Raw genomic sequence first — 72,089 nt, 5'->3', positions numbered from 1 at the left:
CCATTTCCTCCTCCAGGGGGTCTTCCTGATCCAGGGGTCAAACCTGTGTCTCTTGTGTCTTTAAGGTCACAAAGCCACTAGGCAGCAGAGTCTAATTCCAAACCTTGGTCTGCCTTATTCAGAAAGCCATAAAATTTTAACTACTAGTAAGGAGGCTATACCACAGTCACAGAAATAAATTGGCATTGTTTCTGCCAAAAAAGAATCCTTACATTGACCAAACTTGGTTAGGAAACCAAAGGCACATTTTTGTTTTCCAGCATGTGCTGAAATGCGGCTGATCCGATATTGCAATTGAGCAATTGGGCGTAAAAATTACTGGTAAAAACACACTGCAGATGGCAATTAATTATCATGCAGCCCTGCTCTGTTACACAGTGAAAGATTGACAAAGATACTGAGACAAGACTGAACCAGCAAAGACGATGTATGTGGGAAACTGCCCTCTGCTGGTCAAGGCAGTGCCCTCTCCTTGTTAAACAGGGACGTTATTCAAAGATGCAAATGAGATATTTTGAGCACTTTTATATTTATGACTTTATTACTCTGAGATGGTCGGGAGTTTTAATTTTGTGGTTAGCCCACCTGCTGTTTCTTTATTAAAATCTTAGTTCTGATTAATCAAAAATTCTCTTTACAGTCAGGTCACATAGATTCCATAAAAAAAGGATGCACTAGTTCGCCCTGGATTTGGAGTGAGATTTATCTTTTAAAGACGCACCCTGATTTATATGTGTGCTCACAAGTGTGGCAGCGAATTAAAATATCATAGTAAGCCGGAAAGGTTCATGGCTTTCTGAATGCAGTCATAAATAAGGAATTTCATGGCCAAGTTGCTCTGTGTAATAGCCATGTCTTGCTTCACTCATGGGCATATTGGGGTTCCTCTATTGGTGGAAATGGTGGTAAACCAGAATTAGGTTTGCATTACCCTCATAAAACTGGCATCAAAAGTCCACAAACCAATCAGCTGCCGTAGCTTTTTATACACACGACACCAAAGCATGTGAATTCTTTGAAGCAATAGAAACAATGATTGTCTTTCTGCTACTCTCCAGAATTTCATCAATTAGCAATGGCCAGGAAAGCTGGCTTTGAGATTTCTTCTACAGAGCTTCAAAAAGTAGCAAGCACAGGACCTGGATATGAGATTCAGAGACCAAGTATCACAGCACTGAAGCTGTTCTATAGAAAAAAATGCAGAGACTATCTAAAATGAATGTAAGTGCTATTCTGATATGTGCACACACACACACACATTCAAAGTACACTTTGGATTCTATTATACCTTCAAATATTACTTACTAAAACCCACATGACAATCTCTCGGAGATTGGACATTTTGCTTTAATATATGTCTCTTTTATGGCAACTTCTAATATCTGCCCCTCCCCAAAATCTATTGTTTCAGACATACACATAATGAAATGTAATTTAACATCCAGAACTATGAAACAGATGAGACAGCCAAGGTCAAAAGAACACTGTTATTTACACTGAATACAAAAATTTCTTTATGAGATAAACTTCACTGTCAAGATGCCAGAAGACTCTAAAGCAAGAGATTTCTCTAAGCAGAAAGCAGCAGAGCAGAGGAGACTAACATCTCTCAGGAACCGTGTCTCTGTTTATCATGTATCTGTGGGCAATTTCTTGACCTGTCTGAGCCTTGAGGTATTATGGACATGAAATGCCAAGCACATAATGGACATCACAAAATGTTAAAGTCTCTTTCTTGAGCAAACTTAGTTGACACTATTACTCTGAGTGGTTTGGTCTGACTTCCCCCCACCTCAAAAATTTTCATGCATACCACAGGCAACACAATTATACCTTTCTGGTGATTGGTAATCTCTTCAGTTTTGTGTCTTTTTAGCTAAGTACTCTTGTCTGGAAAATCCCATGGACGGAGGCTACCGTCCATGGGGTCGCTAAGAATCGGACACGACTGAGTGACTTCACTTTCACTTTTCACTTTCATGCTTTGGAGAAGAAATGGCAACCCACTCCAGTGTTCTTGCCTGGAGAATCCCAGGGATGGCGGAGCCTGGTGGGCTGCCGTCTATGGGGTCTCATAGAGTCGGACAGGACCGAAGTGACTTAGTAGCAGCAGCTCAGTTAAGGTGCTCTGATGGAAGCCCAGGGAAGATGGTTGCTAGCCAAGGACCAGAAAAAATATGGCTATGATGCTGAGCCATGGAGTCCAAGCAATGTGAGTGAACCCGAGGCGCAGCCCTGTGGAAAGTGGAGCAGTAAAAGGAGTGGTAGTTATGAAGTTAAAGAGGAATTTACAGGGAGCGGTGCAGGAAGTCAGCAGGTGGGGATTTTAGGACACAGGCAGCAAGTAGCGTAGAAGGATGTGATCATGGATTCGTGGGTGAGATGGATTGAAAAAGGAGGATATTGCTGATGGTCCTGTGACAAAGTTCTAGAATGACTGCACACCTGTAGATTGAGTTCAGTCTGGAGGGGTATAATGGTTAGGACTGAGAGGAGGCTGATGAGTTAGGTGATAAAGTGCAAAAGAAAATAAGAATGTACAGTCAGGATCTTGGTAAGTGACAGTTAACCAAATAGATGGAGAGAGTCACACAGTCAGAGATGTGAGTCACAGAGAAGCAAAGCTATTTATGAGAGAGGAGGAAAGAAGCTTAGGAAGCATTATAGGAAATTCAAAAACACTCCATACTGCCTTTTCCTCAAATGTTTTTAGAGTACCTTGTCCACTGGCCCAAAATTTCACTCTTTCCACAAGCCTAAATCAAATCCACATTTCTCATAAAGGCTTCTTTCTCTTCTCTGTCCTGGTTTCACTTTTCTCATTCCTTAAAATTAAAAGATGCTTGCTCCTTGGAAGAAGAGCTATGACAAATCTAGACAGAGTATTAAAAAGCAGAGACATTACTTTGCCAACAAAGGTCTGTATAGTCAAAGCTATGGTTTTTCCAGCAGTCATGTACAGATGTGAGAGTTAGACCATAAAGAAGACTGAGTACCAAAGAATTGATGCTTTTGAAGTGCAGTGTTAGAGAAGACTCTTGAGAGTTCTTTGGACTGCAAGGAAATCAAACCAGTCAATCCTAAAGGAAATCAATCCTGAACATTCACTGAAGGACTGATGCTGAAGCTGAGGCTACAATACTTTGGCACCTGATGCGAAGAGCCAATTCGTTAGAAAACACCCTGATGTTGGGAGAGACTGAAGGCATGAGGATAAGGGGAAGACAAAGGATGAGATGGTTTGATGACATCACTGGCTTAATGGACATGAGTTTGAGCAAACTCCAGGAGATGGTGTAGGACAGATAAACCTGGCTAACTGCAGGCCATGGGGTCACAAAAAGTAGGACACAGCTGAGGGACTGAATAACCACAAGATGCTAGCATATTTAAAACAAGTTTTTGTTTCTTTAACATAAAGCAAGGAACACTCCTAGAGCACAGCAAGCAACAGGAGCTGCAGCTAATTCCCCTCTGGCTTTCTCTTCTTCCCAAGTACCCCTTCTATTACTCTTTGTATCTGATAAAAGTTTCGGTCAAGCAAATGCACGTAAAAAGCCTGGTCTTAAAATGTTACATTGTGTATGAAACTACTTTTAAGATATGCACTTGAAAATCATCTCATGTAATACATATATCAACAGGCTAAACATAATTTATCAATAAATACTGAAAAAGCATTTGACAAAATCCAAAATTTGTTCATGATAAGAGCTCTCAGAAAGGTAGGAATAGAGGAAATTTCCTTAAAGAAATATATATGAAATTCTTCGCCAGGGTTTTTGCCTGGGAAATCCTATGGACAGAGGGGCCTGGTGGCCTACAGTCCAGTCCACTGGGTCACAAGAGTTGAACGACTTAGTGACTAAACAAGAACAAAATATACAGAACTCTACAGGTAATATACTTAATGGTGAGGAATCAGATACCATATCCCTGGCATCAAGAGCAATAGAATTGTGCACTTACAAAAAGTGCTATTCATCATCATTCTGAAAGTCCTAACTAGCACAGTAGGAAAAAAAAAAAAGGAAAGGAAAAACATAAAGACTAGGAAGAAAGAAATAAAACTCTCCTTGTTCAGAGATGGCACGACTGCCCAAGCAGAAAATCCTAAAGAAAAAGAAAAATTCTCCTGAAACTAGTAAGTGATTATAGCAGGTTTGCAGGATACATATTAATATGTGTGCTGTGCTAACTTACTTCAGTCGTGTTTGACTCTTTTTGGCCTCATGGACTGCAGCCTGCCAGGCTACTCTGTCTATGGGATACAAACAGCAATTGTTTTCCTATATGCCAAAAACAAACAATTGAAATTGAAAGTAAAAACACAAGACCATTTATATCAAGACCAAAAATTAAATACTTAAGGATGCTGCTGCTGCTGCTAAGTCGTTTCAGTCGTGTCCGATTCTGCACAACCCCATGGACGGCAGCCCACCAGGCTCCTCTGTCCCTGGGATTCTCCAGACAAGAATAATGGAATGGGTTGCTATCTCCTTCTCCAATGCATGTGTGCACGCTAAGTCGCTTCAGCTGTGTCTGACTCTGTTTTACTCTACACACAGCAGCCCACCAGGCTCCTCCATCCACAAGATTCTCTAGGCAAGAATTCTGGAGTGGGTTGTCATTTCCTTCTCCTACTTAAGGATAAGTCTAACAAAATACATATTGTTGTTGTTGTTGAATTGCTAAGTCATGTCTGACTCTTCTGTGACCCCATGGACGATAGCCTGCCAGACTCCTCTGTCCAAGAGATTTCCCAGGCAAGAATACTTGAGTGGGTTGCCATTTCCTTCTCCAGGGGATATTCCCAACCCAGGCATTGATCCTGCATCTCCGGCATTGCAGGAAGATTCTGTACTACTGAGCCACTGCACAAAATATATACAGGATCTATATGAGAAAAACAATAATCCTCTGAATTTTAAAAATCAAAGATATAAATAAATGGAGATAATCCATGTTCATGGATAGAAGTTTCAGTATTGTTAAGATGTCAGCTCTTCCAAACTTGGTCTACAAATATGAATCAATCTCAATCAAAACCCCAACAAATTATTATGTGAATATTGATAATCGGATTCTAAAGTTTATATACAAAGGCAAGAGACCAAGAATAGCAAACAACACACCAAAGAAAAGTCACAAGACTAATGCTATTCAACTTGAAGATTTACTGTAAAGGTACAATAATCAAAGCAGTGTTGTAACAGTGAAAGAATAGTCAAATAGGTTGATGAAACAGAATAGAGAGCCCAGAGATAGACCTAACAAAATATAATCAATTGATCTTGGACAAAGAGGCAAAGGGAATTCAAAAGAGAAAAGATAGCTTTTCAACAAATAGTGCTGGAACAACTGGACATTCACATATTAAAAAAAAATTAATCTAGACACAAACCTCATGCATTTTACAAAAGTTGCTGGTAAGTCACTTCAGTCGTGTCTGACTCTGTGCAACCCCATAGACGGCAGCCCACCAGGCTCCCCCATCCCTGGGATTCTCCAGGCAAGAACACTGGAGTGGGTTGCCATTTCCTTCTCCAATGCATGAAAGTTAAAAGTGAAAGTGAAGTTGCTCAGTCATGTCCGATCCTTAGCGCCCCCATGGACTGTAGCCTACCAGGCTCCTCCGTCCATGAGATTTTCCAGGCAAGAGTACTGGAGTGGTTAACTCCATATTAATCACAGACCTAAATGTAAAATACAAAACTTTTAGAAGATAACATAGGAGAATATCTGGGTGACCTTGGGTTAGCAATGAGCTTTTAAACAAAACACCAAAACCATAATCTATGAGAGAAACAACTGATAAATTGCACTTTGTGAATATTAAAAAATTCTACATTACAAAAATCACACCTCAGGGAAACAAAAGTTATACCATAGAGTGGGAAAAAAATATTCAAAAAACATATATCAGATAAAAGACTTAACCAAACTCAATAATAATACAAATAATCCAATAAAATGGGCCAAAAAATCTGGAAATCTCACCAAAGAAGATATACAGATGGAAAATAAGCATATGAGAAGACCCTTGCCAAAATATGTCATTAGAGAATTGCAAATTAAAACAAGATACCACTATATACACATTAGACTCGTGTAAGTTCAAAACACTGACAGCACCAAATGTTGTAAAGAAGGGGAAGCAACAGGAACTATAATTCTCTGTCAGTGAATTGAAATGGCCTGTGAAATGGCAGAGCCATCTTGGAAGACATTTTGGCAGTTTTTACAAAGTTACACATGTGGTTGCTATATGATCTAGTAATCATTCTCCTAGGTACCTGCCCATATGAACTGAAAACTTATGTTCACAAAAAAATTGTACCTGAATATAGACATCAGTTTCATTCATAATTGTCAATAACTAGAAGCAAAAACTATGTCCTTCCTAGCTGAATTCATAAACAAGTTAATGTGCATCCATATAAGGGGATATATGTTGTTATTGTTTAGTTGCTAAGTCATGTCGGATTCTTTTGCAGTCCCCTGGACTTTAGCCCACCAGGCTGCTCTGTCCATAGGACTTCCCAGGCAAGAATACTGGAGTGGGTTGCCATTTCCTTTTCCAGAGGATCTTCCCAACTGAGGAATCGAACTCATGTCTCCTGCATTGGCAGGTGGATTCTCTACCACTGAGTAACAAGGAAAGCCTATAATGGGATATTATTTTACAATAAAAATAAATGAGCTATCAAGCCATGAAATCTTACATGCATATTGCTAAATGAAAGATAGTCTAAAATATTGCAAAAGATTGCATTCTGTATAACTCTGACCATAAGACATTCTGGAAAAGGCAAACTATAGAGATATGAAAAATTAGTGGTCACCAAGACTTAGGCTGTGGAAAATTCTGAAAGAAATGGGAATACCAGACCACCTGACCTGCCTCTTGAGAAATCTGTATGCAGGTCAGGAAGCAACAGTTAGAACTGGACATGGAACAACAGACTGGTTCCAAATAGGAAAAGGAATAAGTCAAGGCTGTATATTGTCACCCTGCTTATTTAACTTCTATGCAGAGTACATCATGAGAAATGCTGGACTGGAAGAAACACAAGCTGGAATCAAGATTGCCGGGAGAAATATCAATAACCTCAGATATGCAGATGACACCACCCTTATGGCAGAAAGGGAAGAGGAACTAAAAAGCCTCTTGGTGAAAGTGAAAGAGGAGAGTGAAAATGTTGGCTTAAAGCTCAACATTCAGAAAACGAAGATCATGGCATCCAGTCCCATCACTTCATGGCAAATAGATGGGGAAACAGTGGAAACAGTGTCAGACTTTATTTTGGGGGGCTCCAAAATCACTGCAGATGGTAACTGCAGCCATGAAATTAAAAGACCCTTACTCCTTGGAAGAAAAGTTATGACCAACCTAGATAGTATATTCAAAAGCAGAGATATTACTTTGCCGACTAAGGTCCGTCTAGTCAAGGCTATGGTTTTCCCTGTGGTCATGTATGGATGTGAGAGTTGGACTGTGAAGAAGGCTGAGTGCCGAAGAATTGATGCTTTTGAACTGTGGTGTTGGAGAAGACTCTTGAGAGTCCCTTGGTCTGCAAGGAGATCCAGCCAGTCCATTCTGAAGGAGATCAGCCCTGGGATTTCTTTGGAAGGAATGATGCTAAAGCTGAAACTCCAGTACTTTGGCCACCTCATGCAAAGAGTTGACTCATTGGAAAAGACTCTGATGCTGGGAGGGATTGGGGGCAGTAGGAGAAGGGGACGACCGAGGATGAGATGGCTGGATAGCATTATTGACTCGATGGACGCAAGTCTGGTTGAACTCTGGGAGTTGGTGATGGACAGGGAGGCCTGGCGTGCTGCAAATCATGGGGTCGCAAAGAGTTGGACACGACTGAGCGACTGAACTGAACTGAAGACTTAGGCTGATGTGAAGAACTGACTCATTTGAAAGGACCCAGATGCTGGGAAAAATTGAAGGTGGGAGGAAGAGGGGATGACAGAGGATGAGACAGTTGGGTGGCATCACAAACTCAATGGACATGAGTGTGAGTAAACTCCAGGAGTTGGCGATGGACAGGGAAGCCTGGCATGCTGCAGTCCATGAGGTCACAAAGAGTTGGACACGACTGAGCGACTGAACTGAACTGAGCTGAACTGAAGACTTGGGTGAGCAGGAGAGACATATAGGCAAAGCACAGACTTCTAGGGCATAAAATCTCTGTATTATACTGTACTAGTGAATGTGTGACACTGTGTGTCAAAACCCATAGAAATTACAATATAAAAATGAATTTTAATGTAAAGTGTGGATTTTAGCTAATATAATTATTATTCATTCAATAATTGTAACAAATGTACTCCACTAATGCAAATGATAATAATAAGGGAAACTAGAGGAGCAGGTATCTGGGAGAGAGAGTATATGGGAACTTTGTATTGCCTGCTCAATTTTTCTGTTACCCTGATACTGCTATAAAATGAAGCCTATTCAAAAAAATGTCTTATCTCAAATGATATTCTGAAAATCTCTGGCAAATAAGGTTTATAGTATCAAAGATAACAATACTGAACTGAAGCTCAAATATCAGTCAGAAGAAATATATATAGAAGAAGGATATATTATATATATAATACTATATATATATAATATATAGAAGAATATATATATAATATATATAATATAGATGAAGGAAGTGTACTAAATTACTAAACTTAGTAATTAAAGTACCAACTTGTACTAAATTACTCATTTGAGCTATAATGTCTCAGAGAGGGCCATCTAGTAAAGGATGAAAGACTAATGATACATAGACAAGCATGTTCTGAGTTTCTAGAACTGTTTTGTCCAGTATGGTAACTACCACTCACATGTTTATGGCCTCTCTTATGTTGATATTAGAATAGAGGGGTTAAAGAGATCTCCTAGGAATATAGCTGACAGGAAGAAACTTACAAGAGATACAAAACATAGATGAAAGACACTAGCTACAAGATTAAGTGCATTTATGCACATTTATGACTTTCCCATTATACTGCTTCTATTATCCCTCCTATTGCAGTCTTTCTCACTTTTGAAAATAACTTGAATTATATTCTGCATTCAGTTCAGTTCATTCACTCAGTCGTGTCCAACTCTTTGTGACCCCATGGACTGCGGCACGCCAGGCCTCCCTGTCCATCACCAACTCCTAGAGTTTACTCACACTCATGTCCATTGAGTCAGTGATGCCATCCAACCATCTCATCCTCTATTGTCCTCTTATTCTCCCACCTTCAATCTTTCCCAGCATCAGGGTCTTTACCAATGAGTCAGTTTCCAATGGGTCTTTTCCAGTGAGTCAGTTCTTTGCATCAGTTGGCCAAAGTATTGGAGTTTCAGCTTTAGCATCAGTCTACTAGTGAATATTGAGGACTGATTTCCTTTAGGATGGACTAGTTGGATCTCCTTGTTTTCCAAGAGATTCTCAAGAGTCTTCTTCAACACCCCAGTTCAAATGCATCAACTCTTTGGTGCTCAGCTTTCTTTATAGTTCAATTCTCACATCCATACATAACTACTGGAAAAACCATAGCTTGACTAGACTAGTCAACCATAGCTTGACTTTGCCAACAAACTAATGTCTCTGCTTTTTAATATGCTGTCTAGGTTGGTCATAACTTTTCTCCCAAGGAGCAAGTGTCTTTTAATTTCATGGCTACTGTCACCATCTGCAGTATTTTGGACCCCCCAAAATACCATCTGTCCTGTCCTATCTCCATTGTTTCCCCAACTATTTGGGGATGCCATGATCTTAGTTTTCTGAATTATGTTGAGTTGTAAGCCAACTTTTTCACTCTCCTCTCTCACTTTCATCAAGAGGCTCTTTAGTTCTTCTTCAGTTTCTACCATAAAGGTGGTGTCATCTGCATATCTGAGGTGATTGATATTTCTCCCAGTAATCTTGATTCCAACTTGCCCTTCATCCAACCCAGCGTTTCTCATGATGTACTTTGCATATATGTTAAATAAGCAGGATGACAATATACAGCCTTGACATACTCCTTTTCCTATTTGGAACCAGTCTGTTGTTCCAAGTTCATTTCTAACTGTTGCTTCTTGACCTGCATAGAGATTTCTCAAGAGGCAGGTCAGATGGTCTGGTACTCCCATCTCTTTCAGAATTTTCCACTCTTTGTTGTGATCCACACAGTCAAAGGGTTTGGTGTAGTCAATAAAGCAGAAGTAGATGCTTTTCTGGAGCTCTGTTGCTTTTTTGATGATCCAACAGATGTTGGCAATTTGACCTCTGGTTCCTCTGCCTTTTCTAAATCCAGCTTGAACATCTGGAAGTACACAGTTCATGTACTGTTGAAGCCTGGCTTGGAGAATTTTAAGCATTGCTTTGCTACCATATGAGATGAGTGCATTTGTGTGGTAGTTTGAGCATTCTTTGGCAATACCTTTCTTTGGGATTGGAATGAAAACTGACCTTTTCCAGTCCTGTGGCCACGGCTGAGTTTTCCAAATTTGCTGGCATATTGAGTGTAGCACTTTCACAGCATCATCTTTTAGAATTTGAAATAGCTCAACTGGAATTCCATCACCTCCACTAGTTTTGTTCATAGTGATGCTTCCTAAGGCCCACTTTCTTCTGCACAGTACTTATAAAAGATACATATTTCTGAGTCTGAAATGAACACCAACAGAGCTTCATTTTCTAGGAGCAGATTCTAGGAACTAATTATCTTAAGTTCTTCAAATGATTTTACATAAGATTTAAAAATGCTTCCTTTAGCTGTAGAAAAAAACTTAAAAATTGTAGGAGGGAAGGAGTTTCAAAGGGAGGGGATATAAGTATACCTATGACTGATTCATGTTGAAGTTTGACAGAAAACAACAAAATTCTGTAAAGCAATTATCCTTCAATTAAACTAAATAAAATTTAAAAACAGTGCACTTATTTATTTTCAAGGTCAGTTTGGTGATGAGAGGTGTCCATACATCCAAGTGTAGAATAGAGGATAAGAGCATTAATGAGATGAATAATTCCTGCATCCCTAGGACCTACTATAATCAAAGAGAAAGTTTCCTGTTTGCGGTTGGAGGGAATAAATGTGTATTTATGAAAAAATAAATGGAAAGGGGCAAAGGTCTTTAAAACTATATGATAACATATTCCACTAGGTTACCCAAAATTTCTTTATGTTATTTTTCACACTTACATGTACACTCAGCACTATGTAGCAGGAAAACTCTTGTTTTAATGACTCTCTGTCTCTTCAAATTCAGGTAATAATGGCCCAATCATTTAACCTCACTAAATGTTGTCTACCAATATAAAATCAGTATGAGATGAGCTTCCTACCTCACTGGGTTAGACTGTTGAGGTCAGGTTAGGTAACTGATGAAATACCATATTTGGAAGTTGTAGAGTAACACCTGAATAACAGCTTTCATGAGAGTTTCAGTGCCAAAATGATGCCTTTGTATGGGAAAAGGGAGAGCAGCAGGGTTTGAAAAAGGATGAAGAGTAAGATTTTGGCTTTCCCTAAACCCTGGTGGTTCAGACAGTAAAGAATCTGCCCAAAATGCGGGAAACTGGGTTCTATCCCTGGGTTGGGAAGATCTCCCGGAGAAGGGAACGGTTACCTACTCCAGTATTCTTGCCTGGAGAATTCCATGGACAGAGGAGCCTGGTGGGTTATAGTCCATAGGGTCACAAAGAGTCAGACACAACTGAGCAACTATCACTTTCACTTTCAAACCCTTTCATGGACTTCTGAGGTGGCGCTACTGGTAAAGAACCCACCTGTCAATGCAGGACATAAAAGAGACCCAGGCTTGATCTCTGGCTCAGGAAGCTTCCTGAAGGAGGGCATGGCAACCCACTCCAGTATTCTTGCTTGGAGAATCCTACGGATAGAGGAGCCTGACGGACTACAGTCCATCAAGTCACAAACAGCCATGAAGCGACTTAGCCTGCAGATGCAAACTCTTCCATACTGAACACTTGCGCTTTGTGACTTCTTAGTTAACAGCCATATCACAGGAAATCAGATTATGTTTCTAATTACCTCTGACTTAATAATGCAATCAAATCATCTGCCTACATTCCTAATTATCTTTTGTTTCTAAGGGAATAACTCTACTGTATCACAATACCTTCATTTTAGTGGGATAAATGAAGCCTGGAGAAGCCATCCTACAAAGTTGCTTTTCTTCCTACTCTTTCCATAGATCTGGAGCTCTCTTAGAAGAATTCAACAGAAAGCATCTATTCAGCACTTCTCACTCACCAAAAAAAAAAAAAAGTGAATTTCATCTAAATGACCCATGAAGCTGTTTTATATTAATTGCTTTTCTCTGTAGAATCTGCTAGAGGACACATTATGGGACCATTACATAAAAATTATTCTAGTCAGGTGTAAACAGTAACCTCTTGCCTATTTTAAGGAAGTATTATGAACTTCATTTCATTCCCCCCTACCAACCTCAGGTGTCACCCCAGCCCTTCAACATGGACGTTACCTGAAAGAGTTAGTGCTTCAATTCCTGGATACCTTGTATTGATAAAATCTTAAGAGGAACAGGACTGTTTGTGGAGGAGAATGGTGTTCTCAGATATAAGTCTGCTAGACTTGGTTTGCTCCTTGAGGGGTCAGGTGACATTCTCAAATATTTTTCATATATACTAACATCTACCATGGCACTTTTCCTCATTAGGATAAAGTCTTTGGAGTCCTCAAGACTGGACCCTATTCATCCATCAATAGCAAATCAAAATTGGCATGAGAGGTGAAATCTTTTCACCACTTTGAACTGTGGAAATCTCAGTAGACATACAGAGTAAACCTTAATACAAAACAAGAAATCTAATATTAAGGTAAAAAAGTGTCAGATGTTTCATAAAGGAAGGAGACTTCATTTTCAAATGCAACTGAGAGAATAATTAAGAAAAGAACTGAGAAGCAGTCATTGGGTTTAATCAAAAGGGACTAATTGATAACCTTAACGAAATAAATTTTAGGAGAGTGATGAATAGATTTGAGAATGTAGTAGATTGATATGAGTAGAAATATAACATTACATAACCTATAATCCAAAAACAAGAATGCAAATATTACTGTATATGGTTTTTGGATTTCACATCAGCATCTCAAAAATCAATATATTCCCAAACCATACTCACTGTCTCTACTTTTCTGCCCTCTTTCTCCCACCAAATCTCCCCATAATATTCTATATACTGGGCTTCCCCACTGGCTCAGTAGTAAAGATTTTGCCTGTAATGCAGGAGCCTCGGGAGACACAGGCTCTGTCCCTGGATGGAGAAGATTCCCTGGAGGAGGGCAAGGCAATCCACTCCAATATTCTTGCCTGGGACACCCCGTGGACAGAGGAGCCTGGCAACCTACAGTCCATAGGGCAGCAAAGAGTCGGACACGACTGAAGCAGCTTCACATGCACACATTCAGGTTTTCATATAAAAACTGTTACTTAAAGGTGAGAGAAGTTGGTGAGGTTTTGATAGCCTCAGTCACTCATACAAAAAGGGACAGCTGTTTCATTTCCTATTTGGTATAAGACCTCAGTTTCTGGAGATGAAACAACTTGTAGAGGCAGAGAGGAGGAGAAAAATCATTTTGTTACATTTTTCAAGCTACACAGGCTCATGTGAGACACTGATTGCAATCCTCATCTGAGTTTCATGGTTTGAAAAGTCAATACTCTTCCCAGATTCAGGCACACAGTTTAGTCTTGCTCTTGGGAGCTTTTTCATTTTTATTTTTTTCTAATGCTTTAGAAATATTGGAGTGAAATGAACATTTATGGTCAGCCAGCTAGATGTTATTGTAAACCAGAAGTCATATCTCTGATTTATTTCTTTGCTCCAAAATTTATAAATATTTTTAGGTTTCCAAATAAATTAATTAAGATACTGATTGCAGATGCACTATATCATAATACAATTTGGGAATGTGTGGTTATCAAAATAGACCGATGATGTCATTGAAGAAAATTCAGCAGCCCAGATACAATGTAATTTTGTAGCAGTAATGGAATAAGGAAAGGTATGAAATCAAATGAATAAAAAATAAAAATGGAAAATCCTAGGATGGAAGTTAAGAATTTTGCTTTTGGTGATTATACACAAATAATCCTAATTTTGAAACACCTGTTAAACATTAAAATCCAAGTTCTTCATTCCAGTGTGTAAGAGTGAACATATTCCATTTGTAAGAAAAGAGAAAAATGCTGAAATGAAAAATTTGAAAAACTAGTTTAAAAAAAAATCTTTGCTTGAGAAGTAGTTTCCTAACTTAGTAGAAATATGATAAATGATAAAGACAGATAGGTAAATAAATTATATGTAGCTTTTATAACTGGAATGGAATCACTAATGTCAACTGAATATTTAGTGAAAGAAATGCATTGTGGAAGGTTGTATTTTTTAAAGATGACTGTATCTCCAGTATCACAAGCTCTTCTGGAGCCTTCCTTGCCTTTCTTCCACCAAGAGGTTGAATAAAATTCACCTGCCTTGAATCTAGCAAATTTTAGACTTCTCTGTTGGCAGAGGTGACAGTGCCTGATTTCTAAGGTAGCTCATAAAAAAGAAACTGAGCAAAATGTTCCAGGCAGCTAGAGGAAAGAAGGCCTGTTCTATGTGGTGGTGTAAAGGTTAGTAAAACAACTGCTTATGGTTATCATGTAAAATAGAAAACTTTCTGAATGAACTGAGAATCTACCTAAGAAGTTTCCTGCAGTTTTGAGGGCTCTTTTTGGCTTCTTGGCTTCTTCTTGCTGCCTACAATACAATGAGAAAACAGAGAGATGGTCTCAAGAATAAATTGTTCAGTTCCCACATGAAATCAGAAGGAAATAGAAAGGTGCCAGTATCTTTTTCGGCTAGCAAAGGGTTCTTAAATTAAGAAATGACTTCAGAGCCAAGATCAAGTCCAGGGTGAAACTGAGATCTTTTGTTAATATCTCTGAATAATCTAAAGTAGAGTATTATAGAACTTTTCACATAGGCTAAAGGCCCTCTGAGAATCTTCAGGTAGTGCCTCAAGACACTAAATACTGAACAACTGAACTTCTAATCATCTTAAGAACATGGTCTTTCGTCAGTCTCATATAGAGCTCTAGATAGAGAAGTTCTTATTTATAAGATCTCTGGATGTGATTTTTGTCTAATTGAGTGCACCCTACTAATGTTCAGAGAAACCCACACATTTTTTAGATAAATGTTCAAGTGAAAACACTACGAGCTTGGGCTAAAGAGACAAAGATAGTCCAAATGAAAGCACAGGTTATCAGGGCAGGGGCTTTAGATGATCAAACTACTAGAGGTAGAATACAAGCTAAGAAGAATATTTTGTTGAATCACAGGCAACTTTTTATGTAAAGGGAAGGATAACTTAGGCAAGAATAGCCCAATGTATACCCCAACAATGGAAATGAGTTCTAATTTAAAACAAACAACCTGAATATGGAGAAAAAGGGAAACTTAGGCACTGCTGGTGGGAACATGAATTGGTGCAGCCATGAGAGCAAACAGTATGGAAGTTCCTTAAGAAATTAAAAATGGTGCTTAATGATCTAGGAATTCTACTCCTGAGTATTTTTCCAAAGAAATAAAAGACACTAATTCGAAAAGATATATGCACCATTATGTTCACTGCAGTCTTGTTCACAGTAAGTAAGATATGGAAACAAACTGTCTGTTGAGAGATTAATGGATAAAAAGAGATAGTATGTATCTATGTTATGAAGTCTAAGAAATAAAACAGAACAAGTGAACAAACAGAAAAGAGAAGAGAAGTCATAGATATAGAAAATAAACAGGTGATTGCCAGAGGATAGTGAAGTGGCAGAGATAAGTGAAATAGATGAGGGGGACTAAGAGGTATAGACTTTCAGTTACAAAGTAAATGAGTCAAAGGGATGGAATATGCAGCACGGAAAGTCAATAACGGTGTCATATCCTTGTATGGTAACAGATGGTAATTTATTGTCATGACCATTTTGCAATGTATAAAAATATCCAATTACTCTGGTGTGCACCAGGAACTAACACAGTGTTGTAGGTCTATTTTACTTCAAAAAGCAAGCCAACAGAGAAAAGTGAAGTGCAAGTCGCTCAGTTGTGTCCGACTCTTTGCAACCCCTTGGACTATACAGTCCATGGAATTATCTAGGCCAGAATACTGGAGTGGGTAGCTGTTCCCTTCTCCAAAACTAACAAAGAAAGTCACAGTAAGAGTTCAGATTGCGGGTAGGTGGGGGAGGAAAGACTTGAATGAAGGTGGTCCAAAGTAGCAAACTTCCAGTTATAAGTGTGTACTAGGGATGTCATGTACAATATGATTAATATAATTAACATTCCTTTATATTATGCATAGAAGTTTTTGAGGGAGGAAATTCTAAGAGTTCTCATCTCAAGGAAAAAGATATTTTTCTCTTATTTTGCATCTCTACAAGATGATGGATATTCACCAGACATTGTCAAAATCTTTTCACCATGTGAATCAAATCATGCTTTATACCTTAAACATATGTAGTGCTGTATGTCAATTATATCTCAACAAAACTGGAAGCAAAAACAAACTGGCAATATATGACCAGCTGGACATCAAACCTGTAATGCAACAGTAACTGCTGTGTGCTGCCTATGTGTCTTCTTAGAAGAGTTTGCAGCAGTAATTCTATGCCAACTATACCACCGTATGCTGCATAGATGAGAAGATAATTTTTCTCTTATGCTCACAGGTTTTCAGATTTTGAAAAATTCAAGGAGCTGCACCTGAGGAATTGCATCTAAAGAACCTCATCCATCATTTCAGTTCAGTTCAGTCGCTCAGTTGTGTCCAACTCTTTGCGACCCCATGAATCACAGCACACCAGGCCTCCCTGTCCATCACTAACTCCCAGACTTCACTCAAACTCATGTCCATCGAATCAGTGATGCCATACAGCCATCTCATCCTCTGCCGTCCCCTTTTCCTCCTACCCCCAATCCCTTCCAGCATCAGAGTCTTTTCCAATGAGTCAACTCTTCGCATGAGGTGACCAAAGTATTGGAGTTTCAGCTTCAGCATCAGTCCTTCCAAAGAACACCCAGGACTGACCTCCTTTACAATGGACTGGTTGGATCTCCTTGCAGTCCAAGGGACTCTCAAGAGTCTTCTCCAACACCACAGTTCAAAAGCATCAATTTTTCAGCACTCACCTTTCTTCACAGTCCAACTCTAACATCCATACATGACCACTGGAAAAACAATAGCCTTGACTAGACGGACCTTAGTCGGCAAAGTAATGTCTCTGCTTTTGAATATGCTATCTAGGTTGGTCATAACTTTTCTTCCAAGGAATAAGTGTCTTTTAATTTCATGACTACAATCACCATCTGCAGTGATTTTGGAGCCCCAAAATAATAAAGTCTGACACTGTTTACACTGTTTCCCCATCTATTTCCCATGAAGTGATGGGACCAGATGCCATGATCTTCGTTTTCTGAATGTTGAGCTTTAAGCCAACTTTTTCACTCTCCTCTTTCACTTTCATCAAGAGGCTTCTTAGTTCTTCTTCACTTTCTGCCATAAGGATGGTGTCATCTGCATATCTGAGGTTATTAATATTTCTCCCGGCAATCTTGATTCCAGCTTGTGCTTCTTCCAGCCCAGCATTTCTCAGAATGTACTCTGCATAAAAGTTAAATAAGCAGGGTGACAATATACAGCCTTGACGGACTCCTTTTCCCATTTGGAACCAGTCTGTTGTTCCATGTCCAGTTCTAACTGTTGCTTCCTGACCTGCATGTAGGTTTCTCAAGAGGCAGGTCAGGTGGTCTGGTATTCCCATCTCTTTCAGAATTTTCCACAGTTTATTGTGATCCATACAGTCAAAGGCTTTGGCATAGTCAACAAAGCAGAAATAGATGTTTTTCTGGAACTCTCTTGCCTTTTCAATAATCCAGCGGATGTTGGCAATTTGATCTCTGGTTTCTCTGCCTTTTTCAAAACCAGCTTGAACATCTGGAAGTTCACGGTTCACGTATTGCTGAAGCCTGGCTTGGAGAATTTTGAGCATTACTTTACTAGTGTGTGAGATTAGTGCAATTGTGTGGTAGTTTGAACATTCTTTGGCATTGCCTTTCTTTGGGATTGGAATGAAAACTAACTTTTCCAGTCCTGTGGCCACTGCTGAGTTTTCCAAATTTGTTGGCATATTGAGTGCAGCACTTTCACAGCATCATCTTTCAGGATTTGAAACAGCTCAACTGGAATTCCATCACTTCCACTAGCCTTTTTTGTAATGATGCTTTCTAAGGCCCACTTGACTTCACATTCCATGATGTCTGGCTCTAGGTGAGTGATCACACAATCATGATTATCTTGGTCGTGAAGATCTTTTTGTACAGTTCTTCCATGTATTCTTGCCACCTCTTTTTAATATCTTCTGCTTCTGTTACATCCATACCATTTCTGTCCTTTATCGAGCCCATCTTTGCATATAATGTTCCCTTGGTATCTCTAATTTTCTTGAGGAGATCTCTAGTCTTTCCCATTCTGTTGTTTTCCTCTATTTCTTTGCATTGATCACTGAGAAAGGCTTTCTTATCTCTCCTTGCTATTCTTTGGAACTCTGCATTCAGATGCTTATATCTTTCCTTTTCTCCTCTGCTTTTCACTTCTCTTCTTTTCACAGCTATTTGTAAGGCCTCTCCAGACAGCCTTTTTGCTTTTTTGCATTTCTTTCCATGGGGATGGTCTTGATCCCTGTCTCCTGTACAACGTCATGAACCTCCATCCATACCACATCTATCAGTCAGTCAGTCAGTTCAGTCACTCAGTCGTGTCCAACTCTTTGCGACCCCATGAATCGCAGCACACCAGGCCTCCCTGTTCACTCAGACTCACATCCATCGAGTCAGTGATGCCATCCAGCCATCTCATCCTCTGTCATCCCCTTCTCCTCCTGCCCCCAATCCCTCCCAGCATCAGAGTCTTTTCCAATGAGTCAACTCTTCGCATGAGGTGGCCAAAGTACTGGAGTTTCAGCTTTAGCATCATTCCTTCCAAAGAAATCCCAGCTCATCTATACTTGGACCTAATTTGAAGGTGAAATTCTGATGAGTCGGATATAATGAGATGAGACGTTTGAAGCAAAATGGGAGGGAGTGAATATATTTTGCAAGTAACAGAAATACACATATATAAATATACATCTGTGGCCAGACAATGGACTGGAGCAGATCATATTCCCCAATTCTAATCACATTATCTCTCATCCCATTTGGTGTTCTAGAGCCTTGCCACTTCCACCTTGCCATCAAGAGAAGGAGTCTAACTTCCCTCTCCTTGAATACATGCAGACTTGACTTTCTTGTAACTAACAGAGTGTGCTGGAAATGACACGGCATGTCTTCTGAGACTAGATCACAAAAACAGTCCAACACCTGCCATGAAAACAGGAACACTTGCAATTAGAGTTCTGAGACACCATGTAAGCAATCTGAAGCCACCATGCTGTTAAAAGAAGCCCCAACTACTCAGACTAGACCACGTGCAGAGACCATGTAGAGAGGCTCTTTTACTTTATAAAAGGAGAGAGGAATATTGCCTCTTAGCCTGCTCTCCACTGCTCCAGCCCTGGCCCACTCTGCTGTTGAAGATCCATTCACATGGGACTTACAATTTCTTGAGACACTCCAAACCCAAACCACTCAGCCAAGACTTTCCCAAATTCCCGGTCCAGAAAAAATCACTTCAAATCATAAAATTATCCATTAAGTTTTGAGATGATACATTAGCAGCAATACATAACTGGAATATATACAAGATAATATGTAATGTTTGATCCTATCTCTATATATACAGATATAATGTATGTATCATATTATATACATACACATATAATTAATGTAACTAAAATGAAGTGACAGAAATAATTAATATGGAATAAAAATAATTAATGTGGAAGAAGATAAGGGCATGAATACTTTAGGAGAAGTTGGGACTAGTAATGAGGAAGGATCTGAAAGGGGCCTCTAAATTATGGTAATATTCTAGTTCTATACCTCAATGATTACGACACATTCATTTTTTCCCAACTCATTGAGCTGTAAACTTATGATGTGTATATGCTGCACTAAAATAAAAATGCTAAAAGGAAAAAATGAAATTTAAAAATCCACAGGTCAGTGATAAATTAGTGAGGCCAAAACACCTGCAAATGATATAAATGATGACAGGTACTCTTTAGAGTTGATCCAAGTCCAGAATCAGTAAGATTGCGGTAGAGGATGGTATCACTCAGTGACTCATAGCCATCCATATCCAGACTCTTGAATGACAAGAAGAGGAATTCTGCCACTTCCCTGGTTGCAGGTACAGACATGGAGGAACATTATTACATATATTCTGTTTTACTCATATTTTCACCTTTACAGCTCCAGACTTTCACCAAGCACCGAAAGCAAGTATCTATTGTGTCTGTCTCCTTCCACCAACTGACAAACTCCATTCAAGCAACTCTTCAATAGGTGAGTTATTTTATGACTTTTCTTGCAAAGTATCATTGGCATTCTTCAGGCCTTTTTATAATAATATTTCATTGTTAACTTATAGTATTTGTTCATTGCATTATAGGAGAAAATATAATTCATATTAGGTATTTTCAGCGCATTTGTAACACTATATGCAAAACTGCATATTAATGAACTCATTATTTATTAAATAATTAGGTAATTACTTTCTAAATATTTTATATTGTGCATATATATTTCATGACTTGTCAAATGAATGTGTAAAAGTGTTCCGGTAGTATCTAGGAAAAAATTTAATAGCATTACAATGCATTATTCTTTTTCTCACTGAAAATAATCAAAAGTTTATTTTCAAAAATATAACATATATCATATTTCAGTAATGGGTTTAATTTGTATAACAACGGAGACCTCCGAAGAAGCATCTCCTATAGTTAGTAAAAAAGAGACTGTCAAATGAATAGAAAAATGGGAATTTATAGGCTCATACGTATGCAATTCACAAAAGATAAGTTGTTAGGTTGTGTTATAGGTAAAACAATGCATCCCTAAAATGCCTGCACAAATCTTCGGAAACTACAATATCTAACCTTACATAGCAAGAGAGACTTTGCAGATGTCTTGCCCAAAGTCATGGGTAGTTTGCATCTGTGACTATTCAATGAAAGGGTACAAAGTCTCAGCCCACTTGACCTAATTCAGATTAACATTGAAAGGCCATTAGAGCTATAGAGATCCCTATGGGTTGTGCTGAGGACTTTGCTAAGAGCACAATAGAAAGTAGCCTTTAAAAAACCGTGTAAGAGTTTGTCACAGCTCTTCTTCTACCTCTGCCTATGCCGGCATCCTTTCCCTCCTCTCTACGGGTATTAAACTCAGTGCATCCACATGTGCGAAGTCACTTCAGTCACGTCCGACTCTTTGCAAGCCTACTGACTGTAGCCTGCCAGGCTCCTCTGTCCATGGGATTCTCCAAGCAAGAATACTGGAATGGTTGCTATGCTCTTCTCCAGGAGATCTTCTGAACCCAGGGATCAAACCCGCGTCTCTTATGTCTCCTGAATTGGCAGGGGGGTTCTTTACCACTAACGCCACCTGGGAAGCCCATTAAACTCAGGGACACTCCTAAATCAACTTCCTGTATGTTCATCTCCATCACAGGATTTTCTTCCTGGGAACTCAAATCTACAACAGCTGGTATGAGTGACGTGTGTCTTGGAAAAGAAATCAAACGAAAGTCACATCTGTGTTGGTAGACACAAGACAGAGGGGGACAGCGGAAGAAAACACCGACAGTCCTGTAGATTCAGAAACAATGAACCTGAAATGAACCTGAGAGCCTAGGCACATAAGACAGTGTTATTACTGAAAATGGCAGAGCTAGAACTTCTAGAAAGGGACTCCTCAAATTACTAGAATCAAATTTTTCAAAACTCTGGAAATTGACCAAAGGTTGCAGCAACTGGGCGAATATTTATTCATGACAAAGAGCTGAATCTCAGAACAGCGGTCTCTGCACCACTTTAATTTGATCTGGTCACATCCCCCACTCTCAAGCTCAGTAGCAACCTGCAAAAGCCTTATACTCTCACTCGGGTTAACCAGGTTAACCATGAGGCTCCGCATAACTGGGAAGGAAGGACGAATGAAGAGCTCCCAACTGCCACATGCTGAAGCATGAGTTCTACCTGTTTAAGGAACTCTCTCTCCAATCATTCGTTGAGCACTAAAGAACCCGTCTGCCAGTGCAGGAGACATAGAGACATGGGTTGAGAGGATCCCCTGGAGGAGAGCAAGGCAACCCACTCCAGGATTCTTGCCTTGAGAATCCCATGGACAGAAGAACCTGATGGGCTACAGTCCGTAGAGTCGCAAAGAGTCGGACATGTCTGAAGCGACCTAGCATACCTGCAGACTACGCAGACACAGACTTCAGTGGCCATACCTGGAAAATAGAGACTTTACAGAATCACTCTATGTGCCGTGCTTAGTTGCTCAGTTGTGTCCGACTCTTTGCAACCCCGTGGACTGTAGCCCACCAGGTTCTTCTGTCCATGGAATTCTCAAGGCAAGAATCCTGGAGTGGCTTGCCATGTCCTCCTCCAGGGGATCTTCTCAACCCAGGGATTGAACCCAGGTCTCCTGCATTGCACATAGATTCTTTACTGTCTGAGCCACCAGGGAAGCCCAAGAATAATGGGGTGGGTAGCCTCTCCCTTCTCCAGGGGAACTTCCCATCCCAGGAATCAAACCAGGTTCTCCTGCATTGCAGATGGATTCTTGAACAGCTGAGCTCCCAGGGAAGACTTGAATTACTATATAGTATAGTGAAGTCTCTCAGTCGTGCCCAACTCTTTGCGATTCCATGGACTGTAGCCTACCAGGCTTCTCCGTCCATGGGATTCTCCAGGCAAGAATACTGGAGTGGGTTACCATTTCCTTCTCCAGGGGAATTACTATATATGAAGTGTTAAAGGTAAAAACAATAACTACAGCAAGAAGCAAAATAACAAATCCTGGGAAGGAGGAAGATCTGATATTTTAGAGCTGCAATTATGCTATTTACAATTTCCATTTGCTTTGTTTTTTCAATAACAACAACAAAACAAGACATGTAAGGACACAAGCACTGCCCATAAACTATACACAACAATCAGTAAAACTTTCCCTATGGAAAGCTCAGACACTGCAGTTGTTAGACTAAGATTTGCTCAGGCATGTTGATATGTTCAAAGAGCTAAAGAAAATGATGTTTAAAGAACTAATAAGAAGTATGAAAATGATCTGTAACCAAATAGAGAAAGCAGTGAAGTGAGAGCATCAAAGAATAAGAAGGTAAGAAGGAGAAGGGGAAGGAGAAGAAAGAAAAGGGGAAGAGGAGGAAGAAGAAGGAAAAAAAATAGAAATTCTGGAGTTGAAAAGAATAACTGAAAATATGAGTTCAGAAGGGGGACTCCTTATGGGTTATTTTTCCCTCCAAAAAAGATGTATGGAACTGGAATAAAGATAGACATATAAGTCAATACACAGGAAATAATGACCCAGAAATAAATTCAATACTGGTCTACACATAACTTGTATGTAAATGGTCATAGAATAATATACTTACAATGCCCAAAAGACGGAAACAATTCACATGTCCGACAATGGATGAACAAAATGTAGTATATCTATGCAATGGAATATTATTATACCATAAAAAGGAATTGTGTATTGATCCATGCTACAACATGCTAAGTGAAATATCCAGTCTCAGAGACCATGCACATGACTCCATTTGTATGAAATACCCAGGGTAGACAAGCCAATGAAGATAATAAATATATTAGTAGCTGTTTGGGAGAGCAGGGATGAGGAGTGACTGCTAATGGGTATGTGGATTCTTTCTCGGTTGCTGAAAATGTTCTGGAATAATGTTCAGTTATAACAGTTATGCAACTTTGTGACTATAACAAAAACCATTGAATTGTGCACTTTATGGTGTTGAATTCTGTGGTGTATGAATTACACCTCTATTTAGATAAAAGAATGTAAGGCAGGTTCATAAATTATCAAAATGATAGGAGTTGTAGTCCTCTTAAGACAAGAAGATTCCCTTTGAACTATAATAGTGGATTTGGAAGAATTATAGGATTTCCTATTTTATCTTCATGGATTTATGGATTATTAATTCTAAATCTGCTTCAAAATGATTGAATAAAGATAGGGTGGAAATAAAACCCAGCAACACTTACTCTTTTGCTTCTCCTGTAACTTGGAATCAGTTCAGGAAGGGGAATAGCATTCATTTAGCAACTGCTGTGTGAAAGTCATCCTCATACATACCCCACAGTGCATAGTGCAGGGAAAACACTTTCCTGGCAGAGGTCCATTTACATTTCTGTGTTTCTCCTTTCCTTGCATGTTGTTGTTACTATTGTTTTACTTCCCAAGATTCTGTTTGACCTGTTTCTACGCTTTTCAGTTCCAGAAAATACATAGAATTGTGGTTTTTCACATATGATGGACAGGCATAACTCAGTTTTTGTTTTATAAAGATGATGATGCCTCTTTCGCTGGTAAGAATTTACCAGAGAAGTTAGTAAAAGAATAAAGACTGGCAACACCATAAAATAATGCACTCAAATTCTTAATAGCTTTCCAAATAAGCTACCAGAGAAAATCGAGAAGAAAGTAAATAGCTATCGGTTGAGACGGTTGGATTGAATAAAAAACTAGAGAATAGATTTAGAGAGAGAGTTTCTGTGAGGCATAGTGAAAGGTGTTCAGAGTTCCAGAAAGTTAATACCTGGAGTGTCAATAACTTACACCAAAAGAAAAAGGGGAAAGGAAATGAAATACCAAAATCCCTTCACATTATTAATCTATGTCACAAGTCAGTGTTCAAAGGAGTAGAAGATTTCAGATGTTTATGATGGAGGCTTTAAAACAATATAATTAACTTCAATTATTGTTGTGCTACAGCTACCATATTATAGGGTAAGATAGCTCAGATATTCAGTAAACTTTGACAGCAAAAACTGTTTTTAGGGCTAAATGCTTCTCAGTAAACACTGAGCTTGAAAACAAGACATGCAAATACAAAGTGGCTGCCTTAAAGAATCAACTTCTAAGTGATCAAAGAATTGCACTTTACAATTACAAATTATAGAAATTACAAAATAACCACTCAAGAGGATACTGACATTTATTTAGGCAACTAAAGATGAAAACCTTAAACACATTCCCAAACCTAAGCGTTAGAAATATGGATATATCACTCACCAAATAAAGCTGAGAAAGGATTATGAAAAATTCTAATGAGCCTACGAGGTTCTGCCTATGAGCTCCATGGGCAGGTTTATCCACATGTGAGAGATGTACCTAAGGAGCAGTAGATACAGTGTTTCTTAGGTGATAGAATGGCAGCTGAGTTTCTTGGATAGAGCTGCCAGGTCAAATATTCAATGCCTTAAAATCAGCAGCATAGGAAAATCTGCCACTATTACAGCCATGATTTGGGGGGTTGACCCTGAAGCTTGGAAACTATTACCAACAAAAATGAGGTCCTGAAGTTCACTTCCTATCCGTGCTTGCATATTCTCCAATAGAGGCTTCAAACCTCTTGCTTGAGGAGGATCAGGGATCAGTTAGTAGTGGAGGTAAACTATTAATCATTTATAGCTTATCATTATGCATCAATAAAAACATGTCTCAATGGGTCTTAATACATGGTTAAATTTTATCATTTACACATTAAAGTGCCATTCAAAACGAAGCAAAAAATATCAGTCTCTCAAAACTAAAGAGGAGCTTGAAGACTCTCCACAGTAGTCCCATATAAGACTTGACTTCAGTCTAGGATATCATGACCAACCATAAGAATACACCATTCTTCCTGCATTTCTAAACAAACAAAGGTGGGAACTTACAAAGTCATCACCAAGATTTGTGACTGCCTGATGACTAATAATGGCACTATGCGATCATCAGATTGTACATGCATCAATTTGTACATGGATGGAATAATGTAGATGGAAACATCTTTAATTTTTTAAATTTTATTTATTTTAATTGGAGTGTTTTTTTAATTGGAGTATAGATGGAAAGATATATATATATTGTGATATATATATATATAGTGAAAGATTAGAATGTATTAAAACTGCAAGACTGGAGAGTCATTCTAAAGGTTATATGAATTAAATTATGTTTTACATTCATTCTGATAAAGAAGCAAATGTCATATTGTATTTAGTGCAAAACTGAGTCTAACGATGTAGATATTTAAGTTAGTGCTCTCTGATGTTCTTTAGCAATCCGTTTCCTAGATTCTAATAAGAGAAACAGCAAATGAATGAGACATGTGGGGGAGGCCATAATGCTGGCAAATATCTCTGAAGTACTAGACTACACAAAGTACTTAAAAGTACTTTAAGGAATGGTAATCTAGTTTATATTCAATTTATTTCATTTCCCTACAAAGCCCTGAGGAACATACTCCATTTGTTGTACAAAAGCCAATTACAGTAATGGGCTGTTCATAAGAGTTTCCAGCTTTCAGAATTAGTTCTTACTATTTAACAGTACATTTTCAGATGGCTGTGAGGCTAATCATTTCTAATTCTTCAGTAACTATGTTTATAGGATCAACATAAAAACAACACCATTCTCTTAGTATTCAGTGTAGACCAACATGAACACATGAATAGGAGGAAAAAAAAAGACCTTGGTTTATCATAAAAACAGAATCACAAAAATAATTTCACGGTAACGAGGTCCCCTGGCAGGAATATAAATTGTTCAAATACTTTTATAACAGTCCCATTAGAAGAACAACTCTGCTTCCCAGCTATTTTGTATAGACAAAGAAACATGGTCCAGTGATAGCTTCTTAGCCCCGAGGCTCCCTTTTCACTCCTTTAAATGAGACTCACTTAGAAGTGCATTACGTTAAGTAGGGTTGCTCTGGTGGAAAAGGGGAGAAGTTTCTAAAGTATGCCGATTGGTTTTGCCTTCTCAGCCTCCTGGGATATACAACTTATTAGCCCTGTTGTTGCTGCTGTTCAGTCGCCTAGTCATGTCTGACTCTTTGCAACACCATGGACTGCAGCACGTCAGGCCTTCCTGTACCTCACCAACTTCCTAAGTTTTCCCAAGTGCATGTCCATTGCACTGGTCATGCTGTGCAATGATTCCACCCTCTGTCACCCTCTCCTCCTTCTGCCATCAATCTTTCCCACCATCGGGGACTTTTCCAGTAAGTCAGCTGTTTGCATCAGATGACCAAAATACTGGAGCTTTGGCGCCTCAGCATCAGTCCTTCCAATGAGTATTCAGTATTGATCTCCCTTAAGATGGACTGGTTTGATCTCCTTGCTGTCCAAGGGACTTTCAGGAGTCTCCTGCAACACCACAGTGTAAAGGCATCAGCTCTTCAGTGCTCTCTCTTCTTCACGGTCCCACTCTCAAAACCGTACATGACCACTGGGAAGACCAGGGCCTTGACTGCAAGGACCTTCGTTGGCAGAGTGATGCTTCTGCTTTCCAACACACTGTCTAGGTTTGTCATAGCTTTCTTATCAAGAAGCAAACGTCTTCTGATTTCATGGCTGTGGTCACCATCTATAGCGACTTTAGAGCTCAAGAAGAGGGAATCTGTCACTACTTCTGCCTTTTCCCCCTCTACTCGCCATGAAGTAATGGGGCCAGATTCCAGCATCTTAGGTTTTTTTTTAATATTTAGTTTTAAGCCGGCTCTTTCACTCTCCTCCTTCCCCATCATCAAGAGGCTCTTTAGTTCCTCTTTGTTTTCTGCCATTAGAGTGGTATCATCTGCATATCTGAGGCTGTTTCTCCCACCTATTTTGATTCCAGCTTATAACTCATTCAGCCTGGCATTTCTCACGATGTGCCCAGCATATAAGCTAAACAAACAGGATGACAGCACACAGCCCTGTCATACTCCTTTCTCAATCTTGAACCAATCATCAGTTGTTCCATGTAAGGTTCTGGCTGTTGCTTCTTGATCCACATACAGGTTTCTCAGGAGACAGGTAAGATGGTCTGGTATTCCCATCCCTTTAAGAGTTTGTTATGATCCACACAGTCAACTGCTTTAGCATAGCCAATGAAACAGAGGTAGATGTTTTTCTGGAATTCCCTAGCTCTTGTACCCTTGGGCAACTCATTCTCTTTTCTATCTCCAATTTTCTTGTCTGTAAAAGAGAGCAACATCCCCTTTCTTATAAGGTTGTTGTTGAACAGATATAACTCTTCAAGGTGGAAAAGTCACCCAGTATATCCAATAGATGATCACCAGATGTTCCTCTCTTCCGAAAGTCTAGGTCCCTGAAGCCCTAGATAAAGATGTTTTCCCAGAAAGAAAAACATCGTCTTTATCTAGGGCTTCTCTAGACCATAGGGCTTCCCTCATAGCTCAGTTGGTAAAGAATCCACCAATGCAGGAGAACCTGGTTTGATTCCTGAGTCAGGAAGATCCGCTAGAGAAGGGATAGACTACCCACTCCAATATTCTTGGACTTCCTTTGTGGCTCAGCTGGTAAAGAATCTGCCCGCAATGTGGGAGGCCTGGGTTTGATCCCTGGGTTGGGAAGATCCCCTGGAGAAGGGAAAGGCTACCCACTCCAGTATTCTGGCCTGGAGAATTCTGTACAGTCCAGGGGGTCACTGAGTGACTCTCACTTCATTTCACTTCTAGAACATGGGCTATTATGATATGATCAGATGAGGTATTTTAGACACTTCTTTGGCCCTTGGGGTTTTCTTAAATCTCTCAGTATTTCTCAGTAGGGCACTTGAGGTGGGAATCTTAATTATGTAGGACAGTTCCAAAGATATTGGGTGCTTGCATCTCTAAGTGTTTTCCATTAAATGCCAAGAACAAATCAGTCACTGTAGCAACCCAAATTAAAATCTCAAAAAAAAATACAGCTAAACATTTCTGATCACTCATCCTTTCTTCTATAAAGGACTACTAGACCCCCTCAAAATCCTGAAAGAGCTCTTTTCACTGTATCTGTGAACTTACTCAGTTGAATAAAATATATTTACTAACCAATTTTAATAGGCCAGATTCAACTTCAGGTTATTTAAGATAAAACATATCTTCTTCACCTATTATTATAAACCAGATTTGGTCCAGGTTAACTAGAAGGTATGTGAACTTGAGGCAAGATTAATTCTTTAGACTGATGATATTTATTTAGCTCTGAGATATTTTTTTCTTTTTTAAATTAAGGAGTCCCAAGATCTGCATCTGGGAGAAACCTGTAAATTCCACCCTGCTTTCCAGGATGTGACCCACTTGTAAACTAGAAGCATCAAAATCAAACACAGAATCCCCACCATCCATAGATCCCTTTGAACAAATTGTCAAATCTACCCAGTCAGCTTTTTTGATCAGAATACAACCAGAATCACTTTTCATTATAGTGACAAAAGTCATCCTCCCCCAATCTCAAATAACCCTGCACATCATTTTATTTAAGGGATATCCACATTTCTTTGCACTGAGTTTCTCAATCCTTGCAGCTAGAAGTTCGGATAAAATCCATTTTGAGCTCTTCAGATTGAGTAATTTGTGATTTCCTTTAACAGTTTCCTCCTTTGTCCTAATGTTGATTCCTGTGTCTTTTTATTTCCAAGTGGCCTATTTTGCTCCTGGCTAGTTTTCCATTTCTGATCTCGAACAACTTCTACATCTCAGCTGATCTGCAGAGCAGATGACTGTGTAGATTCTCTGAAAGCAGTAAATAAACACAGTTTCCTGACTCAGCATCACTACATCCCCTTGTCGTCTCTGAACACAGGCCGATCCAGTCCCCCAGGTGCTGCTGTTCTTGAATTGAACTCTTCATTGTTAGGACAGCCACAGGCCTGCACATACACTGTGAATCACAACAGAGATTTTCACTTGCAAGGTGTGGGTAGTCGGTGTGTGGAAACTTTACTGCATCTGCATTGACAATGGAAACTGCCGCTCTCCCTGCTGCTGCTGCTGCTGCCGCTCTCCCTAGATCCCTCAGTTCAGAAGACTGTGCAGGCACACTCTGAAAAAGCAGCTGAGCCAGACTCCAACAGCTCGAGGCAATCGCTAAGCAGCTGCCAGAGGGAATCAGAAGTGCTTTCTCTTTGTTGTATTGGCGACAGTGCCTGCTCTCTGATTTGCCTTCTGGTAACAAACAGAGCCACTGAGAGCTTTTCAACAGGTCTCCCAACCTTCACAAATGAGTCCCTGCAGACTTAAGTGGGGTGAGGTCCTTCAATCCCTGGCCCAGACAGCCTGAAAATGAGGAAACCTTATGGCTGGTGTGAGGTCCTGCAATCCATGAGCCTAGATAATGCATGTCTCCTCCATCACCCGGCTCCCAAGGAAAAAGTGGAGAGCTGTTATCAAGATAAAGGAATGTAAACATGCAAAAAGTAAGCTAACACATAGAATACAATCTTCCATAAGCCCTAAAATGAGTCATGACAGGGATACTTACAAATTTCCCTCTTCCCGTGATTCATGGCCACTTAAATACTGTTAATAAAGGTGTTCATGAAGAGAAATTTTGTGCATGTTTGCCCCAGCTACAGAGGGGGAAAATATCAACATGCCTCCTATCACTTTCCATTGTTTTTTCAATTTTGTTTATTCTCTCTCATAGGGGATTGTTTATTTGTTTAAACTCGGGGAATTTTATGTTAATCCATTTTGAAAGGTAGCAAATGAAGCAAATCACATGATCCACAGGAAAAAATGTAATTCAGTATTGTCCTTTCAATTATGTAAAGAATTGCTCTTCTCATCCAATGAGCCTATCATGCAAAATGTGGGTTCTTGCCTCACACTAGCAGGTCCTAGCTCTATGAGGGAGGTTGAAGTGATATTACTAACACTATCGCTAAGAGTCGGACACGACTGAGCGACTTCACTTTCACTTTTCACGTTCATGCATTGGAGAAGAAATGGCAACCCACTCCAGTTCTTGCCTGGAGAATCCCAGGGACGGTGGAGCCTGATGGGCTGCCATCTATGGGGTTGCAGAGAGTCGGACACGACTGAAGCGACTTAGCAGCAGCAGCAGAAACATTGTAATGATAGGAAGTTCAGGATCAGAGAGAGGCAGCAACTTGGTGTTTTATTCACAGTACAACACTCCTATAGTTCTGAATATGCAGGCAGTAGCAATATAGCCAATGTCCTAAAATGTGTGTGTGCATGCTGTCACTCAGTCATAGCTGACTCTTTGTGACCCCCATGGACTGTAGCCTGCCAGGCTCCTCTGCATAAAATGAATCAGAGTCTAAAAAGGGTAGAGTCAGCACCTGACCATCCTGATTCCAGTGCTGCTCACCCTCCGGAGGTGCCTTGGACCAGAGTACCCTCCCAGCAAAAATTCCACACTCTCAGCTCCAATGCATGGTCTTCATTTTTCAGGCTCTTCAACTATTGTTTATCCCCACTTCACTTTAGCATAAATCACCATCATACTAGTAAATGGTAACGTTCCTTTGAGCCCATCCTCGTTTCTGCATTAGTCAAATGTATAGTGTCCCCCTTGGCAGCCCTGATGGGACAGATTCCATCCATGCACTATCATCCTGAACAATAACTGTGCAGAGAAATATGTGATAACTCACAACTTGGTATAAACTATTGAGCTCACATTTAGAGAAGATTCTGAATTATACTTCTAGTAGGAGAAAGGATTTTCATTAAATCATCAACATTCTCAGTCTTGTTTCCCCCTTGTTAGCAAGAGATGGCATATAGAAAATGAAAACAGAAAGAAATTATATATATATACATATATATATGTATGATCTATACTGTGCTATGCTAAGTCGCTTCAGTCATGTTCAACTGTTTGTGACTCTATGGACTGTAGTCCACCAGGCTCCTCTGTCCATGGCATTCTCCAAGCAAGAATATTGGAGTGAGTTGCCAGGCCCTCCTCCAAGGGATCCTCCCAACCCAGGGATCGAACCCTTGTCTCTTATGTCTCCTGCATTGGCAAATGGGTTCTTTACCACTAGCACCCCCTGGGAAGTCCCATATATTATCCATACAAACACAATAAAGTGGGTAGCCTTTCACTTCTCCAGGGGATCTTCCCAACCCAGGGATCGAACCCAGGTCTCCCACATTGCAGGCAGATTCTTTACCAGCCGAACCACTAAGGAAGTCCAAGAACACTAGAATAGGCAGCCTATCCCTTCTCCAGCAGATCTTCCCAACCCAGGAATCGAACCAGGGTCTCCTGCATTGCAGGCAGATTAATCACCAATAGCAAACCTAGCTTGAAAAGACTACTTTGGTTTTCTGATAAGACCCTATGCATTCCTGTGTGCAATTAACACAGGATTTGCCCAGTAGAGGCTTTGCCTGGCAGACTTTATGAAAACACTAATGTTCAAATGGATCAGAAATAAACTGTATTTTTCTTGTATTATTTCCTAGAAAGGAAATGTTAATTGTGAGTATAACATAAAGTTTTACTATCATTACCACATTTTAAGGGACTAAATTGAAAGGAAAAACAAAACACCATTACCTTTCAACTTACTGGACAGTTTCTAGGTCATAGTAGGTATTCAAAAACAATTTTTAAAACTCACCTAAGGTAGGCTATGCTTGTGTGCACACATAAGCAGATGCATTTACCTGCTGGCTACATTTCTTCAGAAACTTAAGATTTTTCTGAAACACACAAGCAACTACTGGAAATTAGCCTCATAGACTAATTATTCTCACATAAATATTTTTTTTAACTCAGTAGAAAAAGTAGCTCTATTGTTAATTGCTACTAACTTCAGAATTCAGTTAACTTTGACCTCCTCCATAATTCCCCAAATTTTATCTCATTAGCTCTCATTATATTGCCATAAACAGTGCTACCCACTTCCATCCACTTGCATCAACCTGGTGTTCTGGATTTGCAACGGGTACCACCCTTAGAACTCTTAGGCAAAGATTCACTGTGATGATACTAAATGTTGCTCATATGTCATTTCCTACTGAATTTGTTAATGCCTTATTTTTTCTTAATCCATGGACACTGAAATGATAAAGGTATTATTTTCCACATGTCTTTGATAAATAGTTCAGTATTAGTTTCCTTATTCTAAAATGAGGAAAATAATATTATCTTTCAGGCTTTTTTCCTTCAGTTAGATGTTATAGTACATATCTGTATATCCCCCACCACAAACAATGCAAAATATTATTATTATCATTATGATTATTTTTAATATATGTATAAAATATCAGGTTCCTCGAGTGTTAAAACATCTATCAGCCTCTAATTTTAGGGTAAGCATTCCAGTGAGGCTGTTCAAAGCCATAGTTTGATCAGAGAATCAAGCTGAAAAAGTGTGTAGTTATTACAACCTGAAACTTTGGTCTAATCCTCAGTGCCATCTCCTACATATTGAGCTGATTTGTACCATCTGCTGATACTGAAGGCACAGTTCCTCCCTAGCAGCCTAAATGCATACTTAAGCATTACTCCCAATATTCCGTTACACTGTTTGGGCCAAGGATGGGACTCATACTAACTGATTTCAAGAAAATATAAGCAACAGTAATCAAGACAGTATTATGTTGGAGAAAAGGTAATGAAACAGAATAACCCAAAGTAAAATCACATAAATATGGCAAATTAACTTTAGACAAGGTTGGAAGGTTAATACAGTGGAGATAGGATAGTCTTTTCAACAAATGGTACTGGGATGTAAATAAGCAAAAAAAAATAATAATAAATAAACCTCATAATCCTCTTATTTTATAAAATTATAATTCATAATTGATCACAGACCTAACCATAAACTATGGTATACCTTGGAGATATTGAGGGTGCTATTTCAGACCACTTCAATAAAGCAAATACTGCAATAAAGCAAGTCACAAATTTGTGGTTTCTCAGTGCTTATAAAAGTTATGTTTACACTATATTGTCATCTTTTAAGTATGCAATAGGATTCTGTCTAAAAAATTTACATACCTTAATTTAAAAATACTTTATTTTTAAAAAATGCTAACTATCCCCTGAGCATTCACCTAGGCATAATGTTTTTGCTGGTGGAGAAATCTGCCTCAGATGTTGATGGCTAGTGACTGATGAGGGTGGTGGATGCTGAAGGCTGGCATAGCTGTGCAATTTCTTAAAATGAGACAACAAAGAAGTCTGCAACACTGTCTGACTCGTCCTTTTGGGAATGATTTCTCTGTAGCAGGCAATGCTATTTGACAACATTTTATCCAAAGTGGAACTTCTTTTCAAAATTGAAATCAATGCTCTCAAACCCTTCTGCTGTTTTACCAACCAAATTTATATAATATTCTAAATCATTTGTTGTCATTTAAACAATCCACATAGCATCTTTACTAGGAGTAGATTCCATCTCAAGAAACCATTTCTTTGCTCATCCATAAGAAGCAACTCCTCATCCGTTAACGTTTTATCATGAGAATGCTTCAATTCAGTCACAGCTTCAGGCCCCACAGCTAAATCTATTTCTCTTGCTGTTTCTATAATATCTGCAGTCACTTTTTTCACTGAAATTTTGAACACCTCAAAGCTATTCACAGGGGGTGGAATCAACTTCTTCCAAACTCCAGTTAATGTTGATATTTTGACTACTTCTCATGAGCAATGAATGTTCTTAATGGCTTTAAGAATATCAAATAGTTCCCAGAAGGTTTTTAATTCACTTTGCCCAGATGCATTAAAGGAATCACTGTCTATGGCAGCTGTAGTCTTCTGAGATGTATTTCTTAAAAATAAGAATCCCATATAATTTACAGATTGAATGATTGAATGGTTTTCCTAAATTTTTAATTTTTTTATCTTCAAGTTTTCCTTTTAGAGAAAATTAGATTCTCTCTAAAACAAAATAAACACTATCATAAAAGAGAAAATCAGATTTGCTCATTGTATAATCTCATCATAGAAATAACTTCTGACTTTTTAGCTTTTATATTTTTGAAGGAGTGTCAGAAGGACATTACATGGATAGTCTCTTTTGTTTATTATTTTTCTCTAAATTGGCAAATATATGATAATATTTCTGGTAAGAATAGAAATTTAATTTCTTACAAGTGGTAATATAAATCCTAGCAATTTGCTCATTTTAGAGTGCATTATGGTATTTTTTTTTTTTTTCTGACTGGAGTAAAAACTTTCCATTCTCCATTAGGGCTCACAGGTCTGATAATCTGGAATGTGATTAGTATATGTGTTTTATCTATATTAAATGTAACCATTCCTCAGATTTTCTTATAAAGATGTCAAGACAAACCTTCACCAGTTTGGCCACAAAGAATACAACCCATAGCCAGTGTAAGTAGTGAATCCTGGGAATCACAAGGATTGTATTTTCCTTGTTAGTCTTGGGCCTATTCTGTACTCCGGGGTCTCTGAGAATTTCCAAGGAAATCTGTAATCCCTTCAGAATGAGTCCTCTAAGACTGAAACATGAAAGGGTGTGGATTCCCAAGCCTGAAAGACTAGACAGGAAAACATGCATCCTTAAATGTGCAGACTGCACTATCCATGAGCTGACCAGGCATTAGACGGAGACTGAGGACTAATTCGTTTTGGGGTTCCAGTCTTCATGCAGTTTACCTGTTCAGTATGTTAGAAAACCACTCAGTGAAGAAGGAAAATGATCTGTATCTGTCAGACAAAATTGAAACAAATGACAGCTCTCTAGGAACAGGGAATTCTGCCAGGAACTATGTTCATTAACCTACTTCTCAATTGCATCTATGAGAAGGATTTTATCCACTACTTTGATCAAATCATATACCATATTACAACAATAAATACTAAATCTGGTTCATATTCATCATTTGATTAGTGTTCATACATATATACATATATATACACATGTGTACACATGTACATTAACACAAAAATATACACAAACACACATACATATACATGCATATGTGTGTATATATTATATATATACACCAGTTTGTATATAAAATAGCATGAAAGAAATAAAAATATGGTATCAAAATATATTTAGCTTATGTTCAAGATTCAGTTAATATCACTCCAAATCTTCTACTTTAGTAACCCAAAGTAATTTTAGAAAATATTTTTATATTCTTTAATAATATTTAAAAACACCATATAAAAAAGGTTGGGAATTTAAAAATTAAAATGAAAATGAAATTTTAAAAGAAGTAAAATTTATATTGAAAGTGTAATTATATCAACAGGACTCTGGAAACTTGAACAAGTGATGTGAAAAACATTCTTGAGGTGTTTTTCCATAATGTAAAGGAGCAGGACAAAAATTTGCAGGAAAAGAAACAATACTAAGAATTTAGAACAACTATCCAATCTATAAGATTTATGGGATTCTTTGGAAGGAACCATGATGGTAAAGAAACTGCCTGCAATGCAGGAGACCCAGGTTTGATCCTTGGGTTGAGAAGATCCCCTGGAGGAGTAAATGGCAACACACTCCACTATTCTTGCCTAGAGAATTCCATGGACAGAGGAGCCTGGTAGGCTACAGACCATGGGGGTGCAAAGAGCTGGACATGACTGAGCAATTATCACTTTCACTTTGGAAGGAACCATGAAAATTATTAAAGGAGTCATCAAAATACATAAAGAGTAAGTTAAAATGAAGAACATAATTAGTAGATTTGAAGTGAAACTATACAAATACCACAGTGTTGTTATATTACTATTACATTAAATTGATATAGAAAAAATACCCAAATGATGATGATGTCAGGTTTCTAATAATGTAGCAAAACTCACACTGAACATGGATTTCTTTGCTACAGTGCTGAAAATCAAATGTTAAAAAAGCATTTTTTATAATTAAAATGTAATTCTGGTTCTTGTAGTATGGAAGTAATAAGATCTCATAAGACTGGCTCACTCAGAGAAAACCATTATAAAATCTGAACATAACACAAACAGGTACCTAAAGACACTGGAGCAAGAACAGAAGTAGACAGAATCTTGTGGCTGTACATACTCAGAGGACAGGTATTTTACAAATTGATTTCATGTTATCATAGCTTTTAGATTTGAGCCAAATCATTCAGCATGCATGGGAAGCAATAAGGATGTCAATGGGAAAAACCATAATCTTCTGGCCCTGGCTATTCACATCCTCTAAGAAGTAGGAGAAAACTGGAAGGTAAAGAGACAGAGAAGGGATGTCCTAATTTTATCTAGAGATATCTCTGAACCACACACATGCAGGAAACTCAAAGCAACTTGGGTTGAAAACAAAACTTCTCAATTAAAATGAGACCAGTGGGCCAAGAAACAACATTTGCCATCCTCTTAGGACAAAAATCACAGAATTCAGATTCTCCACGCTTAGCATACAAGAAAACTGCCCAACATACAAAACCTAGGAATTTGGAACATATTTTCAAGAGCAAAGAAAATCAACTGAGACTGACTCAGAGATGATCAAACTGTTAGAACTAGCAGCCAAGATTTTTAAAGTGATTATTACAACTATCCTCAGTGAAGTGAAACAAAATGTACTTTCAAAGAACAAAAAGGTAGGGGATCTCAGCAGAGAAATAGAAAAAACAAATTCACAAAAAATAAAAAATAAAATTGCTATTTTAGAACTAATCAAGGCAGTATCTACAATAACAGCCATATGTAAGTGGCATAGGCAAGAGTAAGGAAACTTGCTAGATCAATAGAAAATATTCAATGTCAATAACAAAGAAAAAAAGATTCTGAAGGGTGAATCTTAAGCACTTTTTAGATGATATTAAATGGTTGAAAATATATACAACCAGAGATCCATAAAGAGGGTAGAGAAAAAATAGTGTAGAAAAATATTTGGAAAACAATGGCTGAAAAATTCCCAAATTTGATAAAAGACAGAAACTAGTCAATTAGAACAAGCATACAGAAGTCACACCAAGCCAGAAGCCACATTGCAGTCATATTTTGAAAGCTAAGTATAAAAATCACCTAGAGAAACAGCACATTACATGCAAGGGGACAATGATTTATCAACAACTGACTTCTCAGAAACTATGGAGAAAGGATGAGAGATTGAAAGAACATCTTTAAAGTGTTCCCCAAAAAGGTTCACCTCGTAATCAATGTCCAGCAAAACTATTCTTACAGAGTGAAGCTGATGTGGAGGCATATTCAGTTTGAAGAAAATTTACTGCCAGGAGATATACACTGTAAGATATGTTACAGAATTTCTTCAAATTAAAGGAAAAGGTTACTTAACAGAAACCTGGATTCTGAGAAAAGAATAAAATGCACTGAAATGGTAAATATTTGAATAAATGCAAAACAAAATTATTTTTTATTTCTTAATTTTCACATAGTTCATATAATTAAAAAAAAAGTTGCAATATTGTCTCAAGGACATTATCACATATGTATAGGTGAAATACATAACGTAACTCTATATATAGAGCTGAAATATTTTAATATTTTATGTAAAATAAATCAATATTAATTGTAAATGAATTATAAAAAAATTGAGGATGTATATTTTAATCCCTGCAGCAACTACAAAAATATAAAGCAAAGGACAATAAAAGAGCCATTGGGAAAATTAAAATTGAATATCAGTGTATATTCAAATAATTAAAAAATTAAAGAACAATAGAAAGAGAAAGTAAATTTACAGGAGAAAATAAGAAATAAAATGATAGATTACTCAACTAAATCATTGATTATGTTAGAAATTAATGGAGTAAACCACATGCATGTCCCTAATGAGAGTTTCAAAACATATGATGCAAAACTGACAAAATTAACTTAAAAATCAGACCACCCCATAGTATTATGTATCTTTTAACATCATGCCAACAATTCATAAACTGAGACATGAAAACTGAAGTAAAAAAAAAAAAAGGATGACTAGAACATCCCTACCAAATTCATTGATATAGTTAATATTTATAGAACACGACATCCAATTGCATCTGAATATACATTCAAGGCACACAATTATTTTACCATGATAAACTATATGTTGATATATAAAACAAGTAAAAATATATTTTAGAAAGCATATTCTCTGAATATAGTAGAATTAAATTGGAAAAACCAATTAGCAAAAGCTTCAAATAAGCAGATATTAACATTCCTCTGAATGATTTACAAGTGAAAACAGAAATAGCCAAAGTAATTAAAAGTGTTTTAAAGTGAACAATAATGAATATACACCATATTTAAATCTCTGGAGTGCTGCTGTAGCTGTACATATAGGGAAAGTTTTATTTTGAAATGTGTATAATACAAAAAGGTAAATTTAGTCATATAAGGTGCTATTTTAAGAAATTAGAATAAAAGTAAAACATTAAATAAAACATAAATATAAATAAATTATCCACATTCATCTAACTACATGATTAAAGTTAGTGAATTTTACTTAAATACATAAATTGCATTTCAATAAAGCTGGAGGAGAAAAAACCAAAAACCAAAAATACTACATGCTATAGAAAAATGAATGTATGAAAAAGAAAATATACCCACAGAAAGAGCTGCAATTTCATTACACATAAATGCAATACTTTATTATTTCACTTTACGCTTGTTAGGACTTTCAATGTTTGTATGTATTAAAATAAATAGTAATATGTATTTCTCTGTATAAATATGTTATATATATTAAGCAATATTTAAAGATGTTTAATAGCAATGAACGCAGTGGAAAAAAGTCTAAAATTATAAAAATAAGATAATTTTCCTATGATTTATTACAGTTATCTGACAAATCAGTTGAAATTAATAACTCAAAGATATGGAATAAATGGCATATGCTTCCTTTCTTCGCTAACCCTAGAAAACTAGAAAAAGTATTTTTTGTTATACAGTCTTCACTATCCAATGAAATGCCTTTACTTGCTCAGCTTCATGACCACTTAATAAAACAGATCATGCTTCTCTCTTCAGTATTTATTTTAAAAAAAACTCAAACTTTTTATATACTTAGTGCATTGTGTCTCTAGAATTACTAATTCTAAAGAAAGGTTTTCCAAGCAGAAGTAACCATGCAGAGCAGCATAATGAACACTGTCATTCCAAAGAAATTTGAGAAATCATTTTCTGAAGCGTCAAATCGAATGACCTGAGTTAACTTTGTTTTCATATTGGTAAATTTATCATCTGTCAGCAGACTTTTTAGAATCTTTTTTTAAGTACCCGTCAAACAGTATGGTTTACCTATAAATACAAAAAAACAGAACACTACACTTAATATATTTTCAACTACAATAATAATTTAAACAAAATTCTTGCATGAAAAGTATCCAAATAATAAACTGAGTCTAAAAGATGGCATGCTAATGTTACTGAGGGCTTCCCTCACAGCTCAGTTGGTAAAGAATCTGCATGCAATGCAGAAGACCCCTGTTCAATTCCTGGGTCAGGAAGATCCCCTGATGAAGGGATAGGCTACCCACTCCAGTATTCTTGGGCTTCCCTGGTGGCTCAGCTGGTAAAGAATCTGCCTGCAGTGCAGGAGACCTGGGTTCGATCCCTGGGTTGGGAAGATCCCCTGAAGAAGGGAAAGGCTACCCACTCTAGTATTCTGGCCTGGAGAATTCCACGGACTCTATAGTCCTTGGGGTCACAGAGTCGGACTTGCCTGAGTGAATGTTACTGAAGTGTGAATAAGCTTTATTAAGTGTTGGAATGCATACTCTACTTGAGGTGTCTGTAGTACTGAACGTTTAAAGGGCAGTTTAAAACTTTTGGTTTTTTGTTTCTATGTACTGTTGTGGTATTTCAGGTAAAGTCTACCAGAAACCAAAATATATTTTTTTCCACTGCCAGAATTGTCCATATCAATAATTCTGCTTAATCTTCTAAGAGAGAGCATTGTGTCTGAGATGGCTACTGGTTGGCTCTCTGACAAATGGGCATTTCCACACAGAGCAATAAACTGCAAAATATCTGACTGTTTATTCACCAGTCAAAAATCTTCCTGACAGATAGCACCCAAACAGTACTGGAGGCCAAACACGAATATACATGGCTTTAACAAGCTGAAGGAGAATGCCATGATTCACATCCAAGGTCTTTCCACAGTTTGCTTCTTTCATTAGCAAGGTACAGGACTTGGCGCTACTCCTCTGGAATACCAAATGCACGAGAATGGGGAGCCTGCTGTGATTCTTATCCAAGAAACTTAGATGAAAGCTGAACTCAGTTCTCTGGATAAATTTACACAGGATGGCCAGCTGCAAAGCAGCCTAACTGGTAGAGGTCAAATGATAGGCACCTTTAAACATTCTTCCAAAGAAAGAAAAATCCCACACAATGCTGACCATTCAAGGAGAAATAACCTCTATGTAAAAGTCTTGTTTGAAAAAGCACCTTTCCTAAATCTAAGGGTCTTCCCACAGAAAAAGCAAAAGCTTGACAGAAAGAGTATATTACAATCTGATCCTGGAGACTTCATCTAAAATTGATGTCTGGTTAATGGAGTGGTTTAGGAATTTTAGTTTTTAGTTCTTTAAAGACAGAGCTTCCCACTGGATTGAGATTCTTTGTTGCTGTAGCTTTATACTCATTCCACACTGTATGGAAATGTTTGTGGGCTATATAGGTGGTTGAAATAGGGAGTCATCATATTAATGGATTGGAAAAAATAACTTGTGCTGAGCTTAAAATCCTTGACCTACAACTTGGTAGCCTTCTATGAGATTCAAGTTTCTCCTTCAATAGTAAATCTATGACATTGATCTTGGAGGATGTTGGAGAAATTTAAGACTTGGTGTAACATCTTTCTCAAATAGAAGACCTCATTGTTGTGCCAATTGCCTTCTCCCTTTACTTTTCTCAGAAGAGATTCTAAGCCCCAGATAGTCAAGTTGAAATTCTTCTTTATTGGTTTTATCATTTAGCCCCATTTTATCCTTTTATCTCATCCACTTGATTTATATAATCTTTTATATTCATTGTTTTTATATTCATTTTATAATCCTATTTTAATAATCCTATTTAGTAATCCTATTTTAATCCTATTGTAATCCTCCATTCCTACACACACACACAAATAATACCCACCCTCCACCCCCAAACAGACACACATCAATACATACCAACACATAAATCCGGCCAGGATACCTGATTTACAACGGAACTTCATCTTTCCCATTTCCTAGTTTGAAGCCTTTCTTAATCAAAGGATTTCACAGGAAGAGTCCAGCTTTGATTAGTTCCCACAATATAATCAACTTATAACCAATTGCAACAGACTCTATTGTTTTTTACATATCTTCTACTTTATTTCTTGTATGATAACAACACTTCTCCCACCTTATAAACTCAAGGTGCCTTGACTAATGAATTTTTTAAAATACATAACCCACTTCTTGGCAGAGGTTTTAATGCTTATACCATGCAGTTTTTCCATCTTCTTTATGATTAAAATTGGCTTAGAAAAGGACTGCTCTGTTAGCCCAGGCCCCCAAAAGAGGGCAATGATGATAACACAGATCGGAGGCCCAACCAACTATCAATGAAATATATCACAAACAGGAAATAAGTATTTCTAGGCCAATGAAATTTGGGATATTCTTTATTACTATAGCTTAATCTACCTTCTCAGGAGTGGTATACTATTCCAGCCTGAACTAGATTGTTTAAGTATTTAGATTTCAGGCTTGTTTCCTGTTCTGTAATATAATTTCTATAAGCCTTTCTAATGTGATAATAATTTCACTTGACTGGATCAGTTTTATAATTTCAGTTCCACACTAAGAGACTATAGGTCTATCCTTGATTATAATTTCTTGGATTTCTATACTGAATTTGCCATGGGTTTTCCATCAGTATAATCCTCCCATCTGTTGCAAAACCATTGATTTATCCTGGGTATCTTAATGATGATTGCTTTCATAACCTGTGATCTGATAATGCCACCCTTCCTTGTGCAAAATACTTGATATCCTTAGCCCTAGTGTCTTTTTTCAGCATCATCATCTGCATGGCGTTCCCCTACTGTCTATTCAGCTGCTATTGCTAGGCAAGATTTGCTTTCTATGTCACTCCCAGCCTATAATGAAATGAGTAATTTTGACTAAACCACACTTTGATTAATAATGAAATATCTACTCTGTGAGTTACTGACTTTGTGACATTATCATTTTGAACTTTAATTCCGATTATCTTGTGATTTTTGTGAGCATTTAATAAAACATGTTGCCATAGATATTTTGACTAATTGTGTGAGCCAGGTTCATCTATCTCAGGGGGGCTAGGAAAATGATTTGGAAAAGTAAATGCAAATTTTTTACCACTTCTGTATGTGTGTGCATGCACACATCCATTCATTGCTTAGAGCTAAATGAATTGCCTTCTTAATATACATTTTTCCTTGATCCTGTGGCTGATAAGAAATGAATCATTACATTTTGGAGGGAAAGAACACTGTTTCCTGAATAATTTTCAGAATTTTATAATCCACTCAAAGAATAAAATATCTGTAGAGTGCCCAAATGCCATTATTTTCCAGTAATCTGCAGTAAAGCCCTCTCTTCTGACACTCAGAACTTTTTTTTAAATATTGGGAAACCATATTAATAAACCAATACAATTATATACTCACCACCAATTAAACTGCACCCAAAGTCATTGGCTTTATGGCATCGAGGCAGGTCTCTAGAAAGTCTGTGTGTAATGGACTCCTGACATTTTGTCTCTGTCCACACCTCTTAGTCCAATTCTGCCTGTTCTCACACTTAATACCTATTATGGACTGAATGCTTGTGTCTCCCCAGAACTTTCATGTTGAAGCATAACTCCCAATGCAATAATATTTGGCAATAGGTCCTTCGGGAATTGAGTAGTTCAAGGCTCCACCCTCATAATGGGAAATTGCCCTTTAAGGGAGACCCCAGAGAGATTTCCTGTTCCTTCCTCCACATAAGGATACAGAGAGAAAATGGCTATCTCAGAACCATGTAGTGAGACCTCACCAGACCCTGAATCTGCCATGCCTTGATCCTGGACTTCTCAGCTTCCAAACCTATTAGAAGTACATCTCACTCAGTTTATGGTATTTTTGTAATACTAGCCTGAACAAAGACAATGGCCAATCATTGGTTTGTGCTTGGACTCTAGTTCAATCCTCTTATCAGTAAAATCACCAACCCTCAGATCCCTTCCAGAGAGGAACAAGCTTTACAAACTCATGTTCACCCACACCATCTGCAAGGGCAATTCCTCAAGTTTGAGCACGCCAATCATGGCAGTCATGCAGCCCTCTGGCATGTTACTTCTGGTAGGAAACAGGGAAAATGCTTTAGTGAGGAGATGAATCTGAAGTCCAGGAAAATGTCAAGCAATTTCCTTCATAAAAAAGTCATATAACTCTGAGGCCCAGAGATCAACAAAAGTGAAGTGAAGTGAAGTGAAGTCGCTCAGTCGTGTCCAACTCTTTGCGACCCCATGGACTGTAGCCTACTGGGCTTCTCCGTCCATGGGATTTCCGAGGCAAGAAAACTGGAGTGGGTTGCCATTTCCTTCTCCAGGGGAACTTCCCGACCCAGGGATCGAACCCGGGTCTCCTGCATTGTAGGCAGATGCTTTACCTTCTGAGCCACAAGGGAAGCCCCAGAGATCAACAAGGTGTACATTATCACACAGAAGCTAACTAGGAGAAAACTGATTGAGTCATAAGGGCTTGCTGCTGCTGCTGCTCCTAAGTCACTTCAGTCGTGTCCGACTCCGTGAGACCCCATAGACGGCAGCCCACCAGGCTCCCCCATCCCTGGGATTCTCCAGGCAAGAACACTGGAGTGGGTTGCCATTTCCTTCTCCAATGCATGAAAGTGAAAAATGAAAGTGAAGTTGCTCAGTCATATCTGACTCTTAGTGACCCCATGGACTGCAGCCTACCAGGCTCCTCCATCCATGGGATTTTCCAGGCAACAGTACTGGAGTGGGGTGCCACTGCCTTCTCCACATAAGGCCTTAAGTACTTACAAAGAAATTGTGTTTGTTTTTATACATAGGAAAGAATAAAGCAAATGAATAGATGCTTGTAGCCTTCTGTCTCAAGCAATAAACAAACTAAAGAAGATTAAGAGAGAGAGAGAATGGTAACAGATTTCAGGAGATAAATAATGACATAATTTTTAGGGTGAACATTGATAAATGTTGAGGATTATTAAGGAGAATAATAATCTCCCTATTAGTAATGGAGAGTGGTAGCCTGGTTGGAGCAAAATAAGCATTCTAGACCCCCAGCCACAGTTTCCATTGCCATTCCTCATCCCCTGCAATGCCAGGATCACTATTTCTTAACGATTTTCACTATTGCAGAAGTGTTATTGTGGGATGATGACTCACAGAAAGATGTCAAGAGAAGCAGAGAATATGGAGTTTGATGGCAGACACTTTGATTTTACACATGCAGCATGTTTCCCATTTCTCTCCCAAATCACCACAGTGATTTACGATTGTACCTCATAGAAGTACCTTTAAGAAATGAAGGTTTGACGAAGCCTGAGCAACACCCTGTGTGTTATCCTCTTGAAGACGTTAGACTGTCCTAAAACTTAATTGTTACTGGAGACTCTGGCAATGAGCCCAACCTATTTCTAAGGGTTTTATTGTGAAGCCTGGTAACTGAGGGGTCATCCTGGGCATGACTGGGCTTGGCTATTAGACAATATCTAGGCTCCAGCTGTCCCCAAAAGTGCATTCAATCAGTCCATGCCCTTGGTCTTCTTCAGTTTGAAAGGTAATGATACGGAGATTGGTCTAGAGACAATGAGTTAACATTTATTTCCTTATATTTTTGTCCTAGAAAAATGCCATGTCTTGAGTTAATGTTATTTATAATTTCAAAATGAGTTAAATGTCATGACTTAAAAAGATGATTTTAGAATAAAATTTATGTCAGTAGACACAAGCAGGCCATGTCTAAGGTTGGGGCTACCTTTAAAAAATGCAAGCGATCTAGTTTAGAAATCTCCTTCCTTGAGTGAGTGTGTGTATGTGTATGTGCGTGAGTACGTATGAGAAAGAATGAGAGCGAGAAAAGACTCTTCCAAGATTCACAGAACTTCTATACTCAAAGAAGTATCCATACTTTCAGTTATTTCCCATGTGGAGAACACAGACTCTTTGTTAGGCCAGAACAGGTTTATTTCAATGTCTTCCTATATTTCCCAAGCAACCCCCTACCCAACCCCCTATATGTATACTTGTCTGGGCTTCAGAGAGCTACTATATATTTCCAGAGTAAGTCAGATCACGGAAGCAGAAAAATCAGTAATAAAATTAATTTTTTGCATTGCTATTGGGGTAGTAAAACTTGAAAGCACAAAGAATTTAAAAGATGAATAAGTTATTTCTTGTTTCAGCTCCCACATGTAAAAAGCATAGAAGTTGTTACTCCTATCCTTGCAACAAGAAATAGCAAGACAAAGTGAAACTCAATTATACGTATAAATAAAAACCGTGTCAGAGAAAAGAGAAAATTCATTTATTATCTAAAAACTGTTAGAGAAAAGACATCACAGGACAAACCATTACCCGAAAAGATAAAGAGTCAATTACATTCAGAAAGCTACAGCACCCAAGATTCCCCCACCTGATGCCATAAGCAAATAGGACCAACTATTATTGGTACTTTTGATAAATGGTAGAGGGTGAGTGAGGACTAGCCTGAGTAAGAAGATGCTGGGCACCACTGTTGTGTGAGGATTCTCACACTTTCAGGTGCTTTTCTTCAGAATTCTCACCAGGTTCTCCCAGGTAGGATCTAAGAAAACGTCCCACCTGAACCTGAAATGGGATCAGAAGGACAGCCATTGTAAACTCCCACTCAGACCATCCTTTCTATCAATAGTCTACAGAGGGATGCTAGAGGGAACTTAAACTAATTTGAACCAGAGAGCAACTCTGAAATCCCTTTTTTTTCCCCCAGTTGTTTCACATCTGTTTCACTTCAGATACACCCACCCTTTCTGACTCACCTCAGGAAAAATAATTAAATAAAAGTCACAGTCAACAGAAAACAGGATTCAAAAAAGTAGACTGAGAATGTTGCATCTAGAGAAAGGGGACAGAGAAGAAAAGGGGTTGCCAAAGTGTCCTTTAAGAGGCGAATGGATAATCAGAGTGTAATACATCCATCCATACTGTGAAATGGAGAAGGAAATGGCAACCCACTCCAGTGTTCTTGCCTGGAGAATCCCAGGGACAGAGGAGCCTGGTGGGCTGCCATCTATGGGGTCGCACAGAGTCGGACATGACTGAAGCGACTTAGCAGCAGCAGCATACTGTGAAAATTATTCAGTAATAAAAAAGAAGCCATCAAGTTACTCAAAGACATAGATGACTCTTAAATACATATAGATAAACATAAGCAAGAATGAGAAGATTGCATACTCTATGATTCCATAATGTGACATTTTGGGGAAGGTAAAACTAGAGATATAAAACATATCCGTGATTGCCACAAGTTTAGGGAGTGGGGAGGGTAGAATAGGTAAAAACAAGAAACTTTTTAGAAGCAGAAATTAACCATGAAATTAGACATGCAACTCTTCTCTGTGGTATTGCAGTGGTGAATACATGACACTCTGTTTTTCAAAATTCATAGATCTTTACAGCATAAAAAGTGACACCTAATGCATGTAAAAAAAAAAAGACAAAATAGAATTTAAAACAAAAGCTGTCACAAGAGACAAAAGACATTATATAATTCCATAAAGGTCAATTTACTGGGAAAGTATGTCTATGAAATACATGTGTGTGTGTGTATATATATACACACATATATAAAAACATATATATTTTATATACATATATGTAAAATACATATAGAGAACTCAATGTTCTCTAAAGTACATACAGAGAACTCAAATATATAAAGCGAACCTTAAAAATAACTAAAGTGAGAAATAACAGAACAATAATAGTAGGGAACTCCAGCGCCTCACTTTTAGTTATGGGTAGTACAGCCATATTGAAGATCAGTAAGCAAACATAACACTTGAAAAACACTATAGACCAGTGTGAACTAACAGACATATAAAGAACACTTCACCCAACAAGAGCAGAGCTCACATTCTTCTCCAGTGAACATGGAATAGCCTCTAAGACAGACCACATGTTGGGCCACAAAATAAGTCTTTACAAACTTCAGAAGACTGAAATCAAGCCAATTATCTTTTCTAACTGCAGTGGAATGAAACGAGAAATTAACAGCCAAAGGAAAACCAACAAATGCATGGGAATTAAATAATTCAGTCTGAAGTAATGAATGAGCCATGGAAGAACTTACAAGAGAATTTAGAAAATTATCTCAAGACAAATGAAAACAAAAAACACAACATTAAAAAAATAACCTTTTGGGATACAGCAAAAGCAAAAGCGGTACAAAGAATCTATAGTAGAAAATGCTTACATTAAAAAAAAAAAGTGCTTGCTTCGGCAGCACATATACTAAAATTGGAATGATACAGAGATTAGCATGGCCCCTGAGTAAGGATGACACGCAAATTAGTGGAGCATTCCCTATTTTTTAAGAAAAAAGAAGCAATTATTCATATAAATGTGGGGGGAGAACTCCTCCTAACCGATCATCTAAATGAAATCATATCTTATAGCCAAGAAAAGAGATGGTGTTAAGTGGAAAATACAAATCTGGGGGAAAAATTCTTCATCTGGCCAATGAGAGATCTGCTGTTCCAGAAATACTCTTTAATCCTTCTGATAAAGGCATTCATGAAATGGGGATTCCAGAAGCTATTGTCTATTCAATTCAGAATTTACCTGAAGAATGCAGGTAAATGCAGCCACATTTTTTTAAGAACATCGTTTTGACAGGAGGAAATTCCCTTTACTCAGGATTTAGGGATCATGTTTACTCAGAAGTTCGATGTCTCACTCCAATAGATTATGATGTTTCTGTTGTGCTGCCTGAAAACCCTATTATTTATGCCTGGGAAGGTGGAAAATTTATATCAGAGAATGACGATTTTGACGATATGGTGGTAACAAGAGAGAAGAAAATGGACATAGCATCTGTCTATAGGAAAATTTGATATTTAAGAAACATTTCTGGAAGTTCTGACTATGTCAAAGGTTTAATTTTCAGTGTCTTTTTAAAGGAAGTTATGGACCTGAGTTCCCTTTCATCCTAAGATAACATCTTGAACCTATGTAATTACTTTGATCCATGGCTAATTTTCAAAGGTTTCTTAGCTAGGCTACTAAGTAAACTGTAACTCACCCCATATTTTCATTTAGGAGTAGACTTACTATAACAATGCTTATGCTGCTTCTGAGAGTAAGTTATCTTTCATTAAAAGATGAAAGAGTGAGTGTAATTTAAATTTAATTCTTTATAACCAAAAGCGCAAAATTAATTGTCTCACTAGTCCGATTTCCTTAGAAGGTAGATTTGTGTGACTGACTCAGAATTGACCAGAGTGTGTTCAGGCTGATACAGTTTCTCTCTTTTAGAACTAAGTATATTATTTTTAAATTGTCATTTTTATTTATATATACTAAAGTTGGAAAAAACAAAAAAAAAACAGAAATCTCAAATCAATAACCTAACTTTATACTTCAAAGAACTAAACAAGAAAAAACAAAGTAAAGCCAAAGTTAGCAGAAGGAAGAAAATAATAATTAAAACAGAGCTAAATGAAATAGAGAAGAGACAATCAAGAGGAAAAGAATCAACAGAATTAATACTTGGCTTTTTAAAAAGATAAAATCAACAAAATTTTACCTACAGTAAAGAGAAAGGGGATATTCAAATAGTGAAAATTAGAAATATAAAAGGATATACATTACAACTGATGTCACAGAAATAAAAACATTATGAGATTACTATGAACAATTATACCTCCAACAAATTGGTTGATCTAATAGAAATGGATAAATTCTTAGAAACATACAACTGATCAAGTCTGAATCATGAAGAGGCAAACAATTTCAATAGATCTATAACTAGCTAAGAGATTTAAGCAGTATTCAAAACCTTCTGACAAAAACCCAGGTAACTTCACTGGAGAATTCTATTAACTCTTTAGAGAATAATTAATACCAGTCTTCCTCACAGTCTTCCCAAGTATTAAAACAGGAAGGAACACTTTCAAACTCATCCTGAAAATATTAATAGCAGGGACTGTTTAGATGACAACATATACTAGTTACTAGTAACACTATTTTGCTAGGGGTAAACTTTGAGATTAAGAATTTGCTTGGAAATTTTCTGAATTATATGGTTGTGACTTTGATGTTCTGATAATGTATTCAGATATTTGAAAACGGGATACACGTGTAATTTAGGGTTATGCATGTGTGTGTGCTCGGTCACTCAGTCATGTCCAACTTTTGCCACCCTGAAGACTGTAACAAGCCAGGTTCCTCTGTCCATGACATTCTCCAGGCAAGAATCTGGACTAGGTGCCATTTCCTCCTCCAGCGGATCTTCCTGACCCAGGGATTGAGCCTACGTATTTTGCATCATCTGCATCGGTAGACAGATTCTTTACCATTGCACCAATTTAGGGTTAGATTACTCTACCTTTGGAAGTACAGTCATAGCTATAGTAGATACAGGGAAAGACACCTTCAGGCTGAAGCTACGAACAACACTAGCTCCCACCAAGATATTATACTTTCTGAGAGAGAGCTGAGTAAAATATTGGGGAGAAGACTGCTGAGCTGCAAATTTTTCTTTAATTTTCTGGGTAGGAATGAACTTTCACTTTATACTTTAATTTTGCCGGGAATTTGATCATGTTACCCATATTGTTCAAATTTGGGCTGTTTCTGCAGGTAAAATATTTATGTTATGTTGTCACATGGAGCTCACCACTTAGCTCTCCAGTAAGCAGGGCTGAAGTGAACAACAGTGTGCCAGGTGACTATTTGACCTTGCATACAGTTTAGGCTTGGATTTGATTTAACTGTTAGCTCTCTGACATAGTTCACAGTTACCCATGACACTAGATGAAGATTTAAAATGAAGAAGAAACATACTCATACAGAGAGAAAGCAACTTTGTTCCTTATCTTTTCCTCCAGTGGTCAGCTGCCTCTCTGATGTTCAAAGACTTAAGTAGTGAAACCAGTGAGTCAAGAGAGAACAGACCAACAATATAGGGTAACATAGAAGAATAGATTTTTTGAAAGACCACTTGGGTTGAAGCCTTTCCTATTTACTAGTTGTGTGACTGTGAAGTACATCACTTAATCCTAGTAAATCACATTTTATCATCTTTAATGATATATATTAGCACTTACCTCAAACTATCATCATAAGCCTTTAATGAATAATATATGAAAAGTATTTATCTTGGTGTCTGATACATAGTTTCAATAAAATCCGCTGCCACCACCATTATTATTTTTAACCACAGCATATAGTCATGCATTAGACTCATCCTCTACTCATGTCTTGCCTAGCTTTCCTTATATCCAAATCATCCTAATTTTGTGCCTAGCACATTCATGATTTCTGTTTTCTCCTGTTCCTCCACACTGTCAAAGCTTACAAGCATTATATATCTGTGTTTGTCTAAGAAAACAGGCCCTCTTTGACTGTGAACTCCTAACCTCTCCCCTTCTGCCCCTTCTACCTCACCATATGTCTCATCCTTTCAGTACCCAGCAGGTCATTAATTACTGGATAAGGGTTTTGCCATGCTAACCTACCCTTCAAATACATTTAATAAAATTTTAATGTCAAAGCTACTAAAAAATTAAATACTGTGTGTGATCTCCTCTAGAATTATGCAGCAATAACTCTGACAGCATACAGTTGTTGCCCAAACAAACTCATAAAGTAAACAATGCAAGGGTCAAGGAGGTGACTGTACCAAGGGTGCACATTTTTCTCATCTCTCTATTTTCATTCTTTGTCAAGCAATGCCCTTAACAACACCAGGTCTGGCTGGTGAAAAAAAAAATGTGGCAAGAACTTTAAGGATTTATTTCTCCTTGTAAGTCATGAGGATAGTATCTGAACAAGTTGTTTGAAGGCTGGGAGGATCATCTGGTCTTCCCATCCTTTTGTGTGCTCTTTGATTGTACAAATGAGAAAACTGAAATCCAAAACATGGTGACTTGCCCAGAATCTTGTATCGAGTAGTATATTAAGCAGTTTCTCGAAGTCATCCATCGCCCTCTTTATTTTTTAATTTCCTCAAATATTTCTTCTAGGCATTTTATCTTCAACAGCATGCTTTTATGCTCTTAAACCCTGGTTGCCCCAAGCATACTAAATACTGAAATGCTTGTTCATAGCCTCCTTTTCTTTCTTTGTTTGTTTTCTGTTGTTTTCTTCTGAAAACTCCAACCCCAATCCCCTTTATCAACACCAGTGCTCAACGATGCACTTATCAATGCTGGTTTCTAGGTCTTTTATTTCCAAGCATCGTATGCACTCTGATGAACGTTTCATGTCTTTTTAAAGGAGACTTTCTAAATTAAGAAATACTTCTTACATCTAAATAAATTGCATATAAGTCCAGATGGCACAAAGAATGAAAAAGTGAACATTCAACTACTCAGTACTAGCTTACGGGACAGAACATTATAAACCTTTTAAGGCTCCTGATACCTCTCACTGTGAGAATATATCTCCCTCTCTAGTCCTACTTGGGTGTTTAATATTTCCTTGTTTTTCACTGTAGCTTCACTATAGATATCTATCTATCATTGTTGATTTGAAGGGTATCAGAATGAAAGGGCCCCTGTCTTTTTTGCTGTTTTACTGTTAATTTTCAGCACAATGCCTGAGAAAGTGGAAATAGTACTTTTTGTTTGTTGTTTTGTTTTTATTATTTGAATTGGCAGAAGAATGCATCATCTCAGTGAATAGCCACATCTGCCCTGTGAGGTGCCTGAGAAGGACCAGTATGTTCTCCATTTGGTTGATGGGGGACCCGAGGCTCTGAGAAGCTCTGTTCAGGCCATTTATTCCTGGCTGGGTAGACAGAGGATCAGAGACATTTCATTCCTGACTGCTCCTCCATGGTCCTGCAAGCACAGCAGGCCACCTTGCAATGTCACTTTGGTTTTACTACCTACAGTAAGAACCACATTTGAGATTTTTTGAAGCTTGACCATTTCTCCACGTTTACATTTTCTTTATCCCCCCATAACCACTGGAGTGCTAAATTCATGTTTTAGGAGAAACAGAGAAGTCAGACGCTGAGAAAGATTGCAGCTTTCCTGTTTTCCAGTGGTGATCCCTGAATTACTTTACTAGCAAGAAATAGAAAAGTTGTGTAGGGGAATAGAGGAGAGGCTGGCACTCTAAGGGCAACAGATGTGGCTGAAGCATTGCCCACTCAGTTCAAATCAGCACCCTGTGAACTACAGCAAACTTCTGATGGAGTTTGCCCTCATACTCAGGTTTGTTGATTTTCAGTCAGTTAAGTTGTGCCTGATTCTTTTGCAACCCCATGGACTGTAGCCCACCAGTCCTGGGACTTCCCAGGCAAGAAGACAGGAGTGGGTTGCCATTTCCTACTGCAAGGGATCCTCTCAACCTAGGTACTGAATCCACGTCTCCTTTGCCACTGAGCCACTGGGAAAACCTTTCATCCTCAAGACTAGCAGAGTGATCTCCCACTTCCTGCTCATGTTTGCTCTTTGTTGGAAGTCTCCATCCTGATTTTGTCTGGGTGTTGTGTGTCTAAACCACAGGCTCTAGCTCCTGTCTAGTTGCTTCTGTTGCAAGATCTAGGCCAGATCAGCCTCTGCTTAGGTTGGCACTCTATTTCACCCTTTCTAGCAGCTTTTCCTCACTTTTTCATGACCTTCCCAAACAGTTTTGACATTAGTCAAAGTTCTGGGTGGTAACAAGTGAAAAGAAAGAAAGAGGTAAAGTAAATGCAAGGGTAATAATCTAGTTTGCTGCTGCCGCTTGCTGCTGCTAAGTCACTTCAGTCGTGTCTGACTCTGTGCGACCCCATAGATGGCAGCCCACCAGGCTTCCCCATCCCTGGGATTCTCCAGGCAAGAACACTGGAGTGGGTTGCCATTTCCTTCTCCAATGCAGGAAAGTGAAAGTGAAGTAGCTCAGTCGTGTCCGACTCTTAGCGACCCCATGGACTACAGGCTACCAGGCTCCTCCATCCATGGGATTTTCCAGGCAAGAGTACTGGAGTGGGGTGCCATTGCCTTCATGATTTTAGAATGTAGATAATTAGATTTAACATCTAGTTTCTGTCAAGTATGAGCTGTGTCTCCTTGTTTAAATGATTTACCTTGTTTGTAAAACAAGATGGATAAGATTTGCCTCACATTGTTACTGTGACTTTTTTCCCAGATGATAAGCTTGAATGCACTAAGTTCTGAAGGCCTAAATGATGATGGTTTTTTTCCAATAATTATTTTGACCAGAAAAAATTAGAAAGGTATATAGTTAAACATCAGTTATGGTAAGGTTCTTGACAGTATTTTTTAAATACTAATTGTCTTACAAAAATGAATGTATATGAAAATGAACAATATGTACTAAATATAAAGGAATGAAATATATTAAAAGGATCCAAGAAGCAGTTAAAAAGCAGAATAAATACATTATTGCAAAATTTTCCATTAGTTTCCAGGTAAGTTATTAAAATCAGAAATATATTGGGTTCTTTATTTTTTCATTTCTGATAACAAAGGAATCTGACAAGTATTTCCAGAGAGATTTGATTCAAGGACAGATGTCAAAATTTCCTAGATATAACTTCTCTCTTTTTGTTAATATTATAATTAGGCTTCATGTAAAGCTACCCACTTCCTACTAATCTCTTTGCTATGCCTCAGGTAAATTGCTACACATTTAAAAATATGAAGCAGTAAGTTAATATTTGAAAGTCTCTTTCACAGTAAGATCACTTGTCTATCGTTTTACAATGGCAAGTTACAATAGGAGAAGAAATTCAAATGTCAAAATCATGAACTTTCAGCTGGGTTCTTGACAATTCCACTGGGAACAAATTTATTCAAATAAAATTATCCAACAAGGCCATGAGGATCATGGTGCTGACAATGTATATAAATAAAAATTATATTTTCTCTCTGTCCAGTGACTTCATAATATAATTTTCATTAGAAAATACTGAATTATTTCTGGAGTATTTAGCAAGGGTAAACAATAGTCATAAAAATTTTTCTGATTCAAAGCTACTTTCTTTTTCTGTCACTATAATGATACCCATGTGAGTTCGTTAACCTTACATTTTGTCAAAATACTTTCAAAATGTTGCCAAAAAGCAGTCTCTTTAGTAAAGCAGTTCATTCTGGTGAAATGGTTTTCCTCATGACTTCATGGTCCCCTTCTCTTCTGTTCCCTGGACATCTCAGCTTTCTCTAGATTGAAGGATTTAAGTTCCTTTTTAAATCTACACTTCTAAAAATAATTTACAACACACTGAATTTAAATATCTCCTTGGGACAACTGTTTTAAATTCAATTTAATGGAATTTATTATTTCCCTTGAGAAATTTTATCTTCCTCCAAGCTTAATTTATTTTTCCTCTATATTACATATACTTACTGCTTTATATTCCCCCAAATTAAAGCATTTTTTCACTCATGCAAAAAAATAATTAAGGAAAAAATTGCAGCTGCTTGGCAACTTTTGATGCAGTCTTTCTCTCCTTCACATACAATGATGATGAAAGCAGAAAAATATGCAGTTATCCATGAGTCTCTAGAAATTAAGGTTTTCTCACTCACTGAGTGACAATGCATTACCGCTAAAGAGTTCCACCTGTAGCCTATCTGTGCACAGCCTTAGGAAAGAATTGGCCTGGTCTGCAAGAATGAGAGATGTTTACCTCCTGTCTTCACTCTTCCTGGTGCTCACAAATGCAAGGTCCCACTGAACAGAAAACATGGTGGCTGTAACTCTACTATAAGGCTGTCCCCCTGTGAAGAGCACAGCTGCTGTGCTGTCCAAGCACATCCATGTGGAGACCATGAAATCCAACAACAGACCAGCCAGAACAGTGGGAGCTGGTGGCGGCACACAACACTGGGATACAGTCTCTATCATTCACATGTGGCAAAATAGTATAGACACAATGAACCTCACGAGCTGCGAACTACAAGTTTTACCTTTTACACATTGGAAGTGGATTCAGAAAGCCAGAGAACTAAGCACAGGAGGTAGAATAAATCTCTCCTTGGTCTAACAGAGCTGCATATTATGAAAATTAAAATCTGCTTACATGCAAAAGAAAAGGTTGATTATTAATGGACTAACTGGCCTCCTCTTGATACGTAAAGGGGAGTTGACCATCACTCAAATGAACTGTATAAACACAGGCAATTTGCTCATCATATACCTAAAGGAAAAGATAAATATCCAGATTTATTTGTTTCCTTTCAAGAACGATTAACCAGAGGGAACATTTGACATACATATAATTTATCCATTTATTGAGCATGTGTTATGCCAATATTTTTTCTTGGCCCTGCAGATGCTTTTAGGAAAAAAGAGAGGGAAAAATGAAAAGATAAGAAGATTAAAAACAACCATAAAGCCAATACAACACTGTCATTTTCCTCCAATTAAAACAATAAAATTATAAAGACATCAAAGATAGATTAAGAAAAGATGACTTAAAATAAAAAATTTTAAAACATAGAGAAGAATAAGATCTTCATTAAAGACAGTAAACAGAAGGTGTGATGTGGCCCTCTTCTCAATTGTTCCTTTCAGTCCTTTCATGCCCCACTTACTGCTATCATTCTTCTAGGAAGTTGTTTCCATGGAAAATTGTCTCCTCTCTGATTTCTAGGTAAAGTATTAACCTCATCAACATCTCTCAAGACCATCAATTGGGTCTTATCACCATCCAAGATCAACAGGGAAAAGGCTCTGTTCTTACTATAAGCTTTTTAAAAGGGTTTCCTTCAGCAGAGTTTGGGGATCTTAACAACAAGAGAGAAGATGTCTCTTATACTATAAGAGTACCTAAGTTCTTTGGGAAGGGAATTTGTCATATGTTGAATTGTATCCTCTCCCAAAAGATATGTCAAAATCCTAACCATTAGTGCTTAAGAAAGTGATCTGACTTGGAAACAGGATTGTTGCAAATATAATTAATTAAGATAAGTTCATACTGGAGTAGGATGATCCCTTAATCAAGTATGAGTGGTATCCTAATGAGCAGAGGTACAGGATACAGAGGGAAGATGCTTACAAGAAACATAATGAGATGCCACGTGAAAACAGATGCTGAGACTGAAGTGATACATCTACAAGAAACACCAAGGATTTCCAACCATCACCAGAACCAGGAGAGAGCCATGGAACAGAGTCTCCTAAGAGCCCTCTGAAGGAAGAAATTTTGCTAACACCTCCATTTTGGACTTCTGGTCTCTAGAACTATGAGAGAGTATATTTCTGTTATTGTAAGACATCGAGTTTGTGGTACTTTGTTATAGCAGCCCTAGGAAACTGATCATCGTTTTGCCTTTTCATACTCTTCATGGGGTTCTCAAGGCAAGAATGCTGAAGTGGTTTGCCATTTCCTTCTCCATATCCTAAAGGAAATCAACCCTGAATATTCATTGGAAGGACTGATGCTGAAGCTGAAGCTCCAATACTTTAGCCACCTGATGTGAAGAGCTGACTCACTGGAAAAGACCCTGATTCTGGGAAAGATTGAGGGCAGGAGAGGGGGCAGATAGAGGATGGATGGCATCATTGACTCAAAGGACAGGAGTTTGAGCAAACTCCAGGAAACAGTGAAGGACAGGGAAGCCTGGCATGCTGCAGTCCATGGGGTTGCAAAGAGTCGGACATGACCAAGCAGCTGAAAACAACAAAAAGGAAACTGATATAGGATCTATACCTAGAACAATGGCTCCATCCTACCTGCCATCCCTAGCGATCAGTCTATATTATTTCCATGTTTCTTTTTCACAGTAATCTTTCAAGGACTCCAGTGTCTTTTCTTCTAATCTTTTCTCCTGCAGATAGTCCTAACCACAGACAAGACTCAAACTTCTACCCCATAAGAACATGGACTTCATTGAAAAATTATTTGGGTATCAATTTAAGTTCAGGCAATAAGAAGCTACACTGGGACATCCTTAGTGATGCAGTAGTTAAGAATCTGCCTTGCAGTGCAGGGACCCAGCAATCCCACTACTGGGAATACACACCAAGGAAACCAGAATTGAAAGAGACATGTATACCCCAATATTCACCACAGCACTGTTTATAATAGCCAGGACATGGAAGCAACCTAGATGTCCATCAGCAGATGAATGGATAAGAAAGCTGTGATACATATACATAATGGAATATTACTCAGCTAAAAGAATACATCTGAATCAGTTCTAATGAGGTGGATAAAACTGGAGCCTATTATACAGAGTGAAGTAAGCCAGAAAGAAAAACACCAATTCAGTCACTCAGTCGTGTCTGACTCTTTGTGACCCTATGAATCGCGGCACACCAGGCCTCCCTGTCCATCACCAACTCCCGGAGTTCACTCAAACTCATGTCCATTGAGTCAGTGATGCCATCCAGCCATCTCATCCTCTGTTGTCCCCTTCTCCTCCTGTCCCTAATCCCTCCCAGCATCAGAGTCTTTTCCAATGAGTCAACTCTTCACATCAGGTGGCCAAAGTACTAGAGTTTCAGCTTTAGCATCAGTCCTTCCAATGAACACCCAGGACTGATCTCCTTCAGAATGGAGTGGTTGGATCTCCTTGCAGTCCAAGGGACTCTCAAGAGTCTTCTCCAACACCACAGTTCAAAAGCATCAATTCTTCAGTGCTCAGCTTTCTTCATAGTCCAACTCTCACATTCATACATGACCAATGGAAAAACCAGAGCCTTGACTAGATGCATCTTTGTTGGCAAAGTAGTGTGTCTGCTTTTGAATATGCTATCTAGGTTGGTCATAACTTTCCTTCCAAGGAGTAAGTGTCTTTTAATTTCATGGCTGCAATCACCATCTGCAGTGATTTTGGAACCCCAAAAAATAAAGTCTGACACTGTTTCCCAACACAGTATACTAACGCATATATATGGAATTTAGAAAGATGGTAATGATAACCCTATATGAGAGACAGCAAAAGAGATACAGATGTATAGAACAGTCTTTTGGACTCTGTGGGAAAGGGCGAGGGTGGGATGATTTGGGAGAATGTTATTGAAACATGTATATTATCATATGTGAAACGAATCGCCAGTCCATATTCAATGCATGAGACAGGGTGCTCAGGGTTGGTGCGCTGGGATGACCCAGAGGGATGGAATGGGGAGGGAGGTGGGAGGGAGGGTTCAGGATGGGGACCACATGTACACCCGTGGCTGATTCATGTCAATGTATGGCAAAACCAATACAATATGGTAAAGTAATTAGCCTCTAGTTAAAATTAAAAAAATTATATTAAAAAAAATCCACTAAAAAAAAAAATCTCCCTTGAAATGCAGGGGACAAGGATCAACCCATGGTTGGGGAACTAAGATCCCATATGCCATGGAACCACTAAGCCTGCACACCACAACTACTGAGCCAGCTCACTACCACTAGAGAGTCCATGTGCTGGATGAAAGATCCTGAATGCAGCCAAATAACAAACAAACAAATAAATAAATATTTTTCAAAAGAGAAGCTACACTGACCAGAGTACACAAATGCCTTCAGTGTAGACATGCTTACCATCACAGAGTAGTTAAACTCAGACACATCCCTGGTGTAAACAAAAGATTTATTATATATATATTCCTAAATATGTATATATATATAATATGTATAACATTTTTAATTTTTATATATTTTTGCAATTATATATATTCAAAGGTAATATTTTTTATTACTGTTTTCCATCATGTTTACAAAAAGAAAATAATAACCAGTCATCCCCCAAATATTCACTTTTAATTTTTATGTGTGTGAAAGATGCTCAGCATATCCAACTCCTTTCAAACCCATGGACTATACAGTCCATGGAATTCTCCAGGCCAGAATACTGGAGTGGGTAGCCTTTCCCTTCTCCAGGGGATCTTCCCAATCCAACAATCGAACCCAGGTCTCCTGCATTGCAGGCAGATTCTTTACCAGCTGAGCCACCAGGGATACCCTAAATTTTTATATGCTGTCACAATTAATATACACTCAAAGATAATATCTTTTTATTTCTTTGTTTTCTATCATGCTTAGAGAAAGAAAATAATAACCAAACATCCCCAAAGATTCATGGTTTCATCTGTAAGGTTTTTACTAATTCTTTTTTTACTTCCAAATTTAGTTTTGAATTAGTATCCTACTCCAGTATTATTGGGCTTCCCTTGTGGCTCAGCTGATAAAGAATCCACCTGCAATGCGGGAGACCTGGATTTGATCCCTGGGTTGGGAAGATCCCCTGAAGAAGGGAAAGGCTACCCACTCCAATATTCTGGCCTGGAGAATTCCATGGACTGTATAGTTCATGGGGTCGCAAAGAGTCAGACACAACTGAGCACCTTTCACTTTCAGTTTGCTTGTGTTCCAAACATAAAAAGTGAATCTTGTCCTTTTTAACTTAAAGTGATATCTAAAACTCGAATAATCTAAAAAGTTATATATCATCTCTCAAAAAGTTGTCTCAGTTGAAATTGGAGAGAGCAGAGTGACACTGCAAACTATAAAAATTCCTTTCAGCCACAAGAAGGGGAAATTCTGGTTATTGGGCTAATGATGCCAGTCTTGAATTAGGTGAAGAAAGAAATCTTTTTTACTAAAGTTGTAACCTAACAACTTTTATTTCTATCTCTTGGATCTTTCTTTGTTTAAGCCCCATCTCTTGTTTTTCCTCATCTAATTCATTCCATATAAGCCAATGTTACTTATTATTTCCATAAATTCATGGACTCAAACAGAGGCAGTGAAACAAACCAACAGTGTGTACTTAAAAAAAAAAAAAAAAAAAGCCAAGCATTTATCTATTTATTTGGCTGCACCAGCTCTTAGTTGCGGCATGTGTGATCTAGTTTCCTGGCTAGGGATCATACCCAGGACCCCTGCAAGGGAGCACAGAGTCTTAGCCACTGGACCACCAGGGAAGTCCCCTAATAGTGTGTCCTTGTTATCTACAAGTAGCTTGTAAATGTTAGGCTGTATATGGCGGGGGTGGGTGGGGGGGAGTGCAACATTATACTAGAAAGTAGCCTTCAGTTTTACCCACTGCAGTGTTCTTGCCTGGAGAATCCCAGGGATGGGGGAGCCTGGTGGGCTTCTGTCTATGAGGTCGCACAGAGTCGGACACAACTGAAGCGACTTAGCAGCAGCAGCAGCAGCAGCCTTCAGTTTCAAAAGATGTGTGTGTGTGTGTTGAAATATCTTATTTACCATACCAGGGAGTTTCCATTTTATCTTGAAGGCATTAACTATTCATTAAAGGATTTTGTAATAAAAAATGAAAATATCAGAATTCTAGCTTTGAAAAAGCCAACGACTAGTGATGATAGAGAGAGTATGAATTGGGGACATGTGATTCTAGCTCTTAGCTGTTAAAACTGATTAGGTTCAAAGTAAATACTGCACTGGACAAAGTTAAACAAGCAAGGAAAACTTTATTCATGGCTACAGCAGAGAAAGAGATTAAACCATACTGAAGTAAAAGATGAGAGAGATTTTAAGCAACGAGCTGAGCCAGTAAAAGAGTGCTGGTGGACTTTAAGGGTGAAGATTGATCAATGGAATGTATTAATTCCTTAGTCTCTACTGCTTTTTCTCTGCGATACAGCCATCTTTTCAACAAACAGTACAGCAACAACTGGATATATGCATGGGGAAAAATGACCCTTACCTCACTGTATACACAAAATTTAATCCTTTAGGGTAGTTTCTAGGTCAAATTGTAAAAGCTATATCTCTGAAACTTCCAAAATAAGATATAGGAGGAAAAATTTTGCTACTTTAAAGTAGATAAAAGATTTTGTAGGTCACAAAAAACATGACATAAGAGAAGTATATTGATACATCATATTTCATTGAAATTGAAAAATCTGATCTTCAAAAGACTCTGTTAAATAAATGCCTGGTTTACTACTTATTTCCTAAACCTTACATTTAAAGTTTTATGCACTTTTCTACATGCTTCTATATTATATTTCCAAAACCTAGAGTTTAATGAGAAGTTTTTATTTCTTCTTCAAGGGTTATCATGTATCTGGAGCAAATATTATTTCAAAATCTTAACTCTATATTTTGTCATATTTGTGATTCAGTTCAGTTCAGTTGCTCAATCGTGTCCAACTCTTTGCAACCCTATTATAATTAATTTTTCAGCCAAAATTTTTCATAATCAAAATATATATGAAGATCATGTAGCAGCATTATGAATTTGATGGGATATTAGGAAAATATTTAAAATTATTTCTATACTATTATTATGGTCTGAATAAAACAAAAGATGCACATAAAAGAGATCTAAAAATGAAAATGCCATCAGTTATTTTTCTATGATGGATTTTTTTAGGTCTTGTTAATTTTTGTTCTTACTACAATTTCTGTAACTAGTATCTAATTCATTTGATGCATACAAAAAAAACTAATTAATGAGCATCATAATTATGATGTTTCAGATATACTCCAGATAATGATCTATGCTTAAGAATACGCGTTTTTGTGAGGATCATCTTAAGGTTCAAAAGTAATGACCTTTCTTTGGGATCTAAAGAGACAAACAAGAGATTCCTGATAACAGAGAAGAACAAGCCTGACTCCACACTGGATCTATTCCTTTAGCTCTAATCCTTGTGCTCTGTTGTCTGTGTTTAGTATTGCTGGCTCTGCATTTTTGTGAAAGAATATTGCCTCTAGCCTGAAATTTACAGTATAGCCCATTCTCAAGGCTCTGACCTGTAAAAGTATAACACTTTCCCATTCATATACAGATAAAACACTACAGAACAGAGAATAACTGATGTCTTTTTGGAGGCTTACAGAAACGTGAACAGACCTACATGGGCAGCTAAAACAAAGGATTCTGGAAGAACTTGGCAACAATCAGCCACATCCCCTCTTCCGAATTCTAACTCAGGTAAAATGGTTCTTTGGGACACTAGTCAACCATCTTCTCAGTCTGCTGGCTTTCTGAATAAACTCGTGATTCCTTGCCCCCAAAACTCATCTCTCAACTTACTGGCCTGCCACATAGCCATCAGTACAAGCTTGGACTCAGTAACAGTGGCAAAGAAAGAATCAGGCTAAGGACCATCAGCAGATTCTCATGTTGCTAACAGTCAATTCAGTGTTCACTGGTGGTGCAGTGTGGCTGTCATTAAACTATTTTTAATGTTTCATACAGGTAGCTTTAAATCAATAGCCAGCGAGCCTCATATTTATTTTTGAGTGACAGATGGTCATTTGTTTTTAATACTATTCTTATATTCTTCTTTATTAAAGTGTCAATTCATAAAAAAAGTATAGACGAATAAAATAGACCTAAAATTTTCATTAAAGTATTCAGTAAGAATCCCAAGGTTAAATTAAACATCAGCTAAAATCAAACACTGAATGAAAAAAATCTATGGTAAAATAAAAATGAGAAATCCATTCATATGGATTAGAATAGTATACTATAAAGTACAGGTTTCGGTTACAAAATAATACCTAACAACCTAGGTAAACAGGGAACTTTCATCTAATAAAAGATTTTTAAAGTACCAGCTAGTAAGCAGCCACTGTGACAAAAGTTATACATGGCACGTGTGCATTCAGAGAGGGAAAAGATACAGGCCTTTCACTGAGAACACACTTCTCATTTGCATTCTTTGTAGTCTGTGATGGGTTCCTATTGAAAATATCAAATGTAAGATCAAGTAGCCTATATCACTTTCCCAAAATGAAATCCAACCCAGCTCAGTTTGGCCTCAGGCGCACACAATTCTTAGCTGTGTGTAACTTTCAGAACTCATACACAAAGATCTCCAAAATCATCTGTTCTTGCTTGAAATGAACAAACTCTAAGGAAAAACCAGAGGCCAACATCTGTTACTAAACTGAGTTTATTTTATTTATTGGCAAAGTCTGTGACCTCTGGGACAATGGGTTCTAAAAAAAAAAATCAGAAGGGGAGGATAAAAGATTAAGAATCCTTCGCACTGATTTATTAATTAAAAACTAACATGGAAGTTGAACTTCTGGGAAGATGGAATAAACATATTTTTTCCTATTCCCTCTACTAAAAATGCGAAGAGTTGACCCATTGGAAAAGACTCTGATGCTGGGAGGGATTGGGGGCAGGAGGAGAAGGAGATGACAGAAGATGAGATGGCTGGATGGCATCACTGACTCGATGGACGTGAGTCTGAATGAACTCTGGGAGTTGGTGATGGACAGGGAGGCCTAGCATGCTGCGATTCATGGGGTTGCAAAGAGTCAGACATGACTGAGCGACTGAACTGAACTGAACTACTAAAAATGACAAATAAACTCAACAATTTTGAAAAATTACAGAAGGCAGATTGACTAGGGGGGGGTCTCAGAACCTGAGGAGCAATATGAAGATAAGTAACTCTGAGTTTTCTTTTTGTCATGTAGATCCCATATTTAGAGTCTGAAGAAGCCAGAAACCAGAAAATGCCAACAGGTTCAGGCCCCAAACAGCCTCCTCTCTCTACCAAAGGATCCAGACAAGATAGAAACCTTGAAGGCAATAACTGTTTTACTCCAGCCAAATACTACAGAAACAACAGTGGTCCCACCCCATTCAGGCCAGCAAAGATCAAGGGAGAAACCTAGACTTCTGCCCTCTGAAGAGTGTAATGAGGTCCAGTACCTCTGATTCTTCACCAGAGTAATGTCAGACAAAGACAAGATGAGAGTACCTTCATCCCTGATGAGTGGTAACAAGCCGCCAAGCCTTACTGAGATGTCAGTGAAGACCATGAGGGGAACTTAGACTTCTACCACCACCAACAGTCATGAGCCACCCTTTAATTTTTCTGTTGGCATGGTATCATAGGAAGCCAAATGGAGAGCAAGGATTTTCATCACTTTCCATCTGTAAGACTAAGTAACTATCCACATAGCCTTCAGACTCAACTCAGAAGGAGGCCACTTTGGGACCAGTAACAAGGAATCTGCAGTCAGGGAAGTATCACTGGAGAACTACTGGACATCCCTCTCTCTACTCCCCACATAGCAGGTATCAGCACCTGCTCAGTTCAGTTCAGTCACTCAGTCGAGTTCCAACTCTTTGCAACCCCATGGACTGCAGCATGCCAGGCCTCCCTGTCCGTTGCCAACTCCTGGAGTTTACTCAAACTCATGTCCTTTGAGTCAGTGATGCCATCTAACCATCTCATCCTCTGTTGTTCCCTTCTCCTCCTGCCTTCAATCTTTCCCAGCATCAGGGTCTTTTCTAGTGAGTCAGTTCTTCACATCAGGTGGCCAAAGTATTGGAGTTTCAGCTTCAGCATGAGTTCTTCCAATGAATATTCAGGACTGATTTCCTTTAGGATGGACTGGTTGGATCTCCTTGCAGTCCAAGGGACTCTCAAGAGTTTTCTCCAAGATCTGCTCAGGTGTTGACAAAGGACAAATGGGGAACCTGTACCTCTATCCTCACCTAACAGAAATAAAATGGGGCCCCTCTTGTTTCAGATCTTCCCTGGTAGCTCAAGTGTTAACGAATCCACCTGCGATGCAGGAGACCCCAGTTCGATTCCCGGGTCAGGGTAAGCTACCCACTCCAGTATTCTTGGGCTTCCCTAGTGGTTCAGCTGGTAAAGAATCCACCTGCAATGCAGGAAACCTGGGTTCAATCCATGGGTTGGGAAGATCCCCTGGAGAAGGGAAAGGCTACCTATTCCAGTATTCTGGCCTGGAGAATCCATGGACTATTTCATGGGGTTGCAAAGAATTGGGACACTACTGAGTGAGTTTCACTTTCACTTCTTCCATTTTCAATAAAGCTATTTATAAGCAGGCAGCTAAAAGAGAAAGTTTAAATCAGATCCAGAGCCCCATAATGTAATAAATCAAATTTCCAACTTTCAGTATAAGATCATTCATCAAACTGATAACAAGGAAGATATCAAATTGAATTTTAAAAAAACAATTAATAGATGCTAACAGTGAAATATAAGGGCTTCCCTGGTGGCTCAGAGGTTAAAGCATCTGCCTCCAATGCAGGAGACCCGGGTTCGATCCCTGGGTTGGGAAGATCCCCTGGAGAAGGAAATGGTAACCCACTCCAGTATTCTTGCCTGGAGAAACCCATGGATAGAGAAGCCTGGTAAGCTACAGTCCATGGGGTGGCAAAGAGTCGGACACAACTGAGCAACCTTAACTAAATAATAAAAACAGTGAAATATAGATTTTAGAGTTACCTGACAAATATTTTAAAGCAACCATCATAAAAAAAAATGCTTCAGTGAGAAATTATGACACACAATTTTTTAAAATATCGTCTCAGGAAAGAAATAAAAAACCTTAGCAAAAACAGAATATACAAAGAAGTAACAAATGGAAATTTTAGAAGGATAAATAAATAAAATTAAAAGGGTAAATTAAAAAAAAACCATAAGTAAAGTTGAAAAACTACCCTTTCTCACCAGTTATAGAACAACTAGTTAAAAATTAGCACAGATACAGAACTCAATAACCCCCCAAATCATTACAATCTCATTTCCATTGTACAGCACTCCACCCAGCAACAGCAGAAAACTCAAATACACACTATTCTCAATTTCTCATTAGACACATACCAAGACAGACTACATCCTGAGTCATAAAATAAACCTTGACAATTTTAAAAGAACTGAAATCATAGAAAGTGTGGTCTCTGATTACAATAGAGTCAAACTAGAAATTAGATACAAACAAACAAACAAAAAAAAAAAAAACAGGAAAATCTGCAAACATTTGGAAAGTAAGCAACGTACATCTCTACAATCTATGGCTCAAAGAAGAAGTTTCAAGGGAAAAAACAAGTAATTGAACTGAATGAAAATAAAGAGATTATCATAGTAAATGAAGTAAGACAGAAGAAAACAAACACTATATGATATCACTTATATGTGGATCTTAAAAAAGTACAAGTGAACTTATTCAAAAAACAAAAGAAGACTCACAAACATGGAAAACAAGCTTATGGTTACCAAGGAAAAAGTGCTGTGGGGGATAAATTGGAAGTATGGGATTAATGGATGCACACCACCATACATAAAATAAACAACAAGGATTAATTGTATAGCACAAGGGCCTTATTCCATATCTTATAACAACCTATAATGGAAAAGAACTTTTAAAAGAACCTAGATATATGCATATATATGTATATATCTACTCTTTGCGAGGCTCCTCTGTCCATGGAATTCCCCAGGCAAGAACACTAGACTGGGTTCCCTTCTCCAGGGGATTTTCCCAACTCAGGGAGTGAACCAGGGTGTCCTGCATTGCAGGAGAATTCTTGACCCTCTGAGCCATTAAGGAAGCCCCATATATATATATATATAAAACCAAATCAGTTTAGTGTAGGGAACTGTATTCAGTATCTTGTAATAACCTATAATGGAAAAGAATTTTAAAAGTATATAGATATATACATATACCCAATTCTGGCAGGCAGAGATCACCTTATCTTCTGGCCACGTAAGAGGAACCTTATAAGTGAGTTCCCTTACCTGTTATACCTGCCACCGCCCAATCTGGAATGGTCTGCCTCTTTCTTTCACCCTTCCTTGCCCTCTGTGTATGGTGACCAGTTTGTGAACCAGCAATATGGAAAAACAGGATCACTCACACACTGCTGCTGAGCATGGTACAGCCATTGTGAAAAACAGTTTGGCAGTTTATTAAAAAGTCAACATACAACTAAAGTGTGTGTGTGTGTGTGTGTGTGTGTGTGTGTGTGTGTGTGTGTTAGTTGCTCAGTCATGTCCAACTCTGCCACCCCATGGACTGGAGCTCACCAGGCTCCTCTGTTCATGGAATTCTCCAGGCAAGAATACTGGAGGTGGTTGTCATTCTCTTCTCTAGGGATCTTCCCAATCCAGGGATTGAATCCAGGTCTCCCACATTGCAGGCAAATTCTTTACCACAGCTAAGAGAAGACCTAGCAACTGCACTCCTAAACATTTATCCCAGATTAACAGACACTTATGTGCACACAAAAAGAAAACCCTCTACATAAATATTTAGAGCAGCTTTACATATTTATAAGAGTTCCCAGATGGAAACAACTCTGATGTCCTTCAGTGGATGAATGGTCAAATAAGCAGCTGTGTATCCACACATAAATACTACCAAGGAAAAAAAGAGAAGATAATATTGACACACAACCACAACAATCTGGATGAATATCCACGGAGTTATTCTCAAAGGAAAAAAAAAATCCTAAACTACATACATTATGATTCTGTTCATGTATCATTCTTGAAATGATAATATAAACAGAGAAGAGGTTACAAGAGGTTAAGGAGAGGTTGGGGGTAAAAGGTGGATGTTGTTGTTAAGCAGGCAGCATAAGGCATCCTTGCAGTGAAGGAAATAGTCTGTATCTTGGCTGTGTTAATATCAATATCCTGGTTGTGATGTTGTATTAGAGTTTAGTGGACTTTACTTTGGGGCAAAACTGGGTAAAGGTACATGGAAATTGTGTATATTATTTCTTACAACAGCAGAGAAATCTATAATTATCTCAAAATAAAAAATTTAATTAAAAAATAAACAGGACAGTCCATATAAGTTAAAAGGTAGTATATGGTAGTAAAATAATAACTATATAAGCAAAGCATTATTGAGGAGGAATTCTAGTTCAATTTAGATGAAATTTAAGGAATGTATCTAAGAAGAGTTAGCATAGAGGTAGGATGAAGGATCTAACAAAATCCTGAATGATGGAGACCCCTGGCCGAAAGATATTATAAACCGCAGCATCAGAGGAGCCTGAGGGTTGGCAAAGGAGTGAAAGGGGAAGGACTGGTTGAAGACACTGTCTAGAGAGGAGGATGGTATGGAGGGGGAGATTAACAAAGGCATTTCTGCAAGGCAGCTTCCACAGAGGAAAGAAACTGGAAATGGTATATCAGAACTGTGATATATGAATGCCTTGAGGACAAGGACTTATTCAATACTGTGTCCCCAAACTGCTGTCTGATATTGATGCATAAAATACTTCATTATATGTTGTTGCTGATTTCACTAAAAGCAGTTTCAATACAATGACAGAGGCAATAGACAGACTTCAGTGGACTGTAAGAGACAAAGGGAAGTGAGAAAATAAACAACTCTTTTAAAAGTCATGGTTCTGAAGGTAAGAGCCAAAAAAAATTACAAGGCAGGGACGATCATTAAGTTCTTTTCATGGTGTTAAGATATGAGAAACTTGCATTTATATCTTTGCTAAGAAAAAGAGCCAGAGATGGGGAGAAATTGAAAATCCAGGAGAAAAGATAAAAGGTGGACATGGAAATGAACTTTAATGAAGTAAAATAGATACAGATGTTGTAGGTGGAGGGGTAGGAGTGCATGCCTGCTGCTGCTGCTGCTGCTAAGTCGCTTCAGTCGTGTCCAACTCTGTGCGACCCCAGATGGCCTCTATTTTCAATTAGGTGGGCAGTGAACTGCTCTGCTGGGAGAGTAGAGAAAGAATAAGGGCCAGGAGAAAGGCTTGCATTTGGAATAGATGGAAAACGAGAGTACAAACTGAACTACCAACATAAGCTCATTTCTCATAGACATTGTCACCATGTGGGCTATGGCTTTATTCACAGAAGTGTGCAGCCTCACTTTGACACTGGTATCTCCAACCCCACATGACGCATGTCTTCCCTGGACCAGTTTTCTGCTCACAACAACTGAAGACCTAATGGGCTTTGTGTAAATGTCTATAACTACTTCTCAAATCACATTTAATCAGCACACTATGTTCTTGAATTTATACAAACATGTTGTTTTTTCAGAGACACATTTAAGCATTATGCTTTGTTCAAGGACAAAATAAATGGAGGAGGCTGGAGATGGATTTGCTTACTTTTGTGTGTACACTCTACTGAGCGCAGAATAGCTTATGAGTCGTGGGAGAGCATGACTTATTTTTAGACAAATGCTTTTGCAAATTTTGTATGCAGTGGTGGAAGAATATTTTAAATCCTAATTGAACTAAGCCATCTCATTACCTGGCTATTCTGACCGATGAGCATTGCCATGGTGATGAAGCAATCAAGTTAGCCGGTCCTACTGTGAGAATTTTCCATTCCGGATGCTTTATCAAGTTCCATCTTGCTCATCTCCAAACACAATCTAATCAGCAGGAATATAGAGAAAATTATTTAGTGACATAGAAGCAGATGCCACAAAAGAGAAAAAAAAAAAAAAGGTTTTCTCAAACAATTATAATGCCAAAGTATATTGACATGAAGTTTACAAAGAAAATTTCTTTTTAAATTTAATTATAAATATTTAGGCTGATCAACAACAAATTAAAACTTCAAAATATATGTATCCATTTTAACGTTTTTAAACTTTTATACATATTTAGGTAAAAATCAAAGTTCAAACAATCAAACATTCTGTTGTCTTCACAATTAGTCTCAAAGATAAGTATTACTTGGGTTATGGATGGATTGTGTCCTCCTTCAAATTCATATGTTAAAGTCTGAACCGCCAATGTAATGGTACAGTGGAGATGTAGCCTTTGGGAGATAAATTCAGATGAGGTCATAAGGACGGGGCCTCATGATGGAATTAGCGCCTTTATAAGAAGAGGAAGAGGCACCAGCTGCACTCTCTCATGGTTGCTTTCACTCTCTCTCCCTCCGTCTCTCCTTCCATCCTTCCTTCTCCCTCAGTCATGTGAAGACACAGTAAGAAGTCAGTTATCTACAAGCCAGGAGTAGAGCGCTTACTGAGAACCAAATTAGCTGGACCGTTCATCTTGGACTGCCCAACTTCCAGGAATAAATTCCTATTGTTTAAGGCACTAAATCTATGATATTTTGTTATGGCAGCTCCACTGGCTAATAAATTTTGTTTAAATGGGACCTAAATACATCTTACAGCTTGGTGGAGGTCAGGTATTGAAAGAAAGATAAGTAACTTTCATGCTCAAAAATAAAACCTAAGAGCAAGAGTTCAAAGAGGTTTCAATCATATCTCAAAATGGGAGCACAGAAGTATACTCTTTTTGAGACTATAAAAAAGTTAAAATTTTTATCACTTCTGCATGTTTGCTATTGTTATGTTCTTAGCCTAAGTGGCAATAAAAATGCTCAAGAAAGAAGGCATTATGAAATTGTGTTTAGGAGCAGAAAGAAGGGGAAGAACCAAGAGAGCTACATTCTTTTTTGTCATTTGCAGTATGGGAGGAAAACTTCATGGAATAAAACGTTTTTAACAAGATTTAAGGAGAAAATGAAATTGGCAATAGACCAATCGTGTCAATACATGTCTTTTAAATTTCTCATTAAAATTTCCATGAAGATATACTAAAATCTTCCCTGGTGGCTCAGACGGTAAAGCATCTGTCTACAATGTGGGAGACCTGGGTTCAATCCCTGGATCGGGAAGATCCACTGGAGAAGGAAATGGCAATGCACTCCAGTACTATTGCCTAGAAAATCCCATGGAGAGAGGAGCCTGGTAGGCTACAGTCAATGGGGTCACAAAGAGTTGGACACGACTGAGCGACTTCACTCACTCACATGCTAAAATATAAAGATGAACAAATTTACTACATTTGGGCTTACTACACTGTAAGCCGCAAATAATACAAGATAAAATACCAGAACCTGCCATTCATTTATACTGTTTTATACGCAGAGGTTAGTGTCATAATTGTTTTAGCTCACTAGCGTGTGCCTAGAACATAAGCTAGCCCTTGGTATTCATTAGGTGCTCAGTAAATGTTTATTATCATCATTGTTAGCTAGATATTTTTTGAGAATTGATTGAGACTAACCTTTTGAACCACATGCTTTTCCCTTAGAAAGATAATGTCTTAGATAGCTTCCAAAGAAAGTAGGCAGACACGATTGCCCACCTTAATGTATGTTCAGTGACACAGGGGTTGCACTGACCAGAGGAAAGCTGACTACATAAGTGCTATCATCTGAGCAAGTCAGAAGAAGAATAATCTTCCTGTCTGTTTTTTTAAACAACTCTTCT

The 72,089-nt window shown here is 38.1% G+C and overlaps 2 non-coding genes across 2 annotated transcripts; both read left to right on the top strand.

Annotated features, from left to right (window-relative positions):
• Window positions 1–48,424: 48,424 nt before the first annotated feature.
• On the top strand, window positions 48,425–48,528 carry LOC120865525. The gene has a single exon (XR_005721433.1). It is a non-coding gene; the product is annotated as a U6 spliceosomal RNA (small nuclear RNA).
• Window positions 48,529–66,071: 17,543 nt separating this feature from the next.
• On the top strand, window positions 66,072–66,143 carry TRNAW-CCA. The gene has a single exon. It is a non-coding gene; the product is annotated as a tRNA-Trp (tRNA).
• Window positions 66,144–72,089: the final 5,946 nt, after the last annotated feature.

This window comes from Oryx dammah, unplaced genomic scaffold, assembly GCF_014754425.2.
Source record: "Oryx dammah isolate SB20612 unplaced genomic scaffold, SCBI_Odam_1.1 HiC_scaffold_6, whole genome shotgun sequence".
NCBI lineage: Eukaryota > Metazoa > Chordata > Mammalia > Artiodactyla > Bovidae > Oryx > Oryx dammah.
The sequence above is the reverse complement of the archived record's forward strand: the minus strand, read 5'-3'. Positions and strand labels throughout refer to the sequence as shown.